The sequence below is a fragment of the Cornus florida genome, unplaced genomic scaffold (assembly GCF_030987335.1).
Source record: "Cornus florida cultivar Cherokee Brave unplaced genomic scaffold, ASM3098733v1 CherokeeBrave_3.0.0_Hap2_Chr05, whole genome shotgun sequence".
Classification (NCBI taxonomy): domain Eukaryota; kingdom Viridiplantae; phylum Streptophyta; class Magnoliopsida; order Cornales; family Cornaceae; genus Cornus; species Cornus florida.
This window is the reverse complement of record NW_026775575.1, coordinates 102,812,943-102,885,031: the sequence shown is the minus strand read 5'-3', so window position 1 is coordinate 102,885,031 and position 72,089 is coordinate 102,812,943. Positions and strand designations below refer to the sequence as shown.

The 72,089-nt window shown below is 33.5% G+C and overlaps 4 protein-coding genes and 1 long non-coding RNA gene across 6 annotated transcripts in view; 1 reads left to right on the top strand and 4 right to left on the bottom strand.

Moving 5' to 3' along the window:
- Window positions 1–2,023, bottom strand: part of LOC132308088 (cytokinin dehydrogenase 7) — a 4,678-nt gene extending 2,655 nt beyond the window's left edge. The window contains exons 1-2 of the mRNA XM_059806062.1: window positions 1,004–2,023; window positions 575–850 (exon numbers count right to left, since the gene is read on the bottom strand). Coding sequence (XP_059662045.1) covers window positions 575–850; window positions 1,004–1,705 — 978 coding nt within the window. The 5' untranslated portion in view covers window positions 1,706–2,023. The remainder of the gene's footprint in view (window positions 1–574; window positions 851–1,003) is intronic.
- A 17,093-nt stretch (window positions 2,024–19,116) lies between these two features.
- LOC132308087 (transcription factor MYB114-like) lies at window positions 19,117–20,433 on the top strand. Its single transcript, XM_059806061.1, has 3 exons — window positions 19,117–19,581; window positions 19,748–19,877; window positions 20,021–20,433. The coding sequence occupies exons 1-3, from the start codon at window positions 19,440–19,442 to the stop codon at window positions 20,349–20,351; spliced, it is 603 nt and encodes a 200-aa protein (XP_059662044.1). The 5' UTR covers window positions 19,117–19,439; the 3' UTR covers window positions 20,352–20,433.
- A 10,905-nt stretch (window positions 20,434–31,338) lies between these two features.
- Window positions 31,339–33,413, bottom strand: LOC132308086 (transcription factor MYB8-like). Its single transcript, XM_059806060.1, has 3 exons — window positions 33,131–33,413; window positions 32,370–32,499; window positions 31,339–32,249 (listed from the first exon to the last, which is right to left on the bottom strand). The coding sequence occupies exons 1-3, from the start codon at window positions 33,261–33,263 to the stop codon at window positions 31,589–31,591; spliced, it is 924 nt and encodes a 307-aa protein (XP_059662043.1). The 5' UTR covers window positions 33,264–33,413; the 3' UTR covers window positions 31,339–31,588.
- A 7,292-nt stretch (window positions 33,414–40,705) lies between these two features.
- Window positions 40,706–47,312, bottom strand: LOC132308085 (uncharacterized). 2 transcript variants are annotated; one of them, XR_009482380.1, is made up of 6 exons: window positions 47,126–47,312; window positions 46,912–47,032; window positions 45,275–45,342; window positions 43,107–43,216; window positions 42,083–42,217; window positions 40,706–40,989 (listed from the first exon to the last, which is right to left on the bottom strand). It is a non-coding gene; the product is annotated as an uncharacterized LOC132308085 (long non-coding RNA). The 2 variants fall into 2 exon arrangements; XR_009482379.1 differs by lacking the exon at window positions 45,275–45,342 and having other exon boundaries at window positions 47,126–47,310.
- A 6,430-nt stretch (window positions 47,313–53,742) lies between these two features.
- Window positions 53,743–60,084, bottom strand: LOC132309881 (17.8 kDa class I heat shock protein-like). The gene is made up of 2 exons (XM_059808140.1): window positions 59,905–60,084; window positions 53,743–53,922 (listed from the first exon to the last, which is right to left on the bottom strand). Exons 1-2 carry the CDS (start codon window positions 60,082–60,084, stop codon window positions 53,743–53,745), a joined length of 360 nt encoding a protein of 119 aa, XP_059664123.1.
- Between the last annotated feature and the right edge of the window lie 12,005 nt (window positions 60,085–72,089).

Here is a 72,089-nt window from a genome sequence, read left to right as displayed (position 1 = left end):
TTACGACAGCGCTAGAGAAGTACGATGCCATTTTGGTAATTAAGATTCTATCCCATGTCCGTTTTGGTAGGTGCTGTGTCAGAAAATCCAATGGAAGATATATTATATGCTGTATGGTCAGTTTCAAGTTGAAGGTAATATAGTTACGGAATGCTGAATACTCGTGTAATCGATGGAGGACGAGAATAAGCCGTCCTTCTATACTGTGCATCGGACACGTGTAACTAGGTTGCTGACTCTTTTTATTGAGTTATTCACTGTCTTCCCTGACAGTTGAGGTGGGACCGACTACCTGATTCGTGGTCAAACATCTACCTGTTGATCCCACTTAGCAACCACCTAGGTCAAAACCAAGTCTCTGCTGGATGGACCCACACATTGCCACACACGAAAGGCCCCATGGGTCACAAAACTGATTTTGCAATATGCATCACCGTTGATAGTGGATAGAATCATTGAATCACGATGTTGATTACCCATCATACGGCTGTGGAAAGCCAGCAGCATTTTATTACAATGAGCTGTGTTGTACGCTATAAAGAAGAATAACAGGAATGAAATTACAGTTTTTTACCATATCAACAGCTGAAGAATTGTGGACGTGTCGATAATGTAAGGCCACTTCGAGACAGTAGAGAACCGGGGCGGAAGTATGCGGTATATGGGTCGGGTCAAATACTTGATCCGAAGCCAAAGGCACCGATTGCCAGCCGTTGACCGGGTCGTCGCTGTTCACGAACACGAAGCCTTCAACGTAGTCAAACGAATCGCCCTCCGGCCGAGTCACCAGAAATTCGGCGTCACGAGCGAACTCGTTAAACTCGGCATACACCACCCTTACCCATCTCACCTAATCTCACACACAACACGCACAAAAAATGGTATTAATTAAGCAATAAATTAAGATAATTACGTGTCGTCCATGCATTACAATTTACAACTGGCGATAAACCAGAGAATGTATGTGTAGAGAGAGAGAGAAAGAGAATTGAGAAATACCAACCATGTCCGGGGCTGACTGTAGCAAAACCCTAGCTCTAGTGATGATACCGAACTGACCAAGACCACCCAGTGCCCCAAAGAACAGTTCGGAGTTTTGGGTCTCCGAACAAACTAACGTATCGCCTTTGCCGTTAACGACCTCCAACTCCGTGACGTTGGACGTTTGTGGTCCGTAACGGAAGGCCTGGCCGCTGACGCCGGCGTTAGACAGCGTACCACCCACCGTCAAATCAAGATAGTCCGTCCACGACCTCGGAGCGAGGCCGAACCCCGAAACGCAGCGTTTCAAGACGTCTTCCCACAATGCCCCTCCGCTGACGTCGACATATGTGGACCCGTCGCTCAATCTCACCACCTGGAATATGGAATTATCATCCATTGATCTCATGTCGATCACGAGGCCTCCACCGGCCATCGCCTGCCCGTTGATGGAGTGACCGTTGCCTCGAGCGGCCACCGTCAGATTGGATGACTGAGAAGCCGCTCTGACCACTCTCGCTACGTCATCCGAACCGGCCGGTCTGATGAACGCCAAGGCTTCGGCCGTTTGCAGCCCGCCGAAATCTTTTCCGGCTAAGTCGGTGGACCTGTAATCAACAGTCCCTTGGAGGTCTAGGTTTCCGCAGACGGTTACGCCGTCGTTATCTGGTTTTGGGTCGGTGTCGTTATCGTGAACAAAACGCTCTAGATAAGCTATCATCATCGCCGGCGAAGTGGTGGTGGGAGGGGGGCTTTTTGTTTTCTCTCTCTCTATATATGTATATATATTTTATTTGTTTCTCTCTCTATGGTAGCAGTAGTAGTAGTGTGTTTGATATGGAAATGTAAGTGATGAAATTTTGGACTTAAATAGCGGCGGAGAGGAGAGGAGAGGGGGTATATTAAATTTTGAGGAAGGAAATGGTTGAATAAATTGAGAGAGAGAGAGAGAGAGAGAGAGAGATTGGATTTGGTCGTCACAGTGTGGTTGGCTTCGATGTCCTGTTTGACGCTGTGATCCTATCGACATCATCTGTCTGCCACTTCTACAGGCATATATGTAATTTTACTCTTTTGGAGAGAATTATACAATGGAGACATACTCATGGCCTTACCCCCAGTGCCTTATTTTAGCATTTTCTAAACACTATTGCAGTCACATTTTTATTATTATTATTATTTTCTGAGGGTGCCTTTTTATTTATTTAATTTTTTACTATATGAAACACGATTTACTTTTTGAGTAAATAATATCCTTTTTTTTTTTTTCACTTGAGGTATATATCTCTTAAAAATTAAAAAAATGTTATAAAGACTTTTCAGTAATCAACCGTTAAAAAAAATACCGTTAACAAACCACATATTTGCACATAACTAATTAATTATATTAAATATAAAAAATGCCCTTACCTTTTGTATATAAATGTCATAATAATCATTTTACATTAACGGAATATTTTACTATTTTTATTTTAAGTGTATGAAAGATATTTTTGTATTTTTGTTTCTTAATTAATGACAGAATCAGGAGAAATTCTTATTCGCCCCTAAAATATGGGGCTCTCTATAAAAAATTATATAAACTATATAAATACTATAAGAGTGTTAAATGTTTGCGACCCTCTTAATATCAAATTTTGTAGTTAAAGAGCTTGTTCTTGTTTTAACTGCCTGAAACTTAAGTCTACAATGAAAACTTAGATCAACTCAAAGGTGTGTGCTATACATGAATCTCTAATCAGATTCTAGTTAAAGAGCTTGTTCTAGTTTCTTCAATCTTTCTCGTAAGGAAAAATAATAATGAATTTTAATAGATTATAAAATTTTGAAAATAATATGATTTCATGACATGAGTTGTTAACTCTCATTATTATTATTATTATTTTTTTAAAGTATTAAGTATTAACTCTCTTTATTAACTTATAAATTGAGAATATGATAAATCCTCTCTCCTTTTAATTAAATGTATTCTTTTTCTTGTCTTTCTATAACAGTAAATTATAAATATAGGATTAATTATACAGATTTCCTCTCTGATTTATCATAATTACAAGAATCTATCTTATAGTTTTTGAAATTACATTGACTTCCCTTGAAAATGAAGCGTTGTTACAGACATTAGGTTGTCGTGTAATTTATGGTACAAACATAGGAAATGTTCTTATAATTATGACTATGACTAATTATAGGGAAGGTTCCTGTCATTTACCCTACAAACATACTCATAATACTTAATTTTTCTATTTACGAGTTAAGAACATTTAAGTCATTTCATTTTAAAATGGAGTGCATTTAGTTAAAAGGGACGGTAAATAGATTGATTTTTTTTTTAACACTCCAGTTGATAGAGTCCAACACAATGACTCTTTGTCACTAATGATAAGGCGCACCAACACCCTCTCTTTTTTAACTTTTGAAATTTATTCAAGAATTATCATTTGGAGTCACAAATTCGATCCCATGAGTGTAATTGGTGTCATTTGATATCAATAACATCGTGACGTAATGATAATATCAGTTTTTATTCACTTACAAAAGAACTACGAAAATATAGAATTATAAATTCTTTTTGTAAATCTTAAAATTCTTAAGAAATTTACTACTATTTATTTGTAAGAATCAAGTTCCTTATCACATACACAACACATCCGAATTCACTTGATTTGTCACTCATAAAACAATTTTATATTTTTAGACAGTTAAAACTTAAAAAATTCTGCTTAGTTTAGTTTTTGAAAACTATTTTATGAATATTTAGTTAAAAAAAAATTATTTGCAAAATTATTGGGAATAGTTTTTTGAATGACAAACCAACAGACTCTACATATTTTGATATTTTAAAGTCTAATGTTTATTTTTTCTTTCCCAATATATAAAAAACTTGATAAGAAATATATTCACACATCATAAACATGTACAATCTCTCAACTTTTTTGTAATTTACTACTCGTCTAGGCACGGGAACAACCTTTTATATATAGAGTATAGTACATATATATTCCAAGAAAATCTTTGCAGAATTTTAATCTGAATTTAGATAATTTCTACTCTTCTTTTCAATTGACTAAGAGTAGGATATATGCCAAATAATTGTCAAGATGATGTGTATAGGATTAGATTAAATTCTGGACCGCCCACAGAGAAAAATCTGAGTCGTGCTTTATCTCTCAAAAAGCAAGCCAGAATCTTCTAAAATTTTATGCCAAAAATACTCTTTCCAAAACCCAAAAAAAAAAAAAATAAGTCCAACAAACCAAACTAAAAAACGATGACCAATCGATGTTGATAATACAGTATTGCATAATATGGGACCCATCTGAACGCTTTTATATATATATATATATATATATATATATATATATATATCATCTATTTAGTTTTTTGTATGGGGTAGCATTACTCATTTTTAAATAGATACGTATGCTATTACATTAGTTCAGAAGTTTGTAAGACATGTAGTTGGAATGGTAGTAATTTTTCTGTTTGCATCTCAGGTGAATTTAACTATGAAATTTATGCCAAATCTAAAATGAATTGGTGGCTGTTATGTTTGTTGGCATTTTTGGTTCATTTTTATAATGTACCTAATACATTAATGTTTTAATTGATAGAAGTTTCAGCTGCCAAGTTTGAAGACATAATAAATTTTTTCTAAATAGTCACTTTATAAAATAAAATATAAAAAATGCAAAATATTACTTGTGTAACTTGTGTTGACTCTCTTCTTGTATCCCATATAGGTGGACCGAAGTCATATGATTATTCTCAACGGGTGTTACTTTCATATTATGTACTCTTGATCTGTACACGCTCTTCTTCTCACAATTTGTGATTTAATTTTATAATTTTTATTTTTTTGCTCTTGCTTTACGTGAGTTAGGATGAAATAAAGAATATAAGAATTATACCAAATATTACTTATCTTTGGAATATAAAACAGACGACCAATGAAAAGAGTGTAAACAATGACCCATCACAAATTGTTGATGAGATTAGGAAGATTAATGTGAAAATCACTTTGTCATTTCATGAAATGCTTGACTTAGATTCACAGAAAGTGTCCAAAAGCACAAAACTTAAGTGATCTTTAATCATAACATGGTCCAAAATAACCCAACAAAGCCCTTAACCACACACATTAAAATAAGCTCAAGTGTCTATATACTTCTTCATATTTTAAGCACTAACTTTTCCAACCATTCATTATTTCATTACTTAAACTAAATAAAATAAAATAAACTATAAGGATACCACCTTTTCATTTATAAGTGACTTTTAAGTGCTCAATTGATTACATAAAGTACTTCAACTTGCTTAGTTGTGTTTTACTTTTTGTTTTTTTGGTTTCCTTTACCTTATCAACTAAGAAACATGAAGGGTCTGATACACACTTTCATATACTCCGATATCGTTTCAAATTTTCATGAACTTGCTGATTTATTGTGAATCATGATCCACACATGTGGCACGCCTAATGAATGAGTGGTCCTAGAACGATAAATCGTAAACTTAGATGTTATGAATTCGACTCTTACAAAATGTAAAAACATCCAAAACATGTGATCTCATATATCCGAGTTTACAAACCATCTGAAAGTTGAGGAATGAAAAATCTACGAGGCTAAAGACTAAAACTGTAGAATATCCATGCATAGTGTCTCTCTCTCATAAGTGATAGGTCGATAATAAATTCATATACATCCAAGAAAATTCTTACAAGAGAAGACTGAAGAGGGTAAGCAAATCCCCAAAATCTGAACGGTCGTGGTACAGCTTTCAATTTCACAGCAGACGTAATCTGTTTCTGAAAATCAACCAACTTTTGCAACCCCACAGGGCCACAACCTGTGTGTGTGTGTGTGTGTGTTAAGGCCCAGGATATGAGAATCCGAGGCTTTAAAGGCCAATTCAATTTCCCACAAAATGCCAAACTCTTTATGCATATCTTTTGCAATTAAGAAAGTGAGCCCCTGTTTTATTTTATTTTTGGCAAGTTGGGTGATACATTAATTATTGCGAGAGAGATCAAATTAACCTTAAACATGAATTAATGATTGTTTTTTTGTGATATTTAAAATGGCATTTATCTAATTGTGGCCATTTGTCATGTCTGCCCTTTGAAAATAAATTTTACTAATAATTACTATATAGGTGGAGGTGGGACCAAAAGGGCAATGAGGATGCATGGTTTCTTCTAGATGTGATGGATATTAAGAAATGGTTGTTCGTTCGGTTCACACTAGATTTTATTAAATATGTAAAAAAAAATTAGACTTAAAAATATTGAATAAATAAATAGCATATACTATAGTATGTATTATTTGCTACCAACCAAGGGCAATATAACATAAATAACACTAATAGTTGCAGTTGATAGCAATTTGGCGTGGACAGTGGGACTGCACAAACATATAATGCTGCAAATATATTCGTTGAAGAAAGGGATAGGTTATGGGAAATGTCTGTGGACGTTTTAATGTGGGATTTATGGTTCCTGTACTTCTGCAATTCCATCAGATATATATATATATTTTTTGAAATTTTAATATATATATATATATATATATATATATATATTTTAAACATCTTCAACCCCTGTGATATTATTGCCTTGCATATCAACTCTATTATGTGCACAAACATCTTCAATTTGAAATTTTTTGCAAATAAGTCCCATCTAACACGTGTTAGATTAAAGTAATACTTTGACCAAATTAACCTTGCATATACAATTTTTACATAATTTTTTTTTTTAAAAAAAAGTAAAATGCATTTAACACTCTCGTCATATATTTACAGTGGTGCACTACTGCTGCAATTTCATACCAAATTTTTTGTTTTGGGGGACAATTTTAGGACATCTATACATATGTTTAAAAATATACCAGGTGTCAAAATCACACCATCTTGATATCATAATCGTCCAACTTGATAACGATAGTGTATTATTTTACCTTTTTTGTTCATAAAATATTTGCTATCATTTCAGGCATTAGAAGGACAAAACTAACTTTCTATTCATTTTCTAATGTGTCGCTGACATCATATTTTGTTTGTCCCTGCAAATGCCCTAGCAGAGGGGGTAATTTATTACATAAACCACAGCTTCAGGAGAGGTAAGAGAGATTATGAAACTAAGAGAGACTCCGAGAAGTGAGTCAAATTTATCCAAATATATATTAGTCAATTTTATAAAGTAATAAAGTCAACAAAAATTTATATTTTAAATAAATTAAATTTGTAATCAGTGTACATTCACATATAAATTATCTTTGACAAATAAATTACCAACTACTGTAACTTAGTGATACTTTTTTACTTTTCAAAGTAAAAGATTGAGTTCAAATTCTTACACAAATGGGGTGCGTGAGTGTATTTCTTGACAATGAATAAAAAATAAAAATAAAAGAAAATACCATAACAAATCGATTGTAACAACAAAAAATGTCATTAATTTTGTGCCTAAGCTTCTTTCTGACTGTGTTTTGTGCCATTGGCTAGGTGTTGGAGAACTTTAAACCATATTGGATTCGGCTTTAAAGTGTTTAGTACACATGAGTACAACATTATCTAAAAATTTATTTAAATTTTGAGTAAGCGTCCAACTTGTTATAATTGATATCAAAGCTAAACATATATATTTTTTATCAGACGAAAGTCACGAAACTTAGCACCCTTTCATTTTTTTCCCCCACAAAAGTGAAATTAGAAAAAAAAAAAAAAAATGAGGTGGAATACACTTTTTATAGACTTTATTTTCTCATCATGCCATTTTGAGTTCTGAAACAAAATGACCAAAATGCCCCAATCAGCATCTGTTCACAGTACTGAAGAAAATAATGCCATCTATGAAACATCACTGGCCTCAGAAAGGCCTGCACAGCACCTAAACAGTTTACCTGCAGTCATGCTCATTAACCAGTGTGAACCTCTTAGATGTCACCCTCCTCAACTGTCACATTCTTTTTGGTCACAATTGAGTTTTGTTTGGTTTTTAATTGACATGTAATCTCAACTCTAATCTTCTTTCTAGTTTCAGCAGATACCTAGATACCTAATTTGTCCTCATGGCAGCTTCATATGTCTTAATTAATCTCCCCCAAGATCCTAGGAAAACGAAAGGCTAGATTTGGTTTGCAATATAGGTTTAGTTTATATGTGACACATAATACTAAATATATATATAACAACTAAGTACAGTTTTACTTTGTCTATTACACTGCTAACCCTTTGCATGATTAAGACTTGTTCAATGGCGGCATTTTAAATTTATCTGAAACCACAGTTTCCATAGTTGATGTGGACCTGTTCAAAGTAAGTAGTCCAGTTTACGTATTCAAGTTAGATAAACATTTAAATATCATATAATGAATAGATCATGTAACTAACAAATTTAATGTCACAATCCCAGTTTGATCATATATATACAGATCGAACCTAGTAGTTCAAATGTATATTTTTTTGCTTGTGTCAGAATCTGATTTAGCAATCTTAACATTTTCTTGAATAATTAGCACCAATTAGTTGAACGGTACGTGATGATTCTTTAACAAGTCAATTGATTTGATCATATGCCCAAATGGATCAATATTAGAAAAATTATAACCTTAATTAATAGTTGTTAAGATACGTATCTATTTTAGTAGAATTAATTCATCCATAGTTGAGGTTTGAACATCGGCAGCGAATCTTGAATTTGAATGCCATGACCTAGCTAGATTCTCTGATGGAACCTTTCGTTACGAAATCAAGTTCTGGCATGCGACCAAAAGATTTATCTTCAGAAACATTCTTTTCTTAGTTGATGATGCTTACAAGTTTGCAGATGATGAAGTTTACAAGTTTTGTTTAGTTGTTTGGAATGTATTATTAATGTATTTCTTTCCAAATTAACCTAATTGATTGACATAGTTACCAACTCAATTGAGTATAGATAATGATGAATAGAGAAGACACCAAGGGCTTATTACTTTTCATTGTATTTTTTAGTTCATTATTGAAGTACTAGTGTTTTGTTTTTTTACCCTAACAGTAACTTATATTTCTAAGTTAATTACTTGTATCAGAGGCTTATAATTCAATGCATTGTCAACTTTATAGAACTGAAGATATGGTTCTTGATTGCATTTCTTGTTTGAATGAAAAAATTCTACACTATTATGATTATGGTTTGAATTTTAATTCATCCTGCGTCAAAAAGAAATCTTTCTAGAAACGAAAGAATAGTTCGTTGTGTAGCATAGTGAATGTTCGAGTCCTACAAAGACAAATGGGTGAATATATTTTTTGTCAGTGGAAAAAAAAAATGATTATTTCGTCCAATCATGGTTTGCTCCATTTTTTGAGACTTATTCAAAGAAAGAAAGCTTATGCATTCAAGGAACCAAAATTTATGTTAACCCAATAGATTATAAAAAACAATTACATCACTGTCACGACTGTACAAGGCAGATTAGATTGTTCAAGATCAGCCGCATCTTGAGTACAGTAGTTATATATGTATATATATATATTTTTCAGTATTTATTAGGAATATGTTTAAATAGGAGATTGCTTGTGATCTCTATTTTTGGATCATTTAGTAAAAACAGAAAAATCTCATGACAGTCAGAGAATGAACCAAATCAACATGATAAAATTAGTTGGTAGAGAAATCTTGAACAAATCACAACTTGGAAAATTTTCAGCAAGTGAATCTGACCTTAATGAGTTTTGGCCAACAAATCATTGAATATGTAGCCTTAAAGTCGCCATTAGGATATGTATATATCTATTTTCCTAGTTGAATATCTGTGAGATTCTGTGATGTGTACCCATTTACTCCGACACCGGCAGCGACCGGGAAAATATAAAATAGAAATAAAATAAAATAAAATAAAATTACGGCTGATAACAAACCATCCATTTTTTCAGTGGAAACTGGAAAGAGTGTTCTTGTAGTTGATGAGTGAATTTTCATTTAATTTATAAGTAGTAAGTTGAGTTCATTCATTATCTTCTAAAAATAAGTACAAAGGATAAAACATTGGGCTGAACTTTTCTGATTCTGGGCTAAGATCTGTACATGCCAACTGTATTAACGGGTTGACCTAATACAATACGGGCTGAACTTTTTATGATTCTGGGCTGGGCTGATCATGATTAGGCCTGTCTGGGGCTTTGTCCATTTGGAATTCAATAGCTCTATCCAATCATGATAATCCAAACTATTTAAAGAGTCTTTTAGAATTTAGACCAACAAGTCTTGGTTTAGTAGTCCAACCTTATACTGTTCCTACGGCCTAAAATCCATGGCCTTCCCTTTTTTTGGGGGCAATAAACAACTTATATTTATTAATTTATTGCAATTTACCCTCTTTGATTAATACAGAATTAATTGCCTTTAAGAAATGAATTTTTTTTTTTTATATATAAATACCCATAATAAGAAAATTGAATTAAATAAATAAATAAATATTTTAAGAAAAAAAAAAAAAAACTAAACTAAACCACGTGCTAAAACAAAACTTGTGGATACATAAGTAATATAGAATATAATATATATATAAATAAATCATAACTGTTTATGTCTAATAAGATTTTAATTTACTAATTATTTATTAAGAGAATTTTATCCACATAAAAAAAATAGATTTGGCCATAATGTAAGCTTTGAAAGTAAGGTCTCTTTAACTTGCCTTTTAATGGTGGACAACGTAAGTAAGGGAGATTAGAATTGCTTAGGCTTCATTTGGATACACTGGAGAGAAAAGATAAGAAGGATTAGGAGAGAAAAGATAAGAAAGGAAAAGAAAAAAAAAAGAATAGCTATAATTTATATTCATGTTTGGATAGATAGAAAACAAAAGAAAAGATAACATAATATTTTTATTTGGATAAAACAGATTAGAGAAAATAAGAAAAAAAAGGATAATAATCAAATTATTGTATTATCCTTTTTGTATCTAATGTAAATAAAATAGCTTGTTTTCAAAGCTTGAGTTACTTGTAATTTGGAAAGCTTGAATTACAACTAATTGTAAAATGAACTAGGAAGATGTAAAATGACAACTAATAGTAAAATGAACAATAAAGATGTAAAACGAATAACTTTTATACCTGGATGGCTTGAGATCGAGAAGCGCTTTCACTTTCAGTGATATTTAATGAAGCACTAGAGGAATAATTTTTATGCCTGAAACATCAAATGACAATGTGAACTCAGTAAAATTGACAAGGCACATTAAGTAACACTAGATAGAAAATTTAAAACTATTTATCTTAAAGAAGAAAAACTATCCTACTTTAAGTGAACCATAGATAATATTTAATAAAAGAGAAATTTATACGAACCAAGCAAATCCAAGAGCTTTGTAGATGCGATAGAAAAGGAGATAGAGAAGCTACATCCTAATATAATTGGCCTAGGACTTGAATGTAATATAAATTTTGTGTATAGAATTTTGAAGGTTAATTTTGTTTTTAATGAAAATTTTACTTAAATTGTTTCGTTTCCCGTCAAATCTTCTCAAAATTAGAAAGATTTAGTTGGAGGGATTTGGAGGGATAGGCTATCTTTCCAAATTCTTCCCAATCCTTTCTTTATCTTTTATTCTCTCCATCCAAATACACTTAACACTATCCTTCATTTTCTTTTCTCTTCAAATCCCTCTAAATCCCTCAATCCAAACGAAACCTTAGTTTCCTGAATCTTCCGCTACTGGCCATGAAACCTTTCATATCGCTCACCATGAAGATATATTGTGATTTTTATTTATTTTTAAATACGGAACTAATGAATAATAGAGAAAACTTGATTAAATATATATATTTGATTTGTTTTTATTTTTTTATTTTTTGTAGTAAACTCCAGGAAATTTCATTTACCAAAGAAAAATTTTAAAAAAATTAAACTGAACTTATATAAACTTACGTATAATATTTATCTGTGTTGAATCGGTACATAATATTATTTTCCATGAATAATGGAGAAAATCCATGAAGTATCATTTGTTAAGGATACATATATATTTAAATCGATTAGAAATGGTATATTGAGCATATGTGAGGATAATTTTGTCAAAAATAATTAATTAATGTGTCAATTACACATGACTAGTTTAAAAGGCAAAAGTGGGGCATCCGTAGGGATGACAAATTCCCCATCCCCGCCGGGGCCCCGCCCCGTTTATAGCGGGGATGGGGATCCTTTTAGCTAAATGGGGATGGGGCCAATTTATGAATCCCCGCCGAGGCTGGGGGTGGGGATGTGGTAAACCCGCCCCGATTAAGTATGAAGTTACTAATATACCCTTACATATAATAATTTATTACTAAATTAGATTTATTATATATATAAAAATAAGAAAAAAAATGTTTTTTTTTTAATAAAAAAAATTAGGAGGCCGGGGCCGGGGGGGGGGTATGGGGATTCTGGCAAAATTTTAAGCGGGGATGGGGGTGGGGATGGAGAATGAAAAATGCAGTGAGGATGGGGATGGGGAATGGAATCCCCGCCCCACCCCGCGCTGTTGCCATCCCTAGGCATCCGTTGCAATCCTTTATAAATAAAGGTTGTTTGAATGTTTGTTGATTCAAACAGGGGGTATTGGGCAACTTGTTGAAACTAGAAAGGGTTCAGTGCAATAAGGATTTTTCCTTGTAATAATTTGATGCTGTCTGAAAGCACCAATAGATGAGTTGGATATGTCATTTCAATCTAAATCTAAAATGCTCCCGAACAAAACATGAGGGAAGTTTTTGGGCATAACAAATTGGTTTTCTTGACCTGTATATGTTTCATGGAAGGAAATTAATGGTTAGAGTTTTTGTTCTAATGATTACCATATGGCTGCTTGCAGAGAGTGAAAATTACCAGATTCCGTTTTGATTCTTAGCTTGTGTCTAGCTTTGTCGTGTCTTCTTTTTGTTGGAGTTTTTGTACATATAATTATGCCCTTTCTAATATTGAAAATTCTGTTTTCTTTCTTATAAAATCATTTAGTTACCTAATTCTTTTCGAAATTTTTTGATAATTATGTATTACAAAAATAAAATAAACAAATATGAATGGAGGCAGCAGCCTACAATGTAGCCCCCCCAAAAATATATATATATCCTTAGACAAAACTCAGTACAATGTCTTAAATAGGACATGTCTCTTTCACTTGCCTTTTTCTTAGTGGACGACGTAACGTAAGTAAGGCTGCAAATGAACCGAGCCGTTTATGAACAGTTCGGACTCGTTCATTTAGTAAACAGGCAGAGCCCGAGCTCATTTTTTAGACTTGTTTAACAAATGAGCAAAATTTGAGCAATTGCGAGTTCGGCACGCCAGCTCGTGAACAGGCTTGCTTTGTTAAATGGCCTATTTTTTTAAATTTTGCTGATGATATTTAGCCTAAATAGAGTTTCTAAAGGGCCATATAGTTGTTTGTGTTTATAAATTTGTCCTATAAGCCCACAAGCCCAATAATCCTTAGATTTATAACATCCATCACAGATCCACAGCTACTCTAGGCAACTGATGCGATGATCTTAATCAAACAACAAACAAAGGTTATTACTCTCTCTCTTTCCCAATCATCTTCGCTCTCTTTCCCAACCATGTTCTCTCTCTTGATAGCCATTTTTTCCCCTTTATTTTGACAACGATCTTCTCTCTCTTTCAGACCCATGTTCTCTCTTGATAGCTATTTTCCCCCTTATTTTGATGGAGTTATGAGGGAATGAAGACTATAAACTGATTTTATGAAGAACATAGACTGATTGAGGAGATGATGAGGATTGGAAGGCTGATTTCATAGTTTGCGAGCTTGAGCAAAGCCCGAGCTCGTTCAAATATTAGCGAGCCGAGCTTGAGCTTGGTTGTGCCAGGCTTGCCCGAGCAAGCCAAAGTTCGGCTCGACTTGGTTCATTTGCAACCCTGAGATTATAATTGCTCAGCTTACTAAACGCTTTGGATATGAAACATTTTTTGTTGCTCACCATGAAGATATATTGTGATTTTATTTCTTTTAAATACAGGGCTATATGAATAATAGAGAAAACTCAATTAAATATCTATATTTGAATATTTTTATATTTTTATTTCAACTTATTTATAATATTTTTCTGTGTTGAATTATTACACAATATTGTTCTCGGAGAAACTCTATGAAGTACTATGTATCATTTGTTAAGGATATATATATATATATATATATTTTTAATCAATTAGAAATGGTATATTGAGTAAGGTAATTTTGTCAAATAATTAATTAATGTGTCATGTGTAATGCACATGACTAGTTTAAAGGCAAAAGTAGGATATTCGTTGCAATCCTTTATAAATAAAGGTCGTTTGTTGACTCAAAAAATCAGAAGAGGAGAGTATTGTGCAACTTGTTGAAACTGGAGGGGGTTTAGTGAACCAAGGCCTTTTTCTTTTAATAATTTGATGCTGTTTGGAAGCACTCAGTCGGTGGCATGGATTTGGGATAGAAAAAAATTTAGTTAAAATTTTAAATTATATTTTCTCCGAATCCAAATCTAAGACATCGATTGGTGCTCCCAAACAAAACAATAAGGGAAATTTTTGGGCAGGACGTACTCTTGAGAAATTGGTTTTCTTGACCTGTATTTATATGTTTTATGGAAGGAAATGAATCGTAGAGTTTTTGTTCTAATGATCGATTCTTGCAGAGAGTGGAAATTACCAGATTCCGTTTAGATTCTTAGCTTGTCTCTAGTTTTGTTGTGTCTTCTTTTTGTTGAAGCTTTTGTACATATAATTATGGCCTTTTTAATATTGTAAATCCTGTTTTCTTTCTTATAAAATCACTTAGTTACCTAATTTTTTTCGGAAAGTTTTTGATAATTATGTACTACAAAATTAAAATAAACAAATATGAATGGAGGCAGCAGCCTACAATGTAGCTCAAAATAATAAAAGTCCTTGGACAAAACTCAGTAAGCATAAATTATTTTAGTGCTTGTTTGTGCTTTCTTTATATATCTCTTTAACTTTTATTTTTATTTTTATTTTTTATTTTTGAATGGCAAAAAAACTTATATACTAGACTTGACCTGGTACAAACTTGCCCCATTCATTTCTACTTTTTAGATATAAAAAGATATACTACTGAATTGCAGCTAGTTCATTCATATATTGTGTGTTTGACTTGCTCTTCATTCTACGAAGGAAAAATAAAAAATAAAAATCGATCTTGATACTAAAAAACAACACTTGAGAGAGAAAATGTTTGTTAAACATACAGTTCATGAACCAAGTTGTCAAGAACAATCTTTGGAGAAAGATATTCCAGAGAAATTATAGGATTTCAGAAAAAGTTATTCTAAACATGTTTAACAAGGTTGTCTTGCCGAATTAAGATCCTCTCTCATGCTAAAGGATCCGGTACTCATGTGGTACGATGAAATGACACTATTTTAATGTACATATACAGAGTCCCAATGCACAGGGAATGTGGGCTCAGTACCACGAACTCATTCTTTGACGCCAGGTTCCAAATGAGTCAAAAGAACATGATGATGTGGAGGGGATTCAAGTCCCGTGACCACCAGTCACAACAATGATGGTACCCATTGAACCAATCACTGTAATGATCGGTTCATGCAGCTCTTACTACTAGTTTACTGCTACAACTAATACCTATATATATATATATATATATATGTATATTACTATATATTATACTGTACCTACCTTTTTGTATTCAAAAGCATGTTCAATGCAATCAAACTGTTGCTTTGATTTTTATATAAAGTTTTACTTTTTATTCTGCTGTACCTTTCCTAATTCCACTACATGCAAAGCCCTTTATTTATTTATTTATTTTTTTGTGTTAAGTAGTGTCGCGACCCAAAACGACACCAAACTATTTGTCAAGAGCTTTAAAATGTGTCCCCCAAGCATTAACAGAAAATGCTTCATTTTTTTTTTAATTAATTTTTTTGTTTTTTTTTGTTTTTTTTTTTTTGTCGTAGGATGAGGAGGTACCTTCAATTTTTATTTTTTTTATTTTTTTATTTTTATTACTTTCTGATTATCTTTTTCTTTTGTTGAAGATTCTTATGTTTTAGAACCATCAGATCATGGAAATGAGTGGAACTGAGTGGGACCGCATAAGACACTGCTTTGCATCTAATGGCAGCAAAGGTCGGTAGTACCTTGTGTCGGTTTGGGGATTTGTCACTGACTCACCAATCACCATCTTGACAGAAGAGAGGTGAAAAAGCCCAATCACTTCCAATTATACATTTTTTATCCTTCAAACTTTAATTATTTCTGTGAAAAAAAAAAAAAAATTTAATTATTTCTTAACTTTCAGACTTGTTCTTTGTTGAGGTTGGTTCATAATTTTTTTTTTCAAATAGTACAGAGTTTTACATTAATTCAGGCTACTTACAATGCCTACATTGACCAACTAACCATTTCAATATGATTAGAGAAGATCTTCCTCTTCGATCTATACATATCTTTGAATGGAAATTGGGTATTTAATTATCAACTTTACTGCCTATAAAAAAAAAATAAAACTCTTTCCCAAAAGTTTAGGCCCTTCAATGAAATTTCTGCTGTAGGTACTCTTAATTATTTAATGTTTGTGCCTAAACATTAGATAAATAACCTTTATCATTGACGATTTTGCTTTTGCAACTCCCAAAAATACCTAAGCAATAATGTAAAAGGAAGTGGGCCTCCTCCAACCCATGATTTGCCATTTTCATTTGTTTGGAAAACTAAAACCATATCTTTTAATGATCCTTCCCTTAATGATTGTTATATATATATATATATATATATATATTGGTGTGTGTAAAATATTATAAGAAAAAAATGTATGGATTGGCATCAAATCACGGAAATATTGTTTTAATATTTGAAGAAAAACAACTCCTAATGATGACAACCTACTTGCTTAAGGATGTCATTTCCACATTAGATCTCTTTCTAATGTAAATCCAAAGCCCAAAGGTATGATCTTTGTTTTGTGGGCTTGTCTCTATAAACGAGATATAAAGTGGACCATTTTGAACAAATAAAGGCATACAATAATTTATGCTTAAACAGTGGTGTGACGACTCAGTCTGTGTGGACCAGTGTCTCCATAATATACAAATTTATGCTACGTCTTTTCCAATGTTTTTAACAAATTATTATAATCACGTGCTCACCATTTATGAAGTTCTAGTATGCCACAATCTTCTAAAAACATACAAACACAAATATCATATAATGAAATAATATAACTAAAAGTTTGTATATAACTAGAAAAAGCATTACATAGATTTCTGCAGATTCCTTATTTGTTTACCTAATCCATATTAAAGTCTCAAAACATAGAAAAAAGTTCCAATATTTTCAACCACCTAATACTAAATAGGCTGGTCAGTTCAAATAAATCTAGATATCTTTACATTTTATATATTTCACTAGATTTCAAATTATGCATTAAAAATTATTTAAAAAGAAGATTTGGTATTAATTGAGTGGTTAGGATCTTAATTCTTAAATAAAAATCAAATTCCTTTAATATCATGACAGAGAACAAGTAGGTGCCTGTGGCCTGCAAATAAGTCTACTAGTAACTGTTATAACGTTGGACAAATTACTTTTGTTTATGTCCAAATTACAATTGCACACACATGAACTGTCTAGTTAATGCAATCATTCTTATACTATTAGTATTTTTAATCAATTAGCCCTCTCATTTTTTAAAAAAATTGCAAAACGTCATTTGTAACTGTTAAAAATAGGAGTGACCAAGGATCAAATTATGCATTTAATTTAATTCAATCATTATGGATTAATGAAAATTGAATTCAAACTAATCTATTATTTTACGAATACAATTGGATTGATTTTACTGATTGAGTATTATTATATTTTAACCATACCTCAATAGAGAAAAATATTCGATACTGTAATATGGATCATAGATTAATCAGGAGCGGAGCCAGGATTACAAAGTAGGGGGCTAAAGATAAGAAAATTTGAAGATGAACACAATTGAAGTTGTGAAATATTAAAAAAAATTCTTATAGAAGTGAGGTATGGTAAGGACATACTATGTTCGATCAGTATGGTCTTACTTCCATATTTAAGTAACTAAATCATGAAATTGATCATTTTTTGAAAATTTGATCCGAAAAGACCTAGAAACCTAATTTACTAAGTTTAGATCTCAACTTAAAATTAGGTATAAAAACATGTTTGTTATCCTTTATCAAAGTACCCATTGTAATTTGTTTTCCGGGTAAAAATAAAATAAAAAATTGTCCAACTGAATCTTGAAGATCCTTTCAACTATTAATTGATAAAGATGCTGAGATTTTGAAATAAGACTACCCATGTTCTAGGAAATATGAGTTTGTGTCCTAATTTGAATGGAAAGTTGGATGTTTTCTCACTTTCTTGTAGTTGTAAACGTTTTGAATCGTGGTTTCTAATTACCATAATTTATTCTCTTACTTAAGGGAAAAAAAAAAAAATCAAAGAAACAGTTTGAAGAATAAGGATAGTAGCAGCATATAGCCTAGATAAACACATGAATAGTTGGGCTAATAGGAAGAGAAAGAGTAATACTACAAACTGATTACATATGCACTGACTTTTATATGAACAGTAGTACTAATTTTTTTTTTTAAATTGGACCTATGCTATAACCCAAGTTATCCCATTAATAGTTCCTCCCTTGAGACCAATGAATAATCACTATTTTTTATAATAATAAAAAATAGGCCAAATAGCACTAAAACGTAGATTGTCACTGCAACACAATCTATACATGATGAATTATTGAATTAATAGGTGGTTCCTCCCAAGAAGTATGGGCTGTGGGGGTATATGTTGCAAAATCTTAAAAGTTGAGGGGGTATTTGATGCAATTTAGCCATATTAAATAGAATCTCCGGTAATTATTCTATGAATTGTTCTGAACTGAAGTTTGAACTGTAATCTAACTCTTCCTTTACCCTTGCCTTTCTGTTGTGGTGCCTCGTTGTCACCAAATGGTCCAGAAATATTAGTATATGGGTCCTACCCAATAGAAAAGTTATTCCCAAGTCCTGCAATGTGATCATATATATCACACATGAAAATGAGAATGAATTGCTATATATATAGTTGTCAATTGATATTCTAGTTGCATTAGCGCGCACCAAACCTTACATGTGCAAATATTTACATATCATATTTTCTCTCTCATTCTTCAATTATCAACCTCACGTACATCTATTTTGTTGATGTACGCATTCTAGATATATATATATATATATATATATAAGTCCCTCATTTTGCAAATATATAGTAAGTTGGCCTCCCTGAAAGAAAGATAGATACAAGGGATATCTCTCCCTCTTCCTCTGAACCACATAAAAGCTTTCTCTACATACCCCTCTCTCTCTCTGTAGGGTTGGTTCAGTAGGCCGGACTTGCATAAAGGAAAGGAAAGAAAGGAAAAGGAAGAAGAAACATGCTGATGGCTTCGCAGAACAGTCAGTGTACCAGGAAAGAAAGTAGTAGAGGACCATGGACAGCTGAAGAAGACCAAAAACTGGCTCAAGCAATTGAAATCCATGGTGCTAGAAGATGGGAGTCAATTGCAGCCAAAGCAGGTATATAGATATATCCAACATTGATTGATCAACCCAACTCCGCATGTTTTTTGCTATTAATTCATTGAGTTACCCAAAAAAAAGTAATAATAAACTCAACTCCACATATAGTTAGTTGTTGAATGTTATAATTAATTTGTTACTCATCACATGATATATCTTGCAGGTCTGGGACGACGCGGAAAGAGTTGCAGGTTGAGATGGTTGAATTATCTGAGACCCAACATCAAGAGAGGCAACATATCAGACCAAGAAGAGGATTTGATAATTAGGCTTCATAAGCTCCTAGGAAATAGGTAAGCATATGAACAATTGATGCTTAGTTTAAGTGGTCTTTTATTTTGTCATATATATATATAATAATATTACTTCAGGTACATTACATGTAATTTTTGTGTGTGTAAAAATTAACTTTGATAGAATAATTGGTCTATTTTAGGTGGTCTTTGATTGCCGGAAGACTACCTGGTCGGACCGATAATGAGATCAAGAACTACTGGAATTCTCATTTGAGCAAGAAAATATGGCATGAGAAAAAAGGCATAGGTGCAACATCAAGAGGGTTTATGCCTCCAAGGAGTAGGGCAATGGAGATGAAGACAACAGACAAAGTAAAGGAATTAGAAGGTACCTCTAAATCAGGTGAGGACTCGATAATTAGTTTCAACGCCGGGAACGGGTTCTTTGATTATTCTAAGGAGGGTCCTTTGAACTTAGAGTGGATAAGTAAATTCCTTGAAGAGGATGAGGGCTGGTCTGTCTTTTCATGAAATATTGTAAGCTTTGTTCTCTATTGTTGATAATTTGTTTGTCTGTTTTTTTTTTTCTTTTTTAATTAAAATTTTATAGCTATGTTCAAGTAGTTCTTTGATAATCAAGACTGTTATTCTCAGTTATTTTTTCTCTACAATATTTTTTTTGTGATGCACATGATCCAATGGTTTACAACATGCCATTTCAGCTGATTATTCATAAAAAAAAATAATAATAAAAAAAATTATAGTCTTATTTTGATAAAATGAAAATAAAAAATTAATATGCTGAGATGGCATGTTGCGAACTGTTGGATCATGCGTCACGAAATGCTGAAGAGATAAAGTAATGGAGAGACACCCTCACAAGAAAAATTGCATGGAAAGTAGTATTTTTGTGGCTTGGTTCGTATTTTTCTTTTCTCCTTAATGTTAGACTTTTTATTTGTTTATCCTCCCATGTGCTACTACTATTTATGTACATGGGAATGGTAAATGACTGGGAATGAATTGCTAGAGGGTACAAACAAGGCTGGCTCAATCCTTCCCAATTTTGGCAAAATTGCATATTATTATTCCACTAGGGAAGGGCCCAATTATATATACAAAAAAATTTCTTTCCGTAATCGGACCGGGCTTTGCTCCAGACTAATATATGAAATCATGTAAGGCTTTCATACACGAATCCAATGAAGCTTGGATTATATGATGTTGGTGCTTTTATGGGTTTTATTCTACTTCAATTACAATTTTTTTTTTTTTTTTTTTTCTAAAAATCTTTGTACTCTCTATTTGTAGGGTAAATAAAAATTGCCACCTAAAATATTAATTTGTTGCAATTATTATTTTACCCATTCACATTAAATTTGTTATTTCTTATTAAATTATTTTTATTAAATTTTCTATTATCTAAATATTAATTATACCATTTACCTTAATTTTATTATTAGTATCAATTTATCATAAAAATGAAAAAAAAAAAGATTTGTAACTACTATTTTTTAAAATGATTAACTTATTATTAAAATTTTATTATTTATAACAAAACTTATTATGCCTAGTTTACAATTTTTTACCGTAGAAAAATACCTTCTTTTTCATACACTATATTGATAAAAAATAATAAATTACTTAAATAAAAAATACCTACTTTTTCATGTAATATATTCATGAAAAAAAAAAAGAAATTAATTAAACTATTTTAAAATTTTCTACTTAAGATTTTTATTTAATTAATTAATTTTAAAAATGAAAGGTAAATTTATGCAAATTTAATGGAGAATATGTCATCAAATTAATATGCGTTTTTTTTTCATAATTTATCTCAATAAGAAAAATAGATTAAGCGTAATTCAATAAGAAAGAGCATTATGACTATTTAATGAAATATAATCTAAATATTTTTGTAGCAAAATGTGATATTTCAAATATATTATGCACAAACAATAATTCAGGTGAGTTATTTGTAAATTCAAATATAATTCAAAATTTTTTTTTGCACTTTACCCCTATTTGTATGACTCTTGTTCCTCAAATTATAATGTTACAACTTAATTAACCCATAAATAAAAGAATATGCTACACACAATAAGTGGTCCAATCTTTTAAAGTGATGCGACCCAAAACACACAACATTCTGGATGGGACAGGAGTGTTGGTCTTAATCATCCAAACATGGATTCTTGAATCCGCACAATGAGTGGAACGGATCACTTCAATGAAAAGAGATTGTGAAGATCAAAAAGTGATTATAAAAGCTTTGCTAATGGATCAATTATAGGATCTTATCTCACAAAGTGCATGTCCTTATTTACCAAAAAAAAACAAAAGTGAATGTCCATTGGTATATATGTATTTTTGAATTTTTTTCTTTTTTGGAAAGGAAATGTGGTGTTTAACATTGGTAAAAACTAAAACGTGCAACACATCTCTATGTTTCTGTATAGGGACCCAAAAAACATAAACACTTTTTTCCAACTTGAGGTCTTCGTCTATGGTCAGTACTGCTTTAACATTGTTCAAGATCTTATATTCACCATGTCCTACAATCGTCGATTCATCACGCTTTTTAGCTGAGTATATAAATTATTGTGGTCCAGCATTCTATATACTGTAAAAGGGAAACAGCTTTTCTCCATTATCATGAACCATGAGCTCACTCTTCACAGTCCATGTTCCAGTCTAGTGTGTGTACTCTCACACACATGGATATATATAGAGTAATGATTGGGTCCTGCCTTATCAGGGCAAGAATTGTCCTCCAAGCTGACTTGGCCCAATAAGAATTTGCCACGTCTCAGTATTGAGGAAAGTAAAATTGTTCGATTTATTTTTACATTGGTTTTGGGAAAAAAAAAAAACATTGATGAAATTGGGGACAATAGAAGGACAATAGGAAAGTATACAAACCGGCGGTGTGTGTCAGATTCCGGCAATTGGGTAAATCACGTTCCTCTCCGCCGGGCTCCGGGAATTGTAGAACGCCGTTCTGCCTTTCAACAGGTTCCAGTTATTCCGGCGAGTTTGAGGGCTTAGTGGAGAGATTTCATCGCCGGGACGAGGTGGGCGATGAGGTTCTTGTCTGCGGTGGCCATGATTTCGTTGCCGACGGCGATTCAGTTGATTTTGGTTTTGGGGTAGAAAAGGGAGATCGCGGTGGAGAGGACAGCGAAGAAGAGCCGGTGAGAACAGATCCGGCGGCGACGATCCGGCGGAGACAAGAAGGATGACAGATAATGATAGCAGAGAGCCGGCGAGACTGATCCGGCAGCGGCGAGACTGATCTGTGATGAAGAGAAGGAAACGTACACACATGGGAGGAGAGAGAAACAAGAAGAGAGCAACAAAACGGGTCAGTTAAATGGGTATAACCCATGTTTTATATTTTTTAATGGAATGGAGATGTGGCAAATTCTTATTGGGCCAAGTCAGCTTGGAGAACAATACTTGTCCTGATAAGGCAGGACCCAAGCATTACTCATATATATATATATATATATATATATATATTTATTTGTAGTTTCTCAATATTTAAATAATCCAAAATTCTAATTATTGAAAAAAAAAATCCAAAATTCTTAAAAACAAAATCAAATAGTTCAAATTGATTAAATCATACAAATTTTCTTTGTGCATTCAAAAACAACGTGAAGTTGTTGACAAGATGAATAGATACAGGCAAATTATGTTTGCCATTTAGTCAAACTTATTTAATTTGGATTAGATGTTATTTAATTTAAATATATTTATAATTCAATGCATGTAGTATAGATAGCTAGCTTACTATCACGGCCTTAGAGTTTCAACACCAGTTAACTTGTGCGACACCAAGACTTCAGGGCGTGAGACACTACAATACGAGTGGAATGCGTTGACACCTACAAATATGAGAGTTAAGCTGACCAAGGCCTTGCACGAGTAAAAACATCTTAGTGCCGCACATATGTAGCTATAGTGGTGGAGAAACTCTAGACTTGTGACATTATAATCAATTGTGAAAAATAAAAATCATTTCACCTCAATCGTTCAGCATCATTTCTTCAGAGAACTAGAAATCATTGATGCCATTAGTACGTAATTATCAAATTGACAAAGTTTTCAAAAGTACGTATAAATCTGAAAATTCAGCAATTGAAATCACCTCCTTATTTAAAGCCCTCATAAACTTTCCATCATTGGATTTCAAATTGACATAGTTTCTCCATCTACCTTGACCTTGTTTACTAATGTTTCATCAGTGAGAATCCTAGGCCTTTCATATTAGATTACTCTCATATAAGGCCTTTCACTTTAAATTACTCAAATCATGCACGTGCGTTTATATATGAATACTATATAAATATATATATATATATATAAAAGTGTGCCATCTCTGTCATGCGCTGGCATTGGACCTCGCAATTTCGGTTATTGGCCCAGAACGTAGAGTCTATTGGGTTTTGTGACTCACATTTGGTGTGTGTTACGAACTAGTAGTCCAATCAGGGTAAAGATCGTAATTAAAGAATTGTCCTAAGTGGAACTGAGGTGAAGATTTAAAGGTAAAGAGAGTGAAGTTAAAAAGATATTAAGAGAACGAATTTATGGGATGCTATTTTAGAGCTATTTTAGAGTTGTGATGTGAAATTTTTGTCTGTAGTAAAATATTGTGTTTTAAAGTTAAATGAATTATGTAAAATAATATTGAAATTGTCTCTTCATATCATTTTAAAGTTAAATAAATTATGTAAAATATTATGTTGCGTATGAATATTTGTTTGTGGTTTTAAAGTGGTTGGAGGAAGTTTATATCTTAAGAGAGTCTTTGAAGACATGCACGGGTGGATTAGTAATAAAAATCATCCCAAATTATAAATAAGGGTTATGTGTAAAAAAAATATCTTATTATATAAAAAAATGTGTAAGAAATACTGCTATTAAAAAAAAAAAGTGCATATAACTCCTTGCATTATTAATCTTTTGAGCAATATGCCCCCTATTGAATAGATTCGTTGTAAAATAGCAGTTGTTAATGTCATTTTTAAAATAAAAAAAATTCCAAAAGTGTATTTTTTTGTGTGACAAGAATGTTCTTACTAATTTTGTATATATTTGAACACTGAATGGGCTTGTTTGGATGTACTTCAAAACCTGTCCAAGAAAAACTCTCTATGTGTTGCCATAGTCTATCTCTATTTTTTTTAAAAATCTCTCTCGCCGCCGATATTCTCTCTATAACTTTTTTCTTTTCTCTTAAATGTCTTTTTGTAGCTGCCGGTATTATCTTTCTTTCTATTTTTTTTTCTCTCTAAAATTTCTTTGTCGCTACTAATAGTATCTCATCTCTAAATGATAGATGGACTATATTTTTTTGTAAATGAATGAGCCTCCCTTAATTATATATTTACATATATAATAATAATAATTAAATAAATGAATCTGCTTTGATACAAATTGTTATCAGATGAACTTAGGATTTGTATCAAAATTAAAATTTTGATCTAGTTACTCTTCCGTTGGACACAAACTCAAGCAACACATTTTTTAAAAAATTATTTATTTTATTTTATTTTATTTTATTAATATCAATATTTTTATCATATCATATTCTTTATAATAAACAAGTACAAGGTTTTAACATCGCGCAAGCCAAACTTATTGAGTTTACCAAGCACAATTTCTTAAAAATTATTAATAAGTGGGATAAAATGCAGTTATAAAAAATTATTATTGATAAGTGTGATAGATGTGTAGTTAGTGACGTAGGTCTATAAATTTTTAATTTTTTGCAACTATACATATATATATATATATATATATATATATATATATATATTAGAAGGACGATGGTTGAATTTGGTAAAAGATAACTAGACACACACATTTCAATTTTGTTTTAAATATTGGGACACTGATTTATAATACTTATATTGGTTATGTTATGAATTTAAGGGTAATTTTGACATTTTGTCTTTTGCCTCTTTTTTTTTTTCTTTTTTATTGCTAATGATAAACTAAAGTTAATTTAGTAATTTACCACCAAAATATGATTTGGCCTTATTTGCACAAAGTAAAAACAGTAAAAGAGTTTTTGGAACCATACGGAAGTAATTACACATTTTGCATATTATAAGCATTTTTTTTTTTTTGCACCTAACCCTATAAATAATTCACTTTATGGACTATTATTTCCTACAAATTCACTTTATGGACTGAATTACAGATGATAATAATATTCATCCGTAGCAAATTCAAATACTAGTAATGATAATCTCTATGTTGTTTACAAACAACTTTACATGCATATAGAATTATAAAATATATAGTTCATTTGCATATTGCATAATATATATAATTCACCTGACGAATGTTAGGTGGGTTGGCCTTATTTGTAAAGTTTTTTCTTTTATATATATTTTTCGCAAAAAAATTATGACTTTTTTATCTCTCTCTCTCTCTCTGCCGTGATAGATGAACCTACATAGTCAGAAAGCCGAATAGAATCAGGCATTTTTGTTTTCTTTCAAGAAATTTTGTCCCACTTTTCTCCTTTCGTGTGGTGCATATTGCTCTGACTTGTCTATCTGTACATTAATATATATCACCAGATATCATGTTTCCAGTTAATTTACTTTCAAGGTTCACGCAGAATCCAAGTAAGACCCATTTTGGTGCTTCCAGAAGGAGTTTAATGGAGAACGAAAAAATGGAGTAGGAAGGGAGAAGAAGAAATGAGTTAGCTAGTGTCTCTAACCGTTGGTACTTTCGTAGCGTTATTTAGACCCAGATAGTTCAACCACGCATTCTTTCAGCCCCATATCCTCTCAGCCCAATATTTTCTTCCGTATCACTGTTCATCAAGCCCAATTAGAGTCCAAACCCAATTACCTTTACCGGTAAACTCTAATAACAAAACAAACCACACACGGATCCGCCATCTGCAAACGCGCACAACTCCTAAATAAAGAGTAAGACTCATATATATTCTGAACACCTTTTTTTTTTTTTTTTTTTTTTTGTGGGTAAATAACAATCTGAACATTGCAATCCAAACCAATTTCAGTGCCACAGATTTGCAAACAAGAAATACTTGCTCTGCAAGAGTGATTCTTACATTTTGTTTTCTTTGATGATGTATAAAATTATGACAATGTTTCGTCTTTCACATTAAAAATTATCAAACGGATCATGGATTTTCATTTTATATTAGAACATAGATTAGATTAGTATGGTAAGATAAAGCTTTGGACTTGAAAGTTTGATTAATTGTGTTTTCTTAGAGATTAATTTTTGAAATACAAATTAATACCCTAATATATACTGAAAACAAGAACTAGTGCGCTTTGAAGGAACACCTTTTAGGCTCACAATAGAAAATCATAAATGTATGTCTAGGTCCATATATTATTGAATGCCCTTAAAACACGCGGGAAGCCTAGGGGAATAGCTATGTTCTTCTATCGTCAAAGTTAGGTAGCTCTGTCTATCAATTAATTTATCTATCTAATGTTTAGGATCGTGTTTAGGAGTGGTCTAGAAAATTTATTAAAGGTGTCTTCGATTATATAGTATTGAAATTTTAAAATTGAAATTGAAATTAGTAAATTTAATAAAATTTTGGTTCAATTTTTTTTAATTATTTTTGTCAAATTCTATCAATTTCAATTTCAATATTCTAATTACATAAAGCCAAACATATCCTAAAATAAGATATCAACACCAATTTGTGCACCAGTAGTCTTGTTCAAAACGTGTTTCTCAACAAAAAAATCTGAACATTGGGACAAAAAAGAATAAATGGTGGCCCACTTACAATCATGTGGTGAAAAGCAATAGAAAAGAAGTAATAATTATGTGAGTGGTCAAAAAGCAAAAGAAAAGAAATAATAATCATGCGCCCACACCACGTGATATTAGTTTATTAATTTTTATTATTATATTTTATACTTTTAAATTTATATCTTTTTATATTTATATTAATAAAATTTTAAAATTATTCCTTCATATGAATTCTTAAATCCATCACTATATTCATTATATTGTAATGCACACTTTTTGTATTTATAATTTTCAAAACAAATAAGATATATATCTACATAGTAGGCAGAGATCCTCTTATAAATGTAACAAACTTCTTTCTTCTTTCTCAATTAAGCAACGTGAAACATTACATGAACCTAGCTATTTTTCAAAATTTTACTTAAGTTTGAACTGAATTTAGAGAAACTTCAGTACGGTGTAGGCAGTCAATTATTTACACTGATTGAATCATTCACGTCACATTTTCAACTCATTTATTGTACCTCATGTAGGACGAATTATTATACCAATTGGATCCAGAATGTAATTTTTGCCAGCTTTTACCAGTTGGTTGGTTGTGTGTGTGTGTGTGTGTGAATAGTTTGGCTGGTTTGAAGGAGTTTGCCTTTTCACCTAACAAAAAAATCCCATAACGCAGGAGTGAAATTAATTGTATAATCTCTGTAACGAATTATGTGATTTACTTCGATTTCAACGCACAATAATCAACGTACATCTCAGTGGTATTTCAGTGCCTTCATTTCATGGTTTTTAACTTTGTTTAATTTTGTAATTGATGATGATGTTGATAGCTTCTCTCCATGTGGCATGAGTTTATTAGTATAAGCTATTATAATTAATTCCATCATTAGAGGAGCTAAAGTTGATTGATTTTCTTATTTTGACTTCTGTTTTCGGTTTAATTTTCTCTTGGTTTGGACTTAAATAGTGAACCCAAATTATTGTGGTTACTATTATTATGCCGCCTAAATTTAAATGAGATGATACGCTGTGGTTTGAAAAGATTAATTTACTAATAATGGAGTAATTAGAAAAATTAAGAGAAAGCAGATTTAAAGTAACATAGACCCGCTAATATTAATAAAAAAATAAAAAATAAAAAGGACAAAAAATTATTTCATGACTGCAGTGACGGATTCATGCTCTCCATATTCACTATGATTCTTTCGAGCCAATATAATTATTGAACTTTTTATTACTGGAATATTATTCTTCTTTTTGATCAATTTTATTAATTTAACACAAATACAAGAATAACAACGATAATTAATTGAAGTCGAAACGCATATCAACAACGAAGCTATAATATAAACTATAAAATATATCAATCTCATAAAATAAAAAGAAACTAAGATCGGATTGGATCAGAATTTGGCTCAACAGTTGGAGATTCCATTAGGAACAGAGTTGGAATGAAAATTTATATATTAAAAGAGATCATGTGATTGTAATTTGTAACCAAATTGTGGTTTGGAGCCATATACAACATGGTTCTTGCATAATTCTAGCTCTGACAACATCCCGTTAAAATAAAAATGCTTTTCGTACTTTCACCCAATGCTTCACGATAGGCCCACATTTAGTTTGCACGGTCAAGGTCATTGTTATCGTCTTATTCTATTCAAATGATAATATAAATAAAAATATACACATATATAATTATATATTGTCAGACACCACGTGGTCAATCTCCCCCCCTTTATTGCTTTATGGGGGTAATACTGTAACTGATTGCCATTTTTTACCTTCTTTTTAATGCTTTTCTCTTCACATTAATTTAACTTGTACAGTTTTACTTTGCGCAAATTTTATTTTTTATTTTTTATTTTTTATTTTTCTGTTCTTACATTTATTCTAACTCCTTTAATGAAATTCCTTTTAAAAATTTTAACTTTAAATATAGACGAATGTGGCAATTACTAAACATTCAGGCGGTTGTTTAAAGTCTCATGTAAATAATGTGTAATAATAGAACTCCTTTTGTTCAGAAAGTTTAAAAATAAAATAAAAAAAATAAGTCCGTTGTAGAATTACTAAAAGACTCCATATAAATATAATTACTTAAAATGTTACTTAATTTAATTGCTTTTATTGTTTAGTGATAAAAATAGATTGAATTCAGTGTATATATTCTGATTTAATTTTTTATTTTATTTAGACTGAATTGAACTAAAAGTCATTATTTGATAAAATTCTACTTAAAATATGTCTCTTTTCCCACACACTTTTCTATTTTTCTACAATTCTCTAAACTTGTTATTATATTTTTATATTTTTTCAAATATTTTTATTGTTTAATTAGTATAAAGATTAAAAAATGTAAAGACCTAGTTAATGTACTAAAATAATTTTTTTTTTTTTTTTTAAATCTTGCCTTAGACCTCAATATGTATCAAGTCCGCCCTACATGGAAACTCATTTTTTTGTTTTGTTTTTTACTCTAAAATTTTGCCTTGGACCTTAATATGTATCGACTCCGCCATATGTGGAAACTCAATTTTTTATTTTAAAATTCTAAAACAAACCTTTCAAAATTTAAAATACACATAGGTAGTTAAATGGGATGTTTTCGAACTATAACTTTAATTTCAAATGTTCATATTTATGTTGAGATATTAAAGAATAACAATGATGAGAACTTTGAAACAAAGAAAAAATAAATAAAAAAATAAAAAGTAAAGAAAAAGAATCCTACAAAACAGGAGATCACGTGAATGTCAGTGAACAGAGGTGGTAGTAATGTCAGTTACCGACAGCACGTGATTTTTTTTTTTTTTTCGATCTTTTTATTTATTTTTAAAATGCTAATGGTTGTCATGCATTGTTTTGGGGTCCAGCGAATAATATTAAAATCTGAACCTAATATTTTGGTGCACATACCTTTCTTTTGTTTTTTTTCACGGTGCAAATACCTTTCACAAAGCAAAAAACAAGACACATTTTGCAGCTTATAGAACTGGTGGGTTCAAGAATAACAATGGGTCCCAATTGAATTACAAAAAACAAAAAACAAAAAAAATATATATATCTGAACATCACCACCCCACACACACAAGTCCAGATCTTCTTTTGCACATCAGATTTTGATTTTACTGCTTTTAGGCCAGATCGATCCCACGTACGTCACACACTTATTTCAGAAACATCAAACACGATATTTTGAGAATACAGTTAATAATTATTGAAAAAAATACAATAACCCAACCCAATTTAGGATAATAAGAGCCTGTGCGGCAACCAAAGTTGATTTGTGCTTTTATTTTGATTCGAAGCGGAAGTAATATTTCTACTTTTAGAGTATATTCAACACCATTTAAAAACTTGTTTGGTAACGTAAATTTGTTACAATATATTTAGAAGCAAAAACATGAAAACATGTTTGGTAAAAAGTGTTACAAGTTTGAAAATTTAAATGGTTAGTTAATAAAGCACAGCAAATATTACCAAACATGTTTCGTGCTTTTACTTCGCTACAACATACTAGCAAAAGCAAAAAATACAAAGCAGAAGCACTAACCAAACAAGCCCTAAACTTTTGTGTCCAATGTTGCATTCATCGAAACATGCGAACTCCACACGACGCATATCGAAATAATTGTGTAGCATCACTCAAACAAGTTGCACATTTGTTCATCAAAACAATTAATACAAGTACACACACAATAGTATATATATATATATATATATATATAGAAAGAGAGAAAGAGGAAGGGAGAGAGTTGATGGGTTTTATTATGAAACATACATCAAATTTATACTGCAACAAGGGATAATAATTAAACAACGACAAGCTGAAAAAGCACCCCGTGTGATCACTTTCCCCACCATATGCAGAAATACCTAAACTATAGGAATATATTTTAGGGTTTAATTAGGGACATGCCAACTACTTGCAATTATTTTAGTCTTTAGATCGACAATAGTATTATACTAATTAAGACGATTAATTGACCACATTATGATAGGGTTTTGAGTTTTGAACAAAAGATATCTAAATCATCCCCAAGCCATTCCTCGTTTGCTTCGAGAGAAGAGTCAAAAAGTCCGAAATCCGAAGTCAGGTTAGCTTGAACACACTCACTTCCGCTCCAATCATTCACTGTTTCCTCAGCTAGAAACAACGGAGGATCAAAAAGCAACGGCTCGATTTTGCAGTCAATTTGATGATCAATGTTGTTGCTACCATCATGATCTTCCAAATGACTTATATCGAAATCACTAAGCTTGGTGAAGTCTGAATCCGTCAGAATCCCCGGGAAGCTAATCTCTCCCATATTAAAATCAATCATGACATCCAAAGAATCGTCGTCGTCCCCTGATGCCGATGATGATGGCATGTCACTGTAGTTACCGTCCATGCATGGTCCCGTTATTGCCACCTTAGCCTCATGATTCTCAGTGTTTTGTTGCCGTGTGGTGGCTAAGTTGTTTGTGCTTCTTGATGCATTGGCATTGACCATCGTTGACTCTAGCAAGGACTTGTCATCAGACGGTTGTGGTTTGATCTTCTCATTTCTTGATTGCTTTTCTTGTGATTTTTTGCCAATTCTTGTGTTCCAATAATTCTTTATTTCATTGTCTGTTCGCCCTGGAAGTCTCCCGGCTATCAGAGACCATCTACACACGGCCAACAAAAAAAATATTTAAGTCGCAAATTCATTTAATAACTTCCAATATTTGAATTATATAGAGAGTGTGTGTGTGTGTGTGTGTGTGTGTGTGTGTTTAGATTAGTACCTGTTTCCTAAGAGCTTGTGGAGTCTAATGATGAGTTCTTCTTCATCGTCTGAAATGTTACCCCTCTTAATATCAGGTCTCAGGTAATTCAACCAGCGAAGTCTGCAACTCTTCCCACATCTCTTGAGACCTGCATAATATATAATTTGAGCAATTTTATCAATTACATGCAAAATTAATAAAAAAAATCCGAATCTATACCAACATTCTTTTCTCTTCTGATAACTGTTGATGCAGTAAAAATAAAACGTCTAATGTAATGGAGGTAATGGATTAGTTATTTTGTTTAGCAATGAAAAGAAAATGAGACGTCACATCTGTGATTATATTTTCAGATTAAATTTGACTACTAGAATTGGTTGACAGCTATTTTCGCATATTCAAAATAACCAAAATAACATAACTACTTGGATTAACCATGAAAAAAACAAAACCGAATAATTCTCAGCACTAATAATAATTAATTTGAGAGCAAGGCATCAATTTTAAAAAATAATTCCAAAAAAGCGAGAATAGCATGGTGTCGAAAGTATCATGTGCATGAAAGCAGTTCAAAAATTTGACAGAAAATTGTTCCTAGTTTAAAAAAAAAACATGCTTAATTTTAAGTAAACAGTCTTTTGTAGTAATTGAAAAAACATATTTTATTTTCTGAATTCTTGAAAATTGTATTTAGAGAAGTAAATCATACATGCCCGACATATAAACTTGCTTGTTTGTCCTTGAATTAATATAAAATCAATTAAGTAGTATCATCTTACCTGCTTTTCTGGGAACGTCTCTCCATCTTCCTTCACCATGGACTTTGATATATTCTCTGAGAATTCCATCTTCTTGAGTTGTCCATGCCCCTTTGTTTAGCCCCTCTTTGGTGCAGCATGGACTTCTACCCATTTAATCACTCTCTCTCTCTCTCTCTCTCTCTATATATATATATATATATATATATATATCTCTAACTAGGTGCCTGTGATATATATTTTACTTGGTCTCCTAGCTAGAGGAGAGCTCTATTTTCTTTGCGCATGAACCAAATGCTTGTCGAAGTGAGTGATTTTTATAGCTGAGGTGGTTCACTCAATTATATGAGGTACATAATTAAATTCTAGGATCTAAATCCCAACAAAGGCTGTACGTTCACGTCAAAATCAACATGTTGGATATTTGAATTAATGTAATATATATTATAATTTACTAATAAAAATGATCCACGACTTGTTTCAGTCGCATGTGCACTTGGGACACTAATTGGTCTATTTCACTATTACTAATAACTTTACCAGTATTTAATTTTATTTTTTCTTTTATATTATATCTTAGTAAATTCGATCTATATTGAATTCTCCTGCATTGTGTTGGAAATAATTTACTTTATTTGTATAAGGTGATATTCATTTCATTTGGATAGGTACTGTATCACTTAGTAGACGTCATACATATATATATATATATATATCTATATGTATATATAATTATAGTATAATATTTTAAGAGGCTGTGCAAGGTGTTGCTCAGTTCATGAATATCGCACCCATCTAACTTTCCTAATAATTAACTTTCTGCTCTCCCCTCAAACTAACTTTCCCACTGCCTCTAGAAACTTAGAAAGTTCGTTGCGCTTTCTCTCTCATCTGAAAAGACTTGGCAACCGGACAAATCAAGTACGTACTTGTCCATTTTTATATTTTTCTGTAATACAGGAGTATATGAGTACTCAAGTACCAGCAATTCAAAGGGTCAAAATGAGTTGTATGTATGTTTTTTTTGTTCAATGTAGCTCCATATATAGCTCCAAGTCTGGTTCACCAGGACTAACTCAATACACAAGGTTTTCGCCATCAAATCTACGTAGTAATCTGACCTAAGCATGGAAATATATTGAAATCGTGATGCTCAGTTCCTATTTTGTTCTTACCATGGATACAACAAAGAAAAGCATTCACTGTCTAACTTTTTTCTGATCTATTATAGTAATTTTTTTTTTTTTTTACAAAGGCCAGAAAATTTACGTTGCACTGTTCTTTTCGTACTTATTTTTTTACTTCCAACTATAATCATACAATGTTGTCAGTTACTTTCCTTTCTTTCTTGTCTGTCCAAGCACATGACTGGCCTCGATATTTAAAAGTAACTTTTTAATAACAACTACAATAAAATTTATATATATTTGTCAAATAAAATCTCTTTTGGGTAAATAGAAAGATTTGATATGAAAATCATTTTAGTTTGAAAAACAAAAATATTTACCAAGGTTTGAATGTCCAAATTCAAGAGGATATAAGACTGCAGGTATATGCATATATATACCTATAATGATAAAGTTTTTTTTTTTTTTTTTTTTAGCCAACAATGTCAGCGCAGTGATGACTATCCAGTCCTCTGTGTGTGTGTGTGTGTGTGTGTGTCGCCTTGTTCACGTTGTAACAATGATGTTGGTTGGGGATGCAATGAATTTAAAGGTGGCCAATTAATATTCCATGAAACGTGTGTTTTTTTTTGGGAAGGAAGTCCGTAGGAGCTAGCATGTGACGGTACGTAGATTTTCCAGGAAGCGGGCCAATTAAATTGATACCAAATTTCATATCATCATCATCAGCTTCCGACCAGTGCCGCAGTCATTATTGTCCTTCAGTCTAGTCTAGGACTTTTTTTTTTTTCTTTTTTTTTTGTCGTTTGTATTTACAAGGTACATAGAACAGAGGCCCAAGACGGCCACCAAACAGACAAGCCCAAGAGGCCCATTCAACAATTGAATAAAGACACTAATATTCTAGAAGCCTTAAAATAGCTACGTCTAAAACAACTCACAGCCGGTTCGTCAAAGCAATGAGGCAGAGCCTCCAATGACAAAAATCAATGGTTTATAATTTTAAGAACAAGGTTTCTTTGGAAAGGAATGATATTTTTTTAAATTAATTTCTAGTTCTAAAAATTTTTAAATATTGTTTTTAGATAATTAAATTAAATAGACTCAAGTCTACACCATTTATGTTTCACAACTTTGTGTAGTGTGCAATTCATAAATGCATAACAAAAACATCCAACGTTGTAAACATTAATTGTTACCGTGTGAATATGTTTTTTGGTCCTTACCGCCAATTAGTGTATGATACATAAAATTTGGTGATGCAAATTATTATACATGAAGCTGGCTGTTAAATTTTTAATAAGTCAATGCATGCATCACAAGTCAACAATGACCACGTACCCCAACCATAAATCAAATCAATGCAGGTGGCATCTTGTATTAATATGATTTTGTTTTTCCACCAAAGTTAGATTTGACTTATTTCATTTCTTTTATTTATATATGAACAAACATATTCCTATACTTTATTTTTCTATAGGGGAATCAACACTACATTAACTACTAAATTAAGGTGTTGCATTTAAAAAAAATATATATATTAATGTTGTAGTATTTTATATGAATATATGTAATACAGTAAATAAGTGTTTGTATCCTTAAAATAAATACGTACACAGCGTGCTTGATTACAATGCATTCTAGTGGATTGTTTTTTATTTTATTTATTTATTTATTGAGTAAGAGGTTATATATAAGTAAGGGCCTCTTTTGGACCTTTGGTACGCGTTCTCGTTTAGCGTTTTTGTTTTAACACGAAACAAAAATTATTGCGTTGTTGTATAGTATTTTGAATAATAATTCGAATAATGTTTGATAATGTCCATTTACTGCAAGATTTTTTGAAACAAAAATATGAAAACATGTTTAGTAAAAAAATGTTACAAGTTTAAAAAATATAATGGTTAATTTAAAATTGTTATTTAAGATTTTTTTCTTTATCAATCGTTGCTACAGTGCTAAAATATGTAAAAATATCAAATCAGTGTTTTAATTTTTGGCCATTATTAACAAAATGTTTTAATAGTGTACAAAATAAAATATTTTTCACTGAAGGCATTTTTTTAACTATTCACTGTTAAAGTACCTAACAAAAAATAAAAACGCTAAAAATAAAAAGACATTTACCAAATATGTCCTAATGTAGCTAAAATATAATGGTGTTGATTGAACAACAAAGTGAAAGAAAGAGAAAATATATATATATATATATATAGAGAGAGAGAGAGAGAGCGTGCTTGATTATAATAAATACGTACACAGCGTGCTTGATTAAAATAAGTGTTTGTATCCTTAAAATAAATACGTACACAGTAAATAAGTGTTTGTATCCTTAAAATAAATACGTACACAGCGTGCTTGATTACAATGCATTCTAGTGGATTGTTTTTTATTTTATTTATTTATTTATTGAGTAAGAGGTTATATATAAGTAAGGGCCTCTTTTGGACCTTTGGTACGCGTTCTCGTTTAGCGTTTTTGTTTTAACACGAAACAAAAATTATTGCGTTGTTGTATAGTATTTTGAATAATAATTCGAATAATGTTTGATAATGTCCATTTACTGCAAGATTTTTTGAAACAAAAATATGAAAACATGTTTAGTAAAAAAATGTTACAAGTTTAAAAAATATAATGGTTAATTTAAAATTGTTATTTAAGATTTTTTCTTTATCAATCGTTGCTACAGTGCTAAAATATGTAAAAATATCAAATCAGTGTTTTAATTTTGGCCATTATTAACAAAATGTTTTAATAGTGTACAAAATAAAATATTTTTCACTGAAGGCATTTTTTTAACTATTCACTGTTAAAGTACCTAACAAAAAATAAAAACGCTAAAAATAAAAAGACATTTACCAAATATGTCCTAATGTAGCTAAAATATAATAGTGTTGATTGAACAACAAAGTGAAAGAAAGAGAAAATATATATATATATATATATATATATATATATATATAGAGAGAGAGAGAGAGAGAGAGAGAGAGATATAGATGACAATTGACAGGAGTGGAAAGAATGCCCAAAAAAATAAATAAAAATTAACCCCCGCTTATCGGAAAAGGGCCGCCTGATATAAGAAAGAAAATGGGGAGAAGGAGTACAACATCAATTATGTGTTACGGATTTCGTCTGTTTCTTTTTTACAGAAAGAAACAACTCATTTAAAAGTGAGTGAATGAATTTAAACGTGGTGTATATATTTCCATTCCACATCTAATTATTAAAGACACCGAAAAATTAGTTCGCCAATCATGTCTACACATTTATTCATGGAATTATAGAAACGTGTGTTACATTATAAGCTGTACAAATATATATTATACTTTTTTTATAGTAAAAAAAAATAATAATAATATTAGTAATCAAGTGTTATGTACTATGAACAGAAATTTTTTTGACATATTTTTTAGAATTTATAAAATAATTGAAAATTGATATACACCCTCTTCAACTATCCATGGTTGGGGTGACTTAACAAACCGACATTAGCTGAAAAGAAACTTAAATAAGAATTGACTTAAATACCCTTAAGCCTATTTGAAAATCTGCTTTGTGGGTACGTTTTGATTTTTTTTAATTAAATAACATAAAAGACATCATTCATATAAATTAACACTTCTATTCTTATTTTTTAATATGTTAACATTTTACCGGATTTTCAGTCAAGTTCACATTACTCACATGGAATTAATAGATTTTTTTAAAGAAAAAATTTATTTTGAAAAATATAAATATAAATATCAAAATAAAATTATTTTGAAAAATATAAATATAAATATAAAAATAAAAAGTGTTAATATAAGCCTGAGTTTTTCATTGAAAGAAACAACACATTTAAAAGGTGAATGAATTTAAACCTCATATATATATTTCCATTCCACGTCTAATTATTAGAGACATTGTAAAATTAGTCCGCCAATCACGCTTGCCCATTTAGCCATAGAATTATAGAAACGTGTGTTACACTGTATAAATATATATTAGAGTTCTTTTGTAGTCAAAAAATAATAATAATAATAATCACTTGTTATGTACAATTAATAGAAATTTTTTTGCAATATTTTTTGGAATTTATAAAATAATTGAAAATTGATACACACTCTCTTTAACTATACAGGATAGGAGGTAACTTAGCAAACAAATGTTAAGTGAAGTAGGAATTAACTACAATACTCATTAGGCCTATTTGAAAATCTACTTTGTGGGTGCGTCTTTTTTTTATTATTATTAAATAACATAAAAGACATCATTCATAGAAATTTACACTTCTATTATTTTTTTTAATATGTTAACATTTTATCAGATTGTCAGTCAAATTCACATTAGTCACATGTGATAAGTACTGAAAAGTGCGTTTTTAAACCCCTTAAGCTCGAGTATTTTAGGACATTTATCTATCTTATTTTCCCGTTTTAGACTAATTTCATGTTATTGCCCTTTTCAAGTGCTTATCCCCAAAATAAGTCAATTCAGCCAAATTAGAACATAAAAAAAGCAATCTCAAGCTAAATGGAAGAAATGAGCTAAGTAGAAGCAAAGTGGTGGAAAACAGCAAGCTTCAATCGATCAGACAAATCTTCGATCGATCTCACAGTGATGGATCCAGCCTCACCAAGATAGAGCAAACCCCTTGTCCTTATCCTCAAGAATTTCCATCTTCGATCAATCCAACATCATTTCGATCGATCGAACTTCTTTAATCTTATCCCTACCTACCACTTTATCTTTTTTCCAAAATATCCTAAAAATATCTCTGATTTGTCTTATTCCAAAAAGGCGCCGCCAAGGTTTGATCGATCTGGCCATACTTTGATTGATCTGGCCATACTTTGGTCGATCTCATCAAAATTCGATCGATCGAACCTCCTCAAGTTAAAAAAAAAATAGAGTCCAGCTCATTAAAAGATGGCTCGTGGTGCAATCATTGAAGGGACCCTAGTGTATGAAACCTGACCATTGGGTGTGACATTTGAGCTACCTATATAAGAATTTTGAGCCATTTTACACATATACAATTAGAGACATACACTTTGGATGGCTACATCAATGAGTGGCTAAACATCTTCTTGGGGTTAGAGTTAGCCCTAAGCATGCCTTCTAGATCTTGATGTTTTGTACGTATTTTGAGGGGATTTATGTTGTAATTCTTGTTTTGACATTTGATTTATATATGAATCTTGTTTTTACAATGATTTGTATTGTTTAATACTTCCAATTGATCATTTCATTATATTCATATATGTCTATGTATGCTAGAATAGATGTTTATGTGTTTATCTCTTAGTTTTGTGATATTGATGCATATCTATGTGTGTTGATGCTATGAATCTAGAGATTGTCAAGGCATAGTGCTTTAATGGAATACTCTTGTGGCTTGTTTGATGGTTCATACTTATTTCTTGATGGATTGTGCCTCTACCTTAGTTTAATTAGTTTAATTTTCATATTCCTAACTTAGTTATAGTGTAATTGCCTTACTTTCCTAGATGGGAGGACAATCCATGCATGCTTGTTATTTGATGTTCTATGCTTATGAATGCAAGTAGTATAATTCTCTAACTTGTTAATGTGTTTTGATTATGAGCTTAAAGGAAGGAATAATGGCTTAGTTTGCTATATTGTATTATTCATTAGGTTGTCTAGACAATGTATACTTAATTAGTCATCCATACTTGTTGATTCAATCAATCATACATATTAGTATTGCAACATATATTTCCCCTCATTCATTACACATTAAGTGATTAAGTGTTTATAAAGGTGATGTTTAGTGGTGACATCTAAGTCCCAAGACCCCTCTCTATTATTTCTCTACCCTTTATTTACTTCAATTGATTTGTATTCACTACAAGAAAAAAAGGGCTTCTACGAGGGGCCAAAAACGCCATGGAAACTTATTCATGGTGCATTCTAGGCCCTCGTGTATGAGGGTTCCGTAAATACTCATTTTTTTTTACGAGAAAAAATCTATCTCGTAGAAAAATAATAGATTCGCCGTAGAAAATAATTTTGTTTATATATTAAATTTATTTACAACATGGATATTTTCCCGTTAACAATTAATTTACGAGGCACCGACGCATGCCGTAGAAAAGTTTTTTATGGCAAATTGTAACAACCGTAGAAAAGTTTCTACGGTGAATTGTAACTGCCGTAAAAACGTTATCTACGGCGAATATTAATTACCCGTAAATAATCTTACAAGACACTGACACATGCCGTAGAAAAGTTATCTACGGCGAATTTTAATTACTCGTAAAAAATATAAACCATTCTCACAATGTGCCATGTATGCCGTAGAAAAGTTATTTATGGGGATTTTTAGTAATATGACGTTTTATTTACGGGGTTTCAAGCTTCCCGTAAATAAAAAATATATATTTTTTTATAAATAAAACACCCTTAATTAATACCAGTTAATCAATCATCCACAACCTGTAATTCACATCACTTTCAGCTATAATTCAATTCAAAAAACATATCTCATTAAACATATCAAAAGAGTTAAAACATTTTTACAATTCATTATTTATCAACTTGCCAAAACAATTCAACATTTATCAATGTTCCAAAACAGAAAATAAATCCATTTGTCAAGAAAATCATCAATTTCCTAACACTTCTGTTGAAAAATTGATAAACCTTCTACCACTTGAGTTTCAGTTTGCACTTGTCAAAAAACCACCTCACTGTACAAAATCCAAGGAAGTAGCTGCAAAATCCACCGTACAAAATCCAAGGAAGTAGCTGCATCACACAAGTCTCAAATTCAGAACGATAATAAAAAAGGGAAAGAACAAGATTATCATTTATAAATCAAACACAAACATTTTGCTAAGAACAAAGTAGAGGAAAGAAAGTCCAATGAGTTTGTTTATTATGTGTGGAAATCAATAAAATGTGATAGTAATCATATGAAAGCTAACACAATCAAAGCTATAGTAATCATGTGCAAGCTAACATAAATTTTTAAATCATGTGCAATTTCTATTCTTTTAAATTTTTAAAAAAGATTTTGTTCTAAACTGCAGAATCTCAAGCAGTTCGACGAAGATCTTCTGGAAAATGATATAAACATGACAGTTGAACACTTCAAATAGTTTATGGAAAATTAAGCATTCATTCTGTACGTACGTAATGCTTTTAGAGTCTGTAGGAAGCAAGCTTTTTTTCTTTTTTATTTTGTATGTATCTGGATTCAAGTGTTGGTGGAAATAAAAAAGGGAAATGAAGGAAAAACTTACATATAAATTATTGATTAGAAATTTCTTATTTTCACTTCTACTCACATAAAGTTATTTCATTTATTTTCTCTCATTATTGCCATATATACTTTTTTTTTTTCCCTTTCTTTTCTGTCATTCTAATTATTGCATTTCCTTACTCTTCCTTTCTAATTATTCAAGCATAATAAAATTTTAAGCCTATAGAAATTACATGTTGCAGTAGCCAAATGAAAACCAAACTTCACATCTCATGGTTCATGGACAGTGGAGAACATCAACTTTTCTGCTTCCACAATTGTTAGAATGTCAGATTGGATGCAGATTTAGCTTTTCTTATCACATGAACACAACTTTTAACTTTTCTTAATGTGAACCATCTTTGTCACATGGCCCCAACATTTCAACAAATTAATTATTCCCATTATATTTTTTTATTTTTTAAATACGAAATTCAATGAATGAAAACCACACTTCATCCACAACAATTCCCCACCTCCATTTGTGCACAAAAAATCAAGAATCGTCACTTAAAGGCATGTGACCCCCTATAAATCGCAAAAATATTATGAGATCCAAATTTCATAATCCAATATGCTAGCTTATAGTTAACTTACAAAATTCCTCTTAGCTTTCTCGTGTGCCCATCCACCTTGTTCCTTAAAATGTGTGTCCTTGTACAAGCAAATAGCAGGATCCTCATCCCTTTCACCGTCCTCATCTTCTTCGCTTTGCCTTTCTTTGAGTTTGACCTGCAGTACAAAGTAATAGTGACCATTAGAAAAACATACGGTTTAAAATATAGAATATAAAATATAAAATTTATAATGAATGAGTGTAAGAAAACTTTCAAAGATATGGTTTGGCATTATTTTCTTGAGACTTGGGGGAAATGGTTGATGAAATAAAATGTTAAAAGAGAAATTCTACTATAAAACTAAAACAATCTTTAGTCCGGCTAACTTATATAGAAAAGAGTACAGGTTGTCAAAAAAAATAATAATAAAATTATAATAAAAAAAGATGATGATGATGAAGTAAGTTGACCCATTAAATTTGAATTTCACATAATTATAATTCCAAACTAAGATCAATTTTGTACAGGAAAAAACCCTTTTAATAGACTTCAAAGGCCAAAAGTATTTCACCTAGTTCTTGTAAGTGTTATAAATCTATCCAAATTAGTTTATATTCTAGCAATTGTCCACGAAACAATAGAACCAAAAAAGCAGCAAGTATTACAGTGTTGACTTCTCAAGAAAGTTGAAACCAAATCTAATGACAGAAACATTCACTACAAACAAGACAATATATATATTTTTTATGATTTCTACCAGAATCACGTATCATTTTGATTCTTTGAAGGAACAATGTTCTGCAAGTGTTGAACATGAAAACTAATATATTTAAGGTCCTGGAGCCTGTTTAAAACTTTTTCACAAATTTAATAGTGTGAGAATAAAAGAGTGCAAATAGTGGGAGATGCAAATACAGATGTAAGAGAGAGCAAAATTGAAATAAGAAGTAAACCACAAAGAAATAGATTAAAAGCAACACAAACTAATAAATCAAAGCAATAGAAATGCAGAAAGCTAGGAATGAGTATTGTTGAAGAAACTAAAGAGATAATTCAGGAAGTACCTTTTCTCTAACTCATGGAATGACAAACATGAAGAGACTAATTAATTGCAGATGTTGTGTGTGAGAGAAAGAGATTGAGGGATTGTAGATTCAGATGTAAATGTTAAAGCCTGATTCAAAAGTAAACGAGAAAGATTATAATAAGAGACAAGGAGAAGATTAAAAAATAAAAAATAAGACAACTTTTAAATCATCAAACAAAACCATTGATGGTGACTTTAATATCATTAGCACGGTGAAAAATAACCCCAAGTAATATTATTTATTACCCTTTTAAAACTATGTAAGGTCCAAAAAGTCTAGGATATTATTTATCATCAAGTAAAATTAATATCCATATTCCAATCTAATAATTAATAGTTTGACTAATGTGACAAATTAATACCATGCTAAACTATTCAACTTTAATAATAGAGAATCTTTTCTAGCTCCACTGTCCAAACTCTTTTCACACCCTCCCATAGATGATATTCAATTAAAAAAAAAAAAAAAAGAAGAAGGATAGTTTGAGTAAATAGGTTAAATAAAACCAACAAAACAAATCAACTAATTTAAAAAAGTTTTCTTGTTTTATTAAAGTTTGAGTAAATAGGTTAAACAAATCAACTAATTTAGATGATAAAAGTGGAAAACCAAAAAATTCCAAATCTGTTGTATAACATTATAGATTTAGTTAAAGAAAGTCCAATGGAATAAAATTAAAAAAAAAAGAAATTAAAAACTTTTATGGATGACCAAATGGTCTGCAAAAGGGATGGTCACAACAGGGGTTCATTTAAGCAGCAACTATTTGCTGGTTTAGTTGAGAACTTCCCATCATTTTCATTCATTTGCTTTAGAGGAAATTGATACTCATCAAATAAAGAAATCTAATATATAAAAGCAGGATGTGCTTGGTTTAGTCCTAATATATTTTACATTTTCTTAAAAGTAGATAATACCCTCATAGAAAAACTTTATTCATAAAAGTATCCTTATTCCTTTACTTATCAAAAAAAATAAATAAATAAATAAAGAGTATCCTTATCCCACTTACATGAATTGTGGTTTCCTATATTGACTCTCTTGCAACTATTCTATGATTCAACTTGGAAAAAAGGTGAATGCATGTTTTGCTCTTTTTCTACTTTTCAAGTAAGTAGTTTCTCTTGGTTTTCTCTATAAAATTCTCAAAAAATTAGCTGCTCCTGGTTATTTTTTGTCCTTGACTTGATCTTTGTTTCAAATTGTCTTGGAATATAATTACTATCTTATAATATGAGATAAATTTCAGTAGTATGATATCTGTGATCTAAAAGTTATTTTCATGCTCACATATATTGTACGTCATTACTATGATTAGTTCATTTCAGTGTTCTCCGTCATCATCCAAGTGATTTTGATATGTTATCCAACTCAAAACAGTTGTAGTTTAACACTATCCTCCAAAATTTTACGTACGAACATGTTGTCCTCTATTGTGATTGATCCCTGCCATCTATGATTTCCACTAAATCATTCTGGGTCGTTGGAGATGTAATGATCTTGGTCATTCCTTTTTGAAGTTAGATAAAGCTTTTTTCTATATATGTGTGTGTATAAATAAAGAGGCCATTAGGCAATATAGTCTCCATTAATCAGGGTGCTGGAACTGGAAGGGTCAAAAATATATTGTGACATAATTTTTGGCATTATTTTTATAAAGTGCTACTATGGGATTGCAACAACCAAAAAGTGGTTGACAACATGGGATTGAATAATGAGAATGATATAGTATAGTATATTGTATTCTTGTCTTATAGCAATAGTCAGATATTTGTCAACATGTTCAACTTGTCTAATGATTTTTATTTCTTTTTTCATTTTCATTTTCATTTCATTGTTGATTTAGTTACATGTTCGGTTTAGATATTTCAGTTTATGAAATTAATTAGTTCTTAGTCAACAAATAGCAAATGCTTCTCCTCCATAACACAAATCAATCAACAAGAAGCCTCCACATACAATGATTCCATACTCCCATGCTTTTCAACAAATACAAGAAAGTAAATTACCTCCACACGGGCCGATGATTTAAAAATTGATCACTTCAAGGCATGTGACCCCCTAATACACCGCAAAGAGTTTAAAAATTAGTCACTTCAAGGCACGTGACCCCCTTTTTGCAAATTGGAAGCATGAAAACTTACAATCATCTCTGAAGCAGCAACATCAGTAGCATTGCCATCCTTATTTGTATGTGTGCGTATGAATAAATCTGCACGAGAAAGCTGAATACCTTCTTTTTCCTCAATTTATAAAAGAAACATAGACATTGTGATATATATTATTTACCACTAACATTTATAATCATTCAGATCATTTTTTTCTGAGTTTACGCATGCATGCATGTATGTATAGCTTGTGTGTATTCCTTTATTTCGTAGTTAAATTAAAATTTTATGTGTTTTTTGAAGTGATAAAATTGGTGGTATATTTAATAATTTGTGTCAAAATAATGTAGATAAATATTAGTATGTCAGGATATTAGTGTAAAATTGTGGTATATTCAATAATTTATGTCAAAATGATGTAGATAAATATTAGCTTGTCAAGGATTAGTGCAAAATTTAGATCATTTTGTAATTACCAATATAATACTAGTTAAATTAATTTTTTTATTCTCACAAAGTCATTCTGGTAAGCCAATTCTAGTGAAAAGACTTTTGACATTTGGAAGCCACGCCAAACACTACCGTAGTAAAGAATGAACGGGAATTATAAACATAATATACAAAATATTATTGTCATGAGTTTTATTCCCAAAACATACAAATACAGATGTTCTCAGTAACAATAACACAACATAATTGTCATACCAGATCACTATTAAATAATAATAATTAAAGAAACTAAAGAAATAATAAAAGAGAAGAAACTAGATAAACCTATAAAAATACAGAATACACCCAACTAAACTAAAAGGTCCCTAATACAAAGCTTCCAAATCCTAATGATACCAAATGAGGTTTGAATAAACCATCTGCATTGCTGGCAAAATGATACTGGTACTTGGAATTCTCAACAAGCATAGATGAGAACACACAGAATTTCACACTATTTCATTCAATCTAAACTGGCCGAATGGAATGCTTTCAAACTCCTTCACGAAGAATAAGGATCTAACTGTGTCACCTTCTTAAACTTGACTATAATAGTGTCAGGCCAACAAAAGAATTAAAATTCTCAATTGGTGTCAATAGGGTTTCAAAAAAAATTTATAAAAACCACTAGAAAAGATTCAAAATTAATACTAGACAAAATGATATACATATGTTTTCGTATTTTATTATTAATTATTAAAAGACAAAACAAAACAATCATGGAAAATGCCTAAAATTACAGTGTAAAAGTGTCAGATCACAAGTATTCAGCGCAACTATCAGACAGGGATAATTGTTAAACATTTGCTTTCATCATTCAAAAAAACTAAATTAAAAGACATCTAGACTATAAAAACCAAAAACCCTAAGTGAGAATGTATATACCCCAATCACAATTATAATCTAGTCGATTGCATTGTTGTATATACTAAAACACAGGACACATGTATTGTTTAAACCTCAAATACGTCACAGTAAAAAGAAAACACAAAAGCCTCAGACCGTCCTAGTTCAAATTTAAACTTTCAAAATCAAGGCACGAAAAGAAGTCAAATTAAACTTTCAGATCAACAGATTCCCAAAAAAAAAAAAAAAAAAAAAAAACACAGAGAAAAGAAAAGAAAATTTTCAAAGTCCAAAACAAAAAAGTTCAAACAATCAAACATAGGAAGTTAAGAGCATACCTTGTTTAGACTTCAGAAAGCTGTAAGGAGTAGGCAAGGAGCTATCCAAAGCTTTCGCGATGTCCAGTGGTCAGGGGCAAGGAGCTAGGGCTTTCGCGAAAAGAGTCGTCTGCCGACAATCCTATATTACTCAATATTATCACCAGAATAACAACAATCTTAGGTACAGTGATCTACACAATTAATCAAAATCAGAAGGCGAACAATTACTAACCTAAAAAAATTCTCGTCCGATCTGTTAGTGTAGACGAGGTTTTGGAAACCCCCAACGACGACTCTTTCTCTCTCTCTATGTGCAGTAGCAATGACTTTGTCTCTCTAAACCACCGGTGATGGAAGGGCGAGACCGGTGATGGAAGGAGAGAGCGCGGCTGAAGGAGTTAAGACTATTGCAAAATGAAATGGGAAAGTGGAATATAGTGTTAATTGGCCCCCAAAAACGACGGAGTTTAGGGCCCAAATATTACAAATCAATGGAGGGAAAAAATGGACGAAAGGGAAAAAAAATGGAAGGGCTATTACCAGCATTCTTAAAAGAGCGATGGTAATTTAGGGGCCAAAAAAGGCGGCTTAGATGTAAAAACTTTTTTTGCTTATTTACGGGGCAAAAAAGGCGTCATAGATGTGAAATTTATCCACGAGCTCTTTAATACACCGTAAAAAACTTAAGTTCATTTTTTCTTTATTTCATGTGTATGTTTTTTAAGTAATTTTATTAATTGTGCCTATTTAATTGGGCGGGCAAGTTTTATTGCTTATTTACGGGGGAAAAAAAAGGCCTTAAATGTGAAATTTTAGTGCTTTATCAACGAAGAACATTTATCCCGTTAAAGGTGTACAAATAGGCCGTAAATGTATCTAAATATTCACGGGCTCTTTAATACACCGTAAAAATATTTTTCTACGACGATTCTATAAAATTCTCGTGAAAACATATCCTATAACGTAACAATTACGATGATTCTTTTAAAAACTCCGTAAATGGTGGTAATCACGAGGCAAAATAAAGAAACCCCGTAAATACTATGTCGTAAAAGCTCACTTTTCTTGTAGTGATTGAATTTGTTTATATTGTAGTTTAATTAACCAATCAAACCCCATTTTGATCACTCAACCTACTAATCCGACCTTGTTTCCATATCAATATTGCTTCCTATCCCTTGGGACGATCCCTACTCACCCTAGCTATATTAGTAGTTAGAGGTAGTAGTGGCACTCTATAAATTCAAACTTGACCACACTACATACAATTTGGTGCATTGGTACCACACCAAGTTTTGGCATCGTTGCAGGGGATTTGGCAACACCGTGTTTTGGAAATAATTCGAAATTAGTATTCTTTTGATCGTGTCTTTACTTTACTTTATTTTGATTACTTATTGTGTTTGTTCTTTATTGGCTAGGTGAATTGGGCAAAGGAAGTGAAGTAAGGGAGAATTCTAAAGTAAGGAGCTAAGCTAAGCATATAAAAGAGCTAAAATCTAAAAAATTGCAAAGCATAGCAAAATTTGAAAAACAACTTGAAGTTGCTTAAAGACCCTTTGTAAGCTTTTTCTAACTCAACCTCTAGTTAGATCGCGAGCTCGCGTGGAGGCAATTTAATTTTTCTTGCATATTGTTCAAAGCATGAGAGTATGGGATCATTGTATGTGGAGGATGTTTGCTGATTAATTTGTTGCAGAGGTGAAGTGATTGCTACTTGTTTTTGTTTTGTTTATGCATACATGGTCGTAGGTCGTTAAATCCTACTCTTGTCCATCTTAATTTGAATCTTGAATCCATTGTTCGCAATCATAGGAGAAGAGGTAGCTTTCATCACTCCATTTTACCAATGGATGAGCAAAATGACGACCATGTGGAGGACCTTGATCACATAGACCAACAAGGCATCCTCCACCCTAATGTGCATCATGACAACATTCAAATCCCATTAGGCATGCCAAGACCAAAAGTTGATACCCGTCCCGTTTCACATTCCATTCATCCTTCATTGCATGTGCATGAACCATTTAATGAAAAAGTGTTGAAAAATTATTTGTACAATAGTTTGAAAAATTCTTGTGTTGAAGATGTTTTGAAAAGTGATTTTGAAAAGGTTTATGAGCCAATAGCGCCATTTCTAGATGCCTTGAAAGGATCCATCTCTATTGAAAAACAAAAGACCAAAGTGAATGAAATCATTGAAGTGTTTAGGCAAGTGAAGATCAATCTTCCGCTCTTGAATGCAATCAAACAAATTCTGGCTCATGCCAAATTCTTGAAATATTTTTGCACCCAAAAGAGGAAGAACAAAAGCTAAGCACCAAAGAAAGTGGTTTTGACTGAGTAAATAAGCTCTATTTTGCAACACAACACTCTCCCAAAGTTTAAGGACCCCGGTTCACCTACTACTTCTTGCATCATTGGTGACCATATCATTAATCGGACTCTTCTTGATTTAGGAGTAAGTGTTAACCTTCTTCCATATTTGGTATACGTTCAATTGAGCTTAGGAGATTTAAAACCGACGTCGATAGTTTTACAACTTGCCGACCGATCCATAAAAAAGCCCTGGGGTATTATTGAGGATGTATTGATTAAGATTGATAAGTTCTTCTTCCCAGTTGATTTCGTTGTCATTGACATGGAACCTGTTCCGAATCCCAAAAGCCAAATTCCCGTTATCCTTGGCCGTCCTTTCTTGGCAACCGCAAATGCCAACATAAATTGTAGAACGGGGATAATGAAAATCTCATTTGGCCACATGAAAGTGAAGTTGAACATATTTAATCCAATACCGAATTCAATAGATAAGCATGAAGAAGCATGTGCTGTGGAAAAGCGTTTTGACAAGGAATTTGATAAAGTTGAGTCGTTACTTAAAAATCGTATTTCCAAAGGTTTGCCTTTTAATTTGATTTCAAAGAAAGTTGTTTCAAAAACAAAGTTTGAAAGGGCATGGAAACCTAAGAATTGATTTGACCAAGGACCGTCAATCTCCTTTGAATCAAATCCAACAAGTTCTTTAGGGAACCATTTGTTGGGTGTGATTTAAAGTGTTTTTCACCCCGCTAAGGAGGGGATGCATAATAAGATTTTTTACGTTAAAGCCCAACGTCTTACTAGAGACGTTAAACACTAGTGCTTCATAGGGTTTACAACCATATTCCTCCCTCGTTTCTATTTTACCTTTCATTTCTTGCGTTGTCTAGATATGTTCTGGGTTCATACACATTATTAAGGACTTTGATTGAGATTGCTTGCACTTTCAATTTTGAATTAGACATTTAGTGTCTATTCGATCGATCTGAGAAGAAGTCAGATCAATCGAACAATCATCTCTGCATCCAATCATCTCTCAGTCCCATCGTGCGTAAATTTCTTGCATATTTCAGCTCTCTGTGTATCGTGCGAACTTTATTTTCAATCGATCTGAGTGTTCCAAGATCCATCTAGATTTTCCTCAAATCGATCTGTGCCCCATACTTAGAAATATTTTGAAACCATGAAAAATCACCTCTCTGTGTATCATTCGAACATGTTAGCAAGTTTTCACCTGTTGGATCGATCGAGTCTTTTGATCGATCTGTGTTCTTCCTGTTGACTTTGACTTCTTTTTGAATTTTGAATTAAAAAAAAAAAAGCAAAAATCAAATAAAATTATGTTTTAATTTCCAAAAATCTAAAAATATTTTTAGAAATTTGTTTTATTTTCCAAAAATTCAAAAATATTTTTAATTTACCTTTTAATTTAAATTTAAAAAAATAAATAAAATAATATATATATATATATATATACAAAAATAATAATAAATAATTTTCAAAAATACTTTGTCGTTTGCTGGTTTCGATCGATCTGATTCCCAAGTGATCGATCGAACTTGTCGGAAATAGTTTTTAAAAATATGACCCAAGGGTCATTTTGATCGATTTCAACATCGATCTCAGACCCTCCTTCTCTCCCACCGCTGTTTCACCTTCTTCCCCACTTCCGGCGAGCTTCCGGCGACATCTCAGAAGCTTCCAAACTCTCTCTCGCCTTCGATCCCGATCTAATCTCTCTCGGTCCACTTTTCTCATTCGTTCTTGGTAAGTTTTGGGTTCTATTTTTAATTTTAAGCTTTAATCTCGAATTTTTCATGTTTTCCATGTTTAGATCTAGAACTTCCATGTTGATTTTTGCCATTTTTGAAACTTTGAAGTATGTTGTGATACCCCTCGGATCCGAGACACGTGTTGATTAGGCCCAGGCCCAAACCCGAAGGATATCAAACAATTAATATGTTAAAATGAACACGGAATACAAAGTGAATAAAGAAATAATATAATGAGCTGAAAGAAACTAAAATATAAAATCCTTTAATATTAAATACTTAAAATCCCATATAATAATAATCCAACTCCAAAACCTCCAAGGGTACAACTCGGGAATCCATCCTGTGGACCCCTAAAAAGAAAACCAAACTGAACTAAAAAACTAAATGAAAACCATATGAATAGAGCTCTTACGTCGTCTGAAGAATGAGTGGTCGCCTCTGCTTAGCACGAACAAGCTCAAGACTAGAACTGATGTACACCTAAAAAATAGGAATGGGTCAGGCCCACGAACAAGTTTTATCCTACTACAATCCAAACAGAGACTCGATACGCATATACACTCTAACCAACTCAACAATAACTATATAATCCGTGTCTATATATATATATACATCCACACTATAGACTCTCACTAGACTATGATTTCTACGGGTCTCAACCTGAGTAGAAGGTAACATGCAAAACGCACTTGAGTGGGCATGACTACCTAAGCCTAACAGGGTACACCTCAACCAGCATAGCCAGTTACGCGTCCTATTGCATATACGCTCCCTAAACGTTGACTCTGAGACTTAAGCTCAAGTCACGGCACCATAATAATATATTTAAACTCTGTTCACATTCATCCATAAGAAATCCAGTAAGTCGTTCAGCTTAGTCAACCGCACAGACTTAAGTCGTTCAGCTTATTCAACTGCACAGACTTATACATAAGGATGATTCTATTTTTATAATCCATTCCCTTAATCCAAAATAGGTAGGACTTAGCAATTTGAGCTAATCCAAACCTACTATGTCACCTTTCCATACCGGTACATACAATCGAATCCATCTAACAGTTGATAAAATACATAATCAATGCACATAGCAACTGAACCATAATAAGCATAAATAAAAATATAGACTAACATGCTTACTTCAGTAACTGATAGATCAAAATAATAAGACATATCAATTAATTCTATGATGAACATAAATTAAATAGATAAGCATCATGTTCATCCCAAATCTCCGTTATAAATTAACTTACTCTGAGCATGTAGATAATTTATTCTTCTCGTCCATAAAACCATGACAAGTCTAATAAAACTATATTAATTATCATGCTTGTCCACTATTGATAATATCATATTAATAAAATTTCCACTTAGAGAATAAATAAATTAAGGTTCAGTAATTTAGAATTCCTCTGCACTGAAATAAAACACTTTCCGTCGAGACTTACCAGTGTTCAAGCTTTAAACTCCTACTGGTTTATTAAGCATTAATCCACTCTCTCAAGTGTTAACTAGACTTAGAACATCTCAAAACACCCAAGGATAGCTTCCTACAGAATCTGAATATCCCAAAATCCGAGTTTCGTAGCCCAAACTATCGCCAAAAAAACCAAAACTGGAAAAACCTTGAAGAACCATGATAGAGCCGGCTCCAAACAAGTTGGAGCCGCCTCCAAATCCTTTTAGAACTGGCTCCATGATTCCATGGAGCCATCTCTTCCCCTCTCTCCTCCTCTCCGCTTGTTTTCGTCCCCTGTGTCTACTCCAGCGACGTTCAGTTTGTCTGTCCTCAATTCCTAAGACTTCTAGGTCTCTAAACTGAGTTCCAGTATGTTCAATAGATAATTTAAATCTTTATACAAACCCAGTTATTCTTCGGAACACAACTTACACAACAAAAATTAAAACGAAGTAATTGTTTATTCCTGAACACTCAGTGATTAAAGCATGTAACCTTATGATCCAGTTTAATTCCACTGTATTCCCATATGTTCCAGATTAATTAAAACCATATATACATCAATTTACATGCATTCAATTAAAGGTTAAACCAGAAAACCTCAAAACAAGCAGTACATAATTATACAATTACGATCAGTTTTAAAACATCAGAACATGAAGACGCGGATTAATTTTTAATCATTATTATCTTCCTGGAGTTGTATTAGACATGCAAAGAACACGAGCCAAAGGAAAAGAGCTAGGATTAGAACTTGCCATTGAGACTTTTGTTCCAAAATCTCTACGTCGTCTTTAAAAGTTCCGCCGATACCTACTGAAATCCCTCCTCTGTTCTTTCGCTACTTCCACGGACATGAATAGGGTTCTTAAACCCTAGGCCTAACTTTAATATGTTTATTTATAGAGTTATACAAAACCTAAATTAATTCAAGCCCTAACAGAATACTAATCGGCCCAGAGAAAACTTAATGAAAAAAAATGAAAAAAAAAATGAACAAGTCAGTACCACAACTATCACAATGAAAAGTTTATAATTAATACAGAAAATATAATACAATTTAGGCAAAAATGAAAAAAAAAACCCCCCTGAACTATTACAAATCGGCAATTTACCCCCTTAGACTACAAAAATGAACAAGTCAGTACCACAACTATCCAAATCGTGCAAATTAACCCCTAAAACACAATTCCGGCCACTTTCCGGCCGACTTCATTATAAATTTACAAAACTACCCATTGTAATTAAAAAAAAATACAAAAATAAATAATTTGAAATACCCTCAATGTCCCTCTGTTCTCAAGTCGTCAAATGTTCCCAGCCACAGCCGGGCACCTTGCCGAGATGGGTCTCAACAGACTTGACATCAGGCTTCTTCGCTTCCTCTTTGGGAACAGTAACAGTGAGCACTCCATTCTCCATGGAAGCCTTGACCTGATCGGTCCTAGCATTCTCCGGCAGCCGAAACCTCTTCATGAACTTGTGCAAAATGAAAGTGTCACAGAGAGATACTGACACTTCAAAAAATAGAAAATTATAAAATTCTCTTACAATTTATTTTTGTTGATAAGTATGTGGTTTCATTGATCAAAATCAACAAGTACAACAAACATAGATAAAATTCCTTTGCCCACTTTAAATATGTAATAAGTCACAACATACTCCATAATTAAAAAATGAAGTGCAGGAGTGACTCCATTATATATATATATATATATATATAGAGAGAGAGAGAGAGTTTTCAAGTAATAATCACCTCGTCAGGTACTGGATATTGAGAGGCAGAAGCTTTGAGGAAGGATGGAAGCTGTATATATATATATATATTTGTCATGGACATTAATATCAACCTGGATTAAGGGATCGAATGCGATCTGAGAGGGTTTGAGTGCAGCAGCCAGAGACCTCTGGAGAGGAAAGGAAGCCAATTGGAGAGAAATTCCGACGCGATTCGCAGGTCGGTGGCGTTGTGGTTCAGGAGGAACGGGTCGTTCGTTCGAGTTCGCTGGCCGTTCATGGCGTTTTCTCCAACCAAGAAATCAAAGAATCGGTGGTGGTCCGGTGGATTATAGAGAATGGACAGAACAATCTTTTCCTAATTTTCATGTAGTGGTTGGATTCCAACTTTTTTTGCATACAGATTGAGATTTTGTCTACTTAGTAATATTTTATTTTACAAATGCAGTCCTTTACTTTGTGAGATCCCCATATTGGAGAATACAACGGCAAATTTATTATTTTATTTATTTATTTATTTATTTCCTTTACGCCAAGAAAGAAATTATATTGATGAAAAAAACTACAGGTTTTGATCCACTCATATCATAGGTGGCTGGTGCAGCGATGGTGATGGCGGCATGGGTGACGATGGGCTGTGGAGAGGACTGGTTAGGCCTGCTGGTGCAGCGATGGCGATGGCAGCATGGTTCGGCGCGGCACCGACGGGAAGGAGAACTTGGCTATGAGCTTCTCGGTGGTTTTTACCTCATTACATGGAAGAAAAGATAAAATGAATAAATAAATAATAATATTCATTAGTATTTGAGGGCAATTTCGGAATTAAAAAGAAAAAACAGTCACGTGCTAACCTTGTGGGCCGGAAAGTGGCCGGAATTGAGTTTCAGGGGTTAATTTGTACGATTTGTAATAGTTGTGGTACTAACTTGTTTATTTTTGTAATTCAGGGGGGTAAAATGTGGATTTGTGATAGTTCAGGGGTTTTTTTTGCATTTTTGCCTACAATTTAATAATTAATTAATTCACAAAATCACCATTAAATAACAAGTCATCAATTATTGCAAATAAACACGCCAATCAACAAGTTAAACAATTTAAAATTCAATTAAAACAATAAATTAAATACCAGGACTATCCTTTTGAAATTAGGGATATTAAATTCTTCCCCCTAGCAAAAGGAACTTTGTCCTCGGAATTCGCTCTTACTTTCTTCCCATAATTTAGGAAACTACGAGCGAATGACATCCTCTCGTTCCCAAGTAGACTCAGCCTCATTGTGATGACTACATTGAACACGAACCAAAGGGATAACCTTATTACGAAGGATTTGATCCCGCCGGTCGACAATACGACACGGTGGCTCCAAATAAGTCGCATCCGGCTGTAACTCTATCTCCCCAATATTGATATGATGATACCGATCCTCATCTCACAACAATTTCCGCAACATGGAAACATAAAACACATTGTGAACGCGATCCAAAGTATCCGGAAGTGCTAATCTATAAGCAACAGCTCCAATGAAATCCGTGATCATGAATGGACCGACAAACCGCGGTGACAACTTTCCTTTCTTCCCAAAGAGCATAACCCCTTTCATAGGCGACACTTTGAGTAAAACATGATCTCCAACCCTAAACTCCAAAGCACGAGTACACCGATCAACATAACTCTTTTGCCTACATTGAGCAGTACGCATGCGATCCCGAATAAGAGCAATCTTCTCAGAAGTATACTTAATAAACTCAGGACCCAAGAATCTGCTCTCTCCAACCTCCATCCAACAAATAGGCGATCGACACGGTCAACCGTATAATGCCTCAAATTGTGCCATACCAATAGTTTTCTGGAAACTATTGTTGTAAGCAAACTCCACATGTGGCAAATAATCATCCCAGTGGCCCTTGAAATCAAGAACACACGACCGAAACATATCTTCCATAATTTGATTCACCCTCTCAGTCTGTCCATCAGTCTGAGGATGATAAGCAGTGCTAAGATGCAATTCTATACCTAAAGATTGCTGAAAGCTCTTCCAAAATCCAGACACAAAGTTCAAATCCCTGCTCGATATAATAGACAACGGAATACCATGTAGCTTTACAATCTCGAAAATATAAAGCCTCCACAACTGCTCTGAAGTGAAGTCAGTGCGAATAGGCAGGAAATGAGCTGATTTGGTCAACCTATCCACGATGACCCAAATGGAATTGTGACCCTTGAAAGAAGTGGGCAATCCTTCCACAAAGTCCATAGAAATGCTCTCCCATTTCCACTCTGGTATCGATAGCGGTTGTAAAGCTCCTTACAGCCTCTGATGATCAATCTTAACCATCTGACAACTACTACTCTGAGAAATAAACAGAGCAATGTCCCTCTTCATACCTGCCCACCAAAACTACCGCTTCATATCCTAATACATCTTGTTTCCGCCTGGATGAACCGAAAACTCAGAATGATGAGTCTCTGTCATCACGTCCTTCCTCAAATTATCAGCAGAAGGTACCACTAAGCGTCCCTTGTACCTCAAGCCTCCGTCAGTCCCAACATGGTAAAATGGAACCTCCCCAGAAGCTATCTCTGCAACTTTGTCGATACACTGCTGATCGGTGAGTTGTGCTTGCAAAACCTTGCGAATGATAGAAGGTGTAATCACCATGCAAGCCATAAAAGCGTTCAAAAACTCATCTACATTCTTCAAAGAATTCCACTCAGTGGTGAATAAGGCAGAAAGACTACCAACAGGTCAACGACTGAGTGCATCTGCCACCACATTCGCTTTCCCTAGATGATACTGTATAGAAAAGTGATAATCCTTTACAAACTCCAACCATCTGCGCTGTCTCATATTCAACTCCCGCTAAGTGAATAAATACTGCAGACTCTTGTGATCACTGAATAATCTGAAGGACTCACCCAACAAATAATGCCTCCATATGCGCACGGCAATGACCACGGTTGCCAATTCCAAATCATGCGTTAGATAATTAAGCTCATGAGGCTTAAGCTTCCGAGATCCATATGAAATCGATCACTCTTCCTGCATTAAAACACATCCAAGACCCTACAAAGAAGTATCTGTATAGACTAGATACTCTATCTCGCTCTGTGAAGTAGTTAGAACCGGTGCAGAAGTCAACTTAGTCTTCAGCTCATCAAAAGCTCGCTGACAGTGTTCATCCCATACGAACTGTACACCCTTTTTAGTTAGGTGTGTGAGTGGTCCAGCTATCTTAGAGAACCCCTGGATGAACCTCCGATAATATCCCGCCAAACCGAGGAAACTCTGAATCTCGGTAGGTGAAGTAGGCTGTCCCCACTTCAACTACAGCTGAAACCTTGGCTGGATCTACTGCTATCTCCCTTTCGGACACCACGTGACCCAGAAACTTCACTTCCCGCTGCCAAAATTCACACTTCTCGAACTTAGCAAATAACTGGTGTTCACGAAGCATCTGCAATACTATGCGAAGATGTCTCGCATAATCGTCCTCCGACCGAGAATAGATCAAGATATCATCAATAAAGACAATAACAAACTGATCCAAATAAGCCCAGAAAACTATGTTCATTAAGTCTATGAACACTGCTGGTACGTTAGTCGTCCCAAACGGCATGACACGAAAGTCATAAGAACCATATCTTGTGAGAAACGTTGTCTTAGGAATATCCTGCTCCCTAACCCTCAGTTGATGATACCCAGAACGCAGATCAATCTTGGAAAAATATGTGGCTCCCCTTAACTAATCAAACAAATCATCGATCCTGGGTAACGGATACTTGCTACGAATATTAACCTTGCTCAACTCCCTGTAATCAATACACAAGCGAAGTGAACCATCCTTCTTTTTCACAAATAAAACTGGTGCTCCCCAGGGTGAGGTACTCCTACGAATGAAACCCTGGCTGAGTAATTGCTGAATCTGATCCCTTAGCTCTCTCATCTCTACTGGTGCCATCCTATACGATGCCCTAGCAATAGGCGTAGTGCATGTAGCTAAGTCAATCACAAAGTCAATCTCGCGACTATGTGGTAACCCTGGAATCTCCTGAAATATATCCGGAAAGTCCTGTACAATTGGTATACGATCCAATGATACAGTAACCTCCTCCTCTATTTCCTCCTTCACATGGAACAAATACGTGTTACCGCCCCCATTAAAACGTGGCATAGCTACAACATACATATCCTGACCAGGTATGGTGAACGTAATAGACCTATCAAAGCAATTAACTTGGGCATGGTAGTGAGATAGCCAATCCATCCCAAGTATCACGTCATAAGTGTGCATGTCTAGGACCAGTAGATTGGCTAGAAATCCGAGTCTGCCAACATCTAGTGTCACAGACCCATCACTCTCATATAAAATGGCTGTATCGCTCAATAGTGTAGAAATACCCTGAGGTCTAGTACATACCCTCGTCCTCATCCCAGATAAAACAACAAAAGTCCTAACTACAAATAAGTGTGTATCACCCGTATCAAATAAAATACGTCCATGTAAACCATGAATAGGAAACTTACCCTCAACAGCCTGAGGTGCCTGAACATCCTGTGGCACGGGGTTGTACACCCTGCCATAGTGCAACTACTGTTGTGTCTGTCCTCGAGTCTGCGGCGGTGCCGGTAAAGCCAGATGTGTCTGTCCCTGAATCTGTGGAACCTGTGGAGCTGGTGGAGGCACTGACGCCCTCTGTCCTGGCTGCACATGTTGTCCATGTCCCTGTCCCTGTCCCTGTCCCTATCTCGCTTTAGGACACTGCCTGGTAGTATGACCATACTCTCCATAAGTATAACAACTACCCTGGAAAGTACCAAATGGCCTCCTCTGTCGGTTAGCTGGTCGCTGACCCTGTCCTGTCTGTGGTCCTCCATTCGGCTGCCTCTGAATAGGTACCCCATTCCTGTGAGCATCTGAACCACCCTTGTGCTTCTTCCAAGGCTGTTGTCCCTGGAACTTGCCCTTGTCATTCTGTTGGTGACCATTACCGTTCCCCTTTTCAGCTGACTGATTAGCAGAGTCTTTATCACCCCGCTTCTCACCACGAGCCTGTCTGAAGTCCACGGTCAACTGATACTGCTGTAGAGCGGCGTCTACCACCTGAGCATATATAGTATAAGCTAGACTACCTGTAATAGCTCTCTTGATAGACTACATCAGTCCCTTAACAAAATTGTTGCGCTTCTTCTCCTCTGTATCCACCTCCTCCAGTGCAAAAAGAGACAAGCGCGTGAACTGCTGCTCATACTCCGCCACTGTCATGTTCCCCTGCGACAAATTTAAAAACTCAGTCTTCATTGCTGCCCTGACTGCATAAGGGAAGTACTTCTCTTCAAAGCGTGCACTGAACTCATCATAAGTCAATGCCATCCTCTCCTCTGTGGTGGTAACTGACTCCCACCATTGTAGTGCATCCCCAACTAGCTTGAAGGTAGCAAACATCTATTTCTGAACCTCTGTGCACTGAACCAAACAAAGATGTCGCTCGATATCTTGTTTCCACTAGTGATCTACTCTCGCATCGGTGGAACCTTTGAACTCAGGTGGACTCCCCTTTTGTAAAAGAACTCCTGGCCTTTTCCCATGAGTCAGTCTGAACAACCGGTGTTGGTACAGGTACCTACTGAACTGGTGGTTGATTCCGAAGTGCAGCTGTTACCCCAGCTTCTATAGCCTGAGCAACGAAGTCATTGAGGTGAGAGGGAAACTCTGGATCTCTAACCTGACCCGGTGTCTGCTGAACTTCCTCCTGCTTATTACGAAACTGACCATTGTCATCCTCAAATCCAGGCAATTGCTGCTCCTCTTCCATTAGCTGAAGCTGTAGACGTTCTTGCTGCCTACGTTGCCGCTCTCCTCTGCCTCTTATTTCCTTGCATGTTTTATCCTCTTCTCCTACCATTAACCATCTATTAACATAGAAAGACAGACATCAGTACGTTCTAAGCGAACCGTAAAAGAATTCAACGAATCCTAAACTTAAACTCTAATAAATAAAAAAACGCTACGCAAAAGACTTAATACGAAACACCCTAGAGACACTTGAACCTGGAGTGCTCTGATACCAACTGTGATACCCTTCGAATCCGAGATACGGGTTGATCAGGCCCAGGACCAAACCTAAGGGATATCAAACAATTAATATGTTAAAATGAACACGGAATACAAAGTGAATAAAGAAATAATATAATGAGCTGAAAGAAACTAAAATATAAAATCCTTTAATATTAAATACTTAAAATCCCATATAATAATAATCCAACCCCAAAACCTCCAAGGGTACAACTCGGGAATCCATCATGTGGACCCCTAAAAAGAAAACCAAACTGAACTGAAAAACTAAAAGAAAACAATATGAATAGAGCTCATACGTCGCTGGAAGAATGAGTGTTTGCCTCTGCTCAGTACGAACAAGCTCAAGACTAGAATTGACGTATACCTGAAAAATAGGAGTAGGTCAGGCCCACGAACAAGTTCTATCCTACTATAATCCAAGCAGAGACTCGATACGCATATACACGCTAACCAACTCAACAATAACTATATAATCCGTGTCTATATATATATATATACATCCACACTATGGACTCTCACTGGACTATGATACAGGTCTCAACCTCAGTAAAAGGTAACATGCAAAACGCACCTGAGTGGGCATGACTACCTAAGCCTAACAGTGTACACCTCAACCAGCATAGCCAGTTACTCGTCCTATTGCATATACGCTCCCTAACCGTTGACTCTGAGACTCAAGCTCAAGTCACGGTACCATAATAATATATTTAAACTCCATTCACATTCATCCATAAGAAATCCAGTAAGTCGTTCAGCTTATTCAACCGCACAGACTTAAGTCGTTCAGGTTATTCAACTACACAGACTTATACATAAGGAAGATTCAATTATTATAATCCATTCCCTTAATCCAAATTAGGTAGGACTTAACAATTTGAACTAATCCAAACCTACTATGTCACCATTCCATACCGATACATACAATCCAATCCATCCTACAGTTGATAGAATACATACTCAATGCACATAGCAACTGAACCATAGTAAGCATAAATAGAAATATAGACTAACATGCTTACTCCAGTAACTAATAGATCAAAATAATAAGACATATCAATTAATTCCATGATGAACATAAATTAAATAGATAAGCATCATGTTCATCCCATATCTCCGTTACAAATTAACTTACTCTGAGCATGCAGATAATTTATTCTTCTCGTCCATAAAACCATGACAAGTCTAATAAAACTGTATTAATTATCATGCTTGTCCACTATTAATAATATCATATTAATAAAATTTTCACTCAGAGAATAAATAAATTAAGGTTCAGTAATTTAGAATTCCTCTACATTGAAATAAAACACTTTCCGTCGAGATTACCAGTGTTCAAGCTTTAAACTCCTATTGGTTTATTAAGCATTAATCCACTCTCTCAAGTGTTAACTAGACTTAAAACATCTCAAAACACCCAAGGATAGTTTCCTACAGAATCTGAAAATCCTAAAATCCGAGTTCTGTAGCCCAAACTATCGCCAAAAAAACCAAAACTGAAAAAACCTTGAAAAACCATGAAGGAGCCGCCTCCAAACTATTTGGAGCCACCTCCAAATCCTTTTAGAGCGGGCTCCATGATTCCATGGAGCCGCCTCTTCCTCTCTCTCCTCCTCTCTGCTTGTTTTCGTCCCCTGTGTCTACTCCGGCGACGTTCAGTTTATCTGTCCTCAATTCCTAAGACTTCTAGGTCTCTAAACTGAGTTCCAGTATGTTCAATAGATAATTTAAATCTTTATACAAACCCAGTTATTCTTCGGAACACAACTTACACAACAAAACTTAAAACGAAGTAATTGTTTATTCCTGAACACTCACTGATTAAAGCATTCAACCCTATGATCCAGTTTAATTCCACTGTATTCCCATGTGTTCCAGATTAATTAAAACCCTATATATATCAATTTACATGCATTCAATTAAAGGTTAAACAAGAAAACCTCGAAACAAGCAGTACTTAATTATACAATTACGATCAGTTTTAAAACATCATAACATGAAGACGCGGATTAATTTTTAATCATTATTATCTTCCTGGAGCTGTATTAGACATGCAAAGAACATGAGCCAAAGTGAAAGAGCTAGGATTAGAACTTGCCTTTGAGACTTTTGTTCCAAAATCTCTACGTCGTCTTCAAAAGTTCTGGCGATTCCTACTGAAATCCCTCTTTTGTTCTTTCTCTACTTCCACAGACGTGAATAGGGTTCTAAAACCCTAGGCCTAACTTTAATATGTTTATTTATAGTTATACAAAACCTAAATTAATTCAAGCCCTAACAGAATACTAATCGGCCCAGAGAAAACTTAATTAAAACCGACATCGGCTACCTACGTGACTTCTAAAAACAAAACCCTAATTATATTTTCATAACGAATAATTAATTAAAATACTTCTTAAATTTAAAACATTTAATAATCAATTTAATTGAAGGAAAACAATAGATTCCGATTTAACGTAATACAGAAAATAAAAACAAGTTTATAATTAATCCAAAAAATAAAATACAATTTAATAATTAATTAATTCACAAAATCACCATTAAATAACAAGTCATCAATTATTGCAAATAAACACGCCAATCAACAAGTTAAATAATTTAAAATTCAATTAAAATAATAAATTAAATACTAGGACTATCCTTTTGAAATTAGGGGTATTACATATGTGTATATATATATATATGTATATATTTAGTTCCGATTTTGATTTCGGGGGTTATGTGTCTATTTAAGTGACCAATATTGACTTGTTGAGGTTTAGAGGGGCCCTTGAGCACATTTGGGTGCCCCGTGTTGCCCATGTCACAAATCTGTGACTGTTCATGTTTTTTACAAAGTTCGATCGATCACATTCTTTCTCTGATTGATCAGAGAAAGATCGATCTCAACCATTTCATGATTGATCCAACCTAGATCGATCTCATCTTTTTCATGATCGATCGAACTTTACTATCTTGCATACCATCTTTTATGTTTCATGCTATCCAATTTATGCCCAATTCTTTTGTTTTCCACATTGGTTGCATTCCGTTCTGTCATATCTAGCACTTTTCACTTAGTCACTGTCCATACCTGGCTGCATTATCACTTGCATAGATTCATGTAATTTATTCTGAGTTGTCTATCTTAACTTAACAAACATATTCATATCTGTTGTGCTTCAATTCTATATTTCATATGTTATTTCTTGTTACTAACTCCAGTTGCAAGTGTTTCTTTTCTTTTTGCAGGCCATGGCTCAAGTCAAGACAGTTGCCCGCCAGCAGTATCAGCGCAGAGTGAGACCGCGTATAAAGGAGCTTGAGGAGCCAGCTCCAGCTCAGTCCAAGCTCTCCGCCTCTTCTACATCCGCATCCTCATCTTCTTCATCAGCAGATGAAACCGAGTATATACCACCTCCTTCACCACCACCGGTACAGACCGGCCAGGTCTGAGATAGACCTATCAGGAGATATTCAAGCCTTTCAGTGGCGCATAAGTCTGTCTTTGACACTGCTTTGTTCTCCCGATCAGTCCTGACCAAGGCAACCTATGATGAGATTGATCAGCGCGGCATTTTAGCTATTCTGGCCCCGGTGGCCTACCCGGTTTACCCACAGCTCTTCCGGTTATTCTACCAGAATCTCCTGCCGGCCCTGAGTAATCTATCTGAGTTGTGGACTACTATTGATGGCCATCTCATTCGCATTACAGTCAAGACATTGGCCATATCTTCTTGGTGCCCACACGTTTGCCCTCCCGACCTTAAGTATCCTATTCTCCGAAGGCCATCTGACGCCGACATGGCTATTGCCCTGACTGGCCCTTACAGTGATGGCAAGACATTCACCACCTGGACTTATTTGCCCAATGATTTTTGGTTCTTCGACTCGGTCTTGTACCAAAATGTATTTATGGCAGGCCATAAGATCCAGCGGCGTTCAGATTTTCTAGCAGCCCTCTATGCCTTCTATATAAGTCATTGGTTTTTTGTTCCTGCACTCTCCTGGAGTATTATGATGAGACTTCACTCGAGCTACATCAGCAATGCTAAGCCCGGGCGCGTCATCTTCCTTCCTTTCGCACATCTGATTACCCAGATCCTCCGGGACCAGTATTATCTTTTTCACCCGGCGGAGCATCCTGAGCCAGGGGCTTGCCACTATGGCAAGAAGGATTGGAATAAGAGCTACAACGCTCTTATTAGGAGTCTAGAGGATGAGGCCACCTTGGCAATTGAGGAGACTGAGGAGGAAGAGTTGGGAGAGATAGAAGAGGCAGCAGCAGTAGCAAATAATCCAGCAGACCCACCGGTGGCTGCGGACGCACATATGGAGATTGACTTAGAGCAGCAGCCTCCAGAGGAGTCACCACATCACTCGCCTGTAGGGTTATCGTTATATTCTCAAGAGTAGAGTTAGGATATACCTCAGTTTCATGATCCAGTCATCCCTGACGCTCCAGTTTAAACACCTAGCCTAGGAGAGCATATCCAGACCTTGGAAGATACAGTTGTCTCTCTTCGGGCAGATGTGACCTCCCTTAGCACCGATGTGACTACTCTCCATGCGGACGTCTTGACTGCGCTGCAGGGCATTTCCAGAGACATCCGGGGATCACGCCCCACTAGACCGACTTCTTCTGCTTGATCTCTATATCTCTCCCTTCATTTTATATATCCGTGATACTTGATTATAATTTTGATACTGTGATTATATTTTTGTAGCCAGTCTGTTGGCCCAGATACTGTGTTATACCTTACACTATTTTTTATTCTATCTATTTTTATGCATGATATTTTTGGATGTCAGGTTATTATATTGATATATTTATCTGTGATTGACTCCATTATCAGGTACATCTCAGTGACTTCAGTGAGAGAGTGCTGCCCAAAATTTTTCAGGACCATCCTTATTCCTCTCCTTAGTTCATTTATTATCCCATTTACACTTACATGCCCACTGTGCAATGTTATTATCCCCTTTGTTATCTGATCAACTTTTATCCCAGTGCCATCTTTTTAGGACCACAGTCAATCCCAAGTTTGGGGGGGTTGTACCACCCCCTTTGGATACTTGTGTCCCGGCCACTCTTTGCCATAGTTGCACTGGTATACTCTTTCCTTTTGTTCTTTTTGCACATTGAGGACACTATGCCATTTAATTTTGGGAGTAATGGATGTTCTTTGCAGTGTTTGTTTTCAATTCAAAATTTTGAGCACGGCTTGTGTATTTAAGGGATTTTCTATGATTAGTCCATGGATAGCTATAATTTTGATCTTTTGAGGACTATATTGCTTAAAATTTTAAAATTGCTTGACTTGAGAGTCCAATACTCCTTGTATGTTTTTTGGATGCCATTTAAGAGTAAATTTTTTCGAAAGATTGATATCTTGCTTTCACTTATGGCATACATCATTCTGATCTTGTGATTGTTTTGAGATTCACTCTAAGATTCTACACTAGCACATGCGCACACTAGCATTCATTTGTGGGGTATATGCTTTGGTGATTATTGAATTGGTTATATCCCAATTGAGATAAAAGTGCATTGAAAGTTTTCATATTGACAAAAGTGGATAACAAACCCTTTTCACTAAGTAGCCAGGATTCTAGCCTCATCAAGCACTAAATTTCTCGCGCCGAAAGGTGGAGGGCCCAAACTCTAGGTTAATAGTTAAAAAAAAAAAAAAAAACAAAAAAGTGAGGACTTCTCCCAAAAGGTGCGAAGTGGGAAATGATTAGCTGGAGGTTGTTTTGATTTGTAGCCTAGTCGATTTGAGCTTGTAAGTCCTTAGGGATGTTTAAACACCTAGTGCCCTAAAGCCGTCTGGTTTAGAAGTCATTGACCTAACGTTCGACCTCATGGATCGCTAGAAAGCTTAATAGATCAACACATTGCACTATACTTCCATCTTTGATCCTTAGGATAGTAAAAAAAAAAAAAAAAAAAAATGAAAAATGAAAAATGAGTGAAAAGAATAAGCGCACCTAGTTGAATAAGCTTTAATAAAATGTCCACTCTTTATTTTGATAATCGGTATTAAATTTGTGTGCTAGTTTGAGGGTAAGGATGTGATCATTTCTTTAGTTGGCTTAGATAGCAACATATTTGATGCCGGTTCACTTAAAAAGAATTCTAGAGTTGTTTTGATTTGCATGATCATTTTATTGATGTGTGGAGGCCCATATTTGTTTATTTGATATTGAGATTTTGGGAGATTGCTTGGAAAGGGTTGAAAAATTGCATACTTATGGTAGTTTTCTCTCAATACTTGTTTGCAATATTGGTGCCTTTTTTGCGAGAATGAGCTTAATGTTTATGGGTATCATTTCTGAAAATCCTCACAAGACTTCACTCGTCCACTAGAGGTAACTTAGGGGTTTTAAAAGCTTGTTGCATATGCTAAATCATTTCATTGCTTTCTAATTCATAGTTGTATAATTGTTCATTTCATTCCTTTATTTCATAGTTCATTGCTAGGGACTAGAAATATTTAAGTTTTGGGGTGTGATGAGCACTGAAAAGTGCGCATTTAAACCCCTTAAGCTCGAGTATTCTAGTACCTTTATCTATCTTATTTTTCCGTTTTAGACTAATTTCATGTTATTACTTTTTTCAGGCTCTTATCCCCAAAATAAGTCAATTCAGCCAAATTAGAGCATAAAAGAAGCAATCTCAAGCTAAATGAAAAAAATAAGCAAAGTAGAAACAAAGTGGTGGAAAACAGCAAGTTTCGATCGATCATACAAATCTTCGATCAATCTCACAGTGATCGATCCAGCATCACCAAGATGGATCAAACCCCTTGTCCTTATCCTCAAGAATTTCCATCTTCGATCGATCCAACATCCTTTCGATCGATCGAACTTCTTTCATCTTATCCCCACCTAGTACTTTTGTCTTTTTCCCAAAATATTCCAAAAATATATTAGATTGGTCTTATTCCAAAAAGGCGCCGCCAAGGTTTGATCGATCTGGTCAAACTATGATTGATCTGGCCATACTTTGATCGATCGAACCTCCTCAAGTTCGAAAAAAAACATAGTCCAGCTCATTAAAAGATGGCTCATGGTGCAATCATTAAAGGGACCCTAATGCATGAAACCTGACCATCGGGTGTGACATTTCAGTTATCTTGTGATACCCCTCGAATTCGAGACATGGGTTGATCAGGCCCAAGCCCAAACCCGAGGAAATATCAGACAATTAATGTATAAACGAACACAGAATATAAAAAGATTTTAAGAAAATAAATAATAAATACGCTGAAAAGAATTATTAAATATAAAATCCTCAAAGTTAACAATGAATAATAATAATCCAATTCTCCAAAACCTCCAACAGTACAACTCGGGAATCCATCTAGTGGACCCCTAAACAAAATCACAACTGAACTGAATAACTGAAAATAAAATCCCAAACTAAAACATAGAGAGAAGTCCTACATAAATAGATGAAAGAATGACTGTCTCCGATAAACACGATCAAGCTCTAAGGCTGGAACCGTCCCGTAACCTGAAAAGAATATAAGAGTGGGTCAGGCCCACAAACAAGTTTTAATCCAACTGCAATCCATACAGTGATCCGATACGCAGATACATCCTAAATATCTCACAATATCTATATAGTCCATAAATATCTCACTAAGGGATATTCACTGGACTACAAAGTGGGTCTCAACCTGAATAGAAGGTAGCATGCAAAAACGCACCCAAGTGTGGGCATGAGTACCTAGACCTAACAGGGTACACCTCAACCTATCATAGCCAGCTACGCATCTACTGCATATACGCACCCTAACCAATGAGCCTGAGACTCAAGCTTATCTCGTGGTACCATAACCATATATCTAAAGTCCGTCCACAACCAGAGTATGTCACTCAATTATATATTGATTTGACATAAGGTTTATAATCCAGTTAGTCGATCAACTTATTCAGTTGATCTGACTTAAGAACAAACAACAGTTAATCCATGTAGTCACTCAACTTACTCAGTTGATCTGACCTAAATATAAGTAGGATTCAATTTTTACAATCCATTCCCTTATTCCAATAGGGTAGGTCTTAGCGTTCTGAATGAAACCATCCCTAGTATGCCACCGTCCTATACCGGTGCATACGATCCATAACATCCATGTAATTTACAGAACCTAAATAACAGTTCAGCAATTACAGTCCAAAACCATAATCCGGTACAAAACCACAATCCAGTTAATTGTAGAATAGTGTATAATACTTCAGCAATTAAAATTCGAAATCATAATCCAATTAATTGCAGAATAGTGTATAATATTTTAACAATTAAAGTTCAAAACCATAATCCAGTTAATTGCAGAATAGTGTATACTATCTCAACAATAAAAATCCAAAACCATAATCCAGTTAATTGCAGAACAGTGTGTAATATTTCAGCAATTAAATCCAATCCTTAATTCATGTAATTGCAGAAAAGAAACTAATATTTCAGCAATTTAAAATCCAGAGCATGCATAGGTCAAATATGTTAAATAAGAGACCCCACTGTGCATCTAAAACAAAATTTAAAATCATGTTATAACTCATTAAATCGCCAAATTAAAACTAAGCAATTAATTTCCTTCCAACCGTTAACAACATGCCAAGTTGTTAAATTTCACACTGTTAATTTCATTAATATAACGGGGTAACTTATGCAATTAGAGGTCTTAATAACACTGAAGTTAAATATTAAAACCCCCAGTGAAGACCCAAAACTAATCGGAAAGACCCAAATGCTCAAATAGTACCGTAGAAAAATTCCAGAACGCGCAAACATAAGAGAGCCTGCTCTAAGCACTTAGGAGCAGGCTACCTAAAGCATGGAGCCGGCTCCATGCCTCTTGGAGCCAGCTCGAAAGTGGTAGGAGCCAGCTCCCACTTCCATGGAGCTGGCTCTCTCTCTCTCTGAGAGCCTCTGGTCTGTTCCAGCTCCGTTTCTAACCATCTACTTCGACTCCGGCCACTTCCAACCTTTTTGTTTGTTTTTAAAACTGTTCCTAAGAGTCCTAACTGTGTCTAGTATCTTCCCAGACCATTACTTAAATCATTTTGCATTATTAAGAACCTTAGAACACTCACCGATTAAACATGTTTAAAAAAACAAACACTGAAACCCAAACTTGCAAGACTGTAACAAAGTTAATTCAACGCATACAAATGATCAATTTAACATATAATAAGCATGCAAGATTCAGTTAATGATCCATTAAAACCATAGAGACTATCTAGGTATGCACAGAACACAGGCCAACGGGAGAGAGAAAGAAAAGAACTTGCATGTGATTTCAATTATGAAATCTCAGCGTCGTCTCTAAGTTTCCGGCAATTACTGAATACCGTCAAGTCTCCTACTACTCCGGCTCTAATCCACAATTAACCTACTTGGTCCTCTCTGTTTTCCCCTCAAGTCTCTCTCTGTTTCTCTCTGCCTCCAGTAAGTGAAATAGGGTTTTAACAAAACCCTTGGCCCTCTACCGTTATATTTATAAGCTTAAAAAAAATCAACCCTAATTCTAATTTAATTTTAGAGATGGAAAACAAACACTTCATTATATATCTTAGCGACTCTATAAAAATGTGATACCTTAAATAGAATAAAACCCTAGTAAACAATTGAAACAATTAAAACTAATGTAATTAAACAAACCCATTAATTTCAAATAAAATAAAACAAGACAATTTATTCATTTACCACATAAGCGTACATTAATGAAAGAAAATAATTGAACCAACACTTAATTAAATAATAACAATTAAACAAATAATTTAACAAAATAACCAATTAAACAACGAATTCAATTAAATAAGCAATTAAGCAAAGAAAAATCCATGAAAACAATTAATTAAAGACCGAGACTATTCTTTTAAAATTAGGGGTATTACATACCTATATAAGGATTTTGAGCCATTTTACACATATACAATTTATGATATATAATCTTAGAAATACACACAATCTTATAGAGAGAGGTTGGAGGAGTCTAGAGATTAGAGAAATACACATCATTTGGGAGTTCTTCCATTCATGTAGGGTTTCCATCAAGAAGAAGATCATTCCTACCATGGAGATGGCCCTTGAGGGTTGGATGACTATATTAATAAGTGGCTAAACATCTTCTTGGGGCTAGAGTTAGCCCTAAGCATGCCTTATAAATCTTGATGTTTTGTATTTTGAAGGGATTTATGTTGTAATTTGTAATACCCCCACATTTCCACGTGTAGGCTGGCCAGGCCCACATCCGAAAACATAGGAATATCAAAACAATATAGTACTTAAACGAACACAGAATATAAAAAAATAATTAAATCGCTGAATGGAATTCTATTAATATAATTAAATCTCTTTTACAAAAATATTTCCATGAGTTTCAAATTCTGAAAATATTATACAACTCGGGAATCCCATAAGTTAAGGACCCCTAAACCAAAATCTTATAAACCACCAGTTTATACAAAACATTTAACAATAATTAACTATACTAATTAAAGGTAAACAAGAGGAGTAGATGAATGACAGTCTCCCAGCTGCGGATCCTCAACCTCGAAACTGGAACTTCTAATAACCTGAAAAATAAATCGTGAGTTAGACCCACGAGCAAGTTCCCTCTACCAAGCCTCTGAAAACCAATAAATAAAGCATATCTAACCAAAATCATCCTAATTAAAATTTTAACCTTTAATATAAGATGATACAAATTTATATAAATAATTATATATAAATACAATAATCCTACCCATTAATAGGTTCACTAAATTTGTTGAAACCAATCACCAACGATTAATTATAAATCATACCTAGACCAAATCCATCATTTATATTTATTTTCCAAAACCAATAATGATTATAAGTATTTACATCACACTGTTAGGCTTTGACAAATCATCCATGTCACCACTAGTATTATTTTGTTAATATGTATAAAGTAATACACTATCCTGAAAGTATTAGACTATTCTAATTTAAGAATATCTAATTAATCCTAAACCAACCTATACATGCAATACTTATAGATGATATACTTTAATCATCTAACACATAACAATAATACACTTTGGCAAATCAACCATGCCCTTATAAATATATTTATTTATATACTGGCAACTCAACCATGCCTCCTTTAAGTATATTCATGTATAACTTTGGCAAATCAACCATGCCCCTCTAAATATATTTATTTATACCTTTGACAATTAAACCATGTCTAATTCATACATAAACATCTCATGCACATTATAAGCATATTACCATTTAATAATCAGTCTATCCAAATATATAAGAATAACTAATATTAATTATCTTAAATAATATATACTTATACACATATATTATATAATATATATGTATAATACCTTCCATTTATATATATATATATATATATATAAATACTCTCTTCCATACTAATCATAATTAAATCAAAACTCCATGTGTACACATATATACATATATATAAATATATATACACATATATACACCACCCTCCATAACAATATAATATATTATTATATTTACTCCAAACAATTACTACTAATCCTCGTAGTAACACTCTATGGTTCTTAGAATACCAAGAACACCTCCTCAAGTGGTTATTTTCAACCCTCACAGGCTTAAAATCAATTCTAAAAATTCACCGGACCCCACAGGACCTTTCCGGGACTCCGAACACCTCCTCACGCGCCCCCACGCGCCGCCAAACGCGCCTAAAACTCTGGAACGCGCCTCCACAAGAAGCCACGTGGCTTCACGCGCCCCCACGCGCTCTCACGCGCCGCCCATGCACCTGATTCTTCCTCTGGCTGACGTGGCGCTCTCTCATTTGCTGGATGTAAACTGGT

Excerpts from the sequence above, each read along its gene's own strand:
- LOC132308087 (XM_059806061.1), top strand. The coding sequence starts at position 19,440 with ATGCTGATGGCTTCGCAGAACAGTCAGTGTACCAGGAAAGAAAGTAGT. Across the intron at positions 19,582-19,747 it reads GTCAATTGCAGCCAAAGCAG|GTCTGGGACGACGCGGAAAG; the intron begins GTATATAGATAT and ends TATATCTTGCAG. Across the intron at positions 19,878-20,020 it reads CATAAGCTCCTAGGAAATAG|GTGGTCTTTGATTGCCGGAA; the intron begins GTAAGCATATGA and ends GGTCTATTTTAG.
- LOC132308086 (XM_059806060.1), bottom strand. The coding sequence starts at position 33,263 with ATGGGTAGAAGTCCATGCTGCACCAAAGAGGGGCTAAACAAAGGGGCA. Across the intron at positions 32,500-33,130 it reads AGACGTTCCCAGAAAAGCAG|GTCTCAAGAGATGTGGGAAG; the intron begins GTAAGATGATAC and ends TATATTATGCAG. Across the intron at positions 32,250-32,369 it reads CACAAGCTCTTAGGAAACAG|ATGGTCTCTGATAGCCGGGA; the intron begins GTACTAATCTAA and ends GGCCGTGTGTAG.
- LOC132309881 (XM_059808140.1), bottom strand. The coding sequence starts at position 60,084 with ATGGTAGGAGAAGAGGATAAAACATGCAAGGAAATAAGAGGCAGAGGA. Across the intron at positions 53,923-59,904 it reads TTCAGCAGACACCGGGTCAG|TTCATGAAGAGGTTTCGGCT; the intron begins GTTAGAGATCCA and ends ATTTTGCACAAG.